At 38.1% G+C, this 72,089-nt stretch overlaps 1 protein-coding gene across 1 annotated transcript; it reads left to right on the forward strand.

Annotated features, from left to right (window-relative positions):
- Positions 1 to 13,919: 13,919 nt before the first annotated feature.
- Positions 13,920 to 14,636, forward strand: LOC145999338 (protein CFDP2-like). The gene has a single exon (XM_083136279.1). It carries the CDS (start codon positions 13,920 to 13,922, stop codon positions 14,634 to 14,636), a length of 717 nt encoding a protein of 238 aa, XP_082992405.1.
- Positions 14,637 to 72,089: the final 57,453 nt, after the last annotated feature.

Raw genomic sequence — 72,089 nt, forward strand, 5'->3', positions numbered from 1 at the left:
TAAACCACTTGCTTGGCCTCCACGCTCGCCGGATCTTCCCCCCCTAGACTTTTTCTTTTGGGGGTTCATCAAGGACCAAGTCTACAATATGCCCGTCAAGAACTTGGAAGATCTGCATAACAGAATTCGTCAGGCGATTAACAATGTGACCCCTCAAATGCTGATGAATACCTGGACGGAATTGGAATATCGGTTCAACATCTGCCATGCCACAGGGAGGCTCATATCAAGGTTGTGTGAAGTGCTGGTGCTGGGACAAAAAAAAAAAAGGTATGAGTTTTTCTACCAAAATGTAAATTTTGGTAATAAAATTTGGTTTCTCTGCAAAATTATGCTCTTTTGTAATGTTAAAGGTCTAAGCCGGACACCCTGTATACAATGTTAATCCAAATCGAAGCATGTTTGAATTCCAGACCGTTAACTGCTCTATTCAGTGATCCCAACAACATGCAGGCACTTACTCCAGGCTATTTCTTAATGGCTGATGACTTGGTTGTGGTCAGAGAAGATCAACTTGCACCTCAACAGTGGAAACTTGGCAGAGTAATCGACGTTCATCCAGGTGAAGATGGATTGGTTAGAACTGCAACAGTGAGAACCAATGAAGGAACCTATAAGAGGCCAATAGTCAAAATAGTCAAACTGTACCTTTCATCAGTGAGTGAAATTTGTCACCAGTGATGTCATTTTTAGAATGAAATTTTGGAAAATTGTTCATTAAAAATGTGTTCTATATTGTGTATAATCATTTCAAGTTAGGTGGCATGTTCTGTACCTTGTACAGTTGGAGTCAAGATGGCCAGCAGAAGACTTGCAGGACTTTAATTCATACTCAAAAGTGAGTGAATAGTCTGTGTGAGCAGGGAGAAGGGTGTGACAAGATGTATTTCAGCTGTCTGCGATTAATGTAGTACCTTGCAACGAATACATCATATATATGTAATTGAGTGTCTATATTTTGTGTACTAGTCTGTCTACAGCATCATAACCATTCCTGGAAAGGTTACAGATGGCATCCAAAACAAGAAGAGTGCTTCATGTTGGTCAGTGGGCGTGAACACATGCCTTCCACACAGGGGCGCTGACGTGTCAAATTTTGGGATGGCTCTGATCACTGAAATAAATTAATTAATGACTCCCTCCCTCCCTTTTTTAAGTTTTGGCCTCAGTGTTTGAAATCTCGTAAAAGCCTATGAATTCGTCCAAAAAATTAAAATTTGCATTTACATTTCGAATGCAAAATTTCAATTGTTCACGGATGGATATGTCACAAGTTTCGTCAACCATAATAACAAAATATTTGCAACTTTTAATATCTGCTACCATGGAGCGCAAAACAGATCTCCCTAATATATCAATGATCTCGTTCTGAATGTCATGTAAGAGCCATTTGTAGCCCGAACATCCCATCCACTCTCCTAGTTCATGCACATCTTATTTTGAAACTCTTTTTTAGTAAAAATGTTAACAATACTCAAAATTATATACTTAGTATATAGTAATAACTCGTGTGTTTTGCTGTCTCTGGTCATAGCCCCCCCCCCCCAAAGTTGATGGTTTAGCGGTCTCAGCAGCCCAAAGTTGATAGTCTAGAACATTTCAAATGTGTATTTACAGTTAAGTTCATGTGGCACAATTCAGAGTAAACTTTACAAGAGAAGCAAAATAATACATTAGATTCTCTTAAGTAAAATTATTTGGGGGGGGGGGCTCTACCACACATGGATAACATTGGAGGGGCTAGAGCACCCCAAACCCCATGGAGTCGGCGCCTATGCTTCCATGTAATCACAGTGAAGCATTTTGTTTTGAAGTGAAAAGAGGGCATAACTAAACAAGGGAGTGGTCATCAATAATAATAGAGAATTGTTGAAGTTCTTGGATACCTTGAAAATATGTAACCTTGGCACGACACAATTCAGATACATGTGGCAAAAGTGAAACAATTTTTAGACGTTCATGTTCCACATGAAATTTCTTGCAACTAAGAAAATAACCGTTCCCTAATTAGAATCTTACCTGCCTGAAAACATGAAGAACCAATAAGCGCTCCTTAATTAGGATGATCAAAATTTTATTTATATTGTTCAATGTGCATTATTTAAAATTGATCTACTCAGGAGAAATTTACTGTGGTACCACATGGTTAAGAAGTAGTACTGATGAAAGTTTCAAGTGACATCCTAGTTCTTCTGTAACTTCCATGTAAAGAGGAAAACTTTGTGTAAGGCAGATTGCTTACACAATCACCAACACCTTGCTTGACATGCATTTGCATATTATACATATTAGGTGCAACTTCTTGTAGATAAGTGTCTTCCAGGTATCATGCAGGCCTCAGGTAATGACTCAACTCTGTTCATTTTTTATAATTAATTCTAAAACCTTTTGCATCAAGTTACATTTTTCCAGGCGGTAGCCGATTGCATTTTATTACTTATTTATTATTATATTTTAGGGAGTTTGAACATCCAAAGTCATAGTTCTGTATTTATATTTCAATATTTTTACATTAAAATAAATTAATGTAAATTCCTGTTGTTAGCGGACAAGAACACCAAACTTAGATTCTCCTATTACAACAGGTAGCGCTGGGAAATAGCAGACTACATGGCCACAGACAAACAGTTAACAACAGGGCACCTAGCGAAGAACTACGAACAATAGAAGCATGCCAGGCAACAGTACAACAAGTTCCAACGAGGATGGTGCCTGTTTTATATTGTATTCCAGATACAAACAAGGTTCATTGAATCACCTATTTATTAACGAAGTGCGTACAGCAACTCAGCTTACTGTGGGCGTCCATCTTGTGCACACTGCCTGCACTGCTTGCCATATGCTGGACATGATGCTTTTTTATGTGTGTGCACAGTGTGTGACAAGATGGCCATCCCCAGTATGCTGTGTTGCTGTAGGCACTTCGTTAATAAATAGGTGATTCAATGAACCTTGTTTGTATCTGGAATACAACATAAAACAGTGGCAGTGGCCACTGAAATTAATAGAACAAAAAAAAAGTTTGCGGATAAAGTGAGTACTAGTTTCTCTGTATTTATTTACTAAAGCATCTTTCATTTCCCAATTATGAGTAAATAATTTATATGACAATATTGTGAGTTTCGTTGTGGATACTGTCGCATGTCTGAATAATATTAATCAGATGATTGTGAAATGTGCAGATTCTCTGGGTACATAAAAAATCTATACAGTTTAATTTTGTAATTAACAAGACTGCTGTGTGAAGACTGAATTTAACCTTCAAACGGTAAGGTGCGGGTCGGATCCGACCCAAGCGGAAGTTGCTCGGTCACTGTTTCCCCCTCCCGTATTTCCTGGTGACATAGCTTCAGGTAACCTTCACCTTACTCATGAGGAAGGTGTCTGAGCGATTGCACGTCCTAGGTACGTCACTGTCCGGTTTTATTCTTATTTATATTAGCCCTTGTCGCTGTCTGGGTCGGATCTGACCCCACCTTACCATTCACTCTAGACATTATCCCTGTAATTTCTCTTCTTTTTTTGCCAGTTTGTCCCAATTGTTGTGCACCATGGCGTTCAGGAAGTTTATCTGCACTGCAGATGAGATTAGAGCTGAGTTGCAAAGACAAGAAGAGGACTCCGAAGGAGACTGGGATGATGAAATAAGTGAAGACATCTCCGAGTCAGAAGATGAAAAATTAGCGAACAGTGACGATTGTGAAGATATGTTTGATTGTGTTGATGGGGACGTTTCAGACTGGGAGGATCGTGATTCTCAAGTTGCAGTGGTAGAAAATAATGATAGACAATTTGAACTAGGTAAAGATGGCGAAACAGTTTGGACCGACAAGCCGCTGCGTTCAAAATTTTCAAAGACTCATTGGAATATCATGGATGGAATATCATCACTCATTTGCCTGGACTCAAAGGAAATGCACGTGGAATTACTGATGAATTCAAATTATTTTCCTTATTTATTAGTGATGAAATCATCGAAACAATTGTATGCCATACTAATGAAGAAATAGAAAAGTCCAAACTCAAGACCAATTCAAGTCAGTGATTTATATCTCTTACTGATCCGATGGAAATCAGAGCTCTGATCGGACTGTTGTACATGAGTGCTCTACTAAAATGCATATATGCATTTGTAATTTATTTTTTAGACAATCTCGTTTCACTTTACAGTTGTTTTGAATCCGTCCATTCTGTAAATGAGATAAAGAAAAGTTGCTAGTTTTGGAAATCAGTGGGAATTAGTGGACGCGGAAAGGCAAATACTTTTCTTTTTTAGAAAATTTTGTAATCAAATTGTTTTAAAGGTCTTATGACTAAAGTAATTTTAAATCTAAACAAGTTATCATGCTTTACCTTCCTTTTTTTGAACATCAAATTGACAAAATTTCAAATGGGTCGGATGCGACCCAACCTTACCGTTTATGTTCTGAGAATTCACCTTACCGACGAAGGGTTAAGACAGATTTGAAATCTTTCGATGACATGTGTGGCTCTGATTGTATAATTTATTTTTATTCTTTTGATTTGTTCAACTTTTCTTTAATATTTTTAATTGATATGGCAAGATAATAAGCTATTATAACACAACATACATTCACACACACACAAACTTCCAGTATGTAACATTTTCTCTTGGGCCAGTCTTTGCACAGTGGTCCAAGCGAATTCACCATTAACTAAAAGTTGTGAAAATAGATTCAGTACACTTGTGGTTCAAGAACAGGAAGCTACTACTGGAATATAAAAATCCTAGAATTGAAAACTACCTGTGGTTATAAGATGAGAGTCATCTTCTGATGATGTGATCTATTTTAATTTCTAATAGCATAAACCTTTTCATCCAGTTAGCCTTATGTCCTTATAAACCTTTACTGATGCCAATTCTGGTTTGAAACTTAGTTTTTGTACTTCTAAGATCTAATTTTAAAGTGATCTTATGCAGTGTTGCATTCTTAATATGCCATAACTCAAGTTTATGAATAGAGTAACAAAACAAGAACCAGAAGTTAAGAATGTTAGCTTAATATCTCAAGTTTCAGGGGACCAAGAAGAGAGATTACAAGACACACACTTTTACTTCCTGTCCCTTGTGTCACTTCAGATACACTATGAACCTAAGAAACTATGAGAAGTTGCTCTTTGTCAAAACTTTCGACCGTCATAGAAAGGATTTTTAAAGACAATCAAAATAATAAAATTTTTAAAGATTGCAACCACTACCAGATTAGGGTTGGCCACAAAATCCAGGTAATGGGTATCCATATTCAAATTATATGATATTCATTTTGAATACAACAGATAATCTGAATATCCTGATAATTCAGATAGAATAGAGATGGATGATTTGTATAGTGGAATCACCAGCAAATGAACCTGTGCAGACCCACAACTCTTGTTCACCGCACTTCCGTAAGGAGGGGAGGAGCAGAGGGGAGCCTGCTTCCTTGTGGACAAAGCTGAATGGTTCGAGGGGAGAAGCATTTTAGCAGAAGGTTCTTTTGTTTGTGGTCACTCTGTAGGAAATCTGTATAGTGAAATACGAATACGACAAATAAAAGACTGGATAGCCTGTAAACAGATAGATGGTAAAACTCCTCACATAATGAACACATTTGGATATACGGATAATGCAGACAATTCATATATCCGAATAATCGGTATATCTTCATATCAGATTATGTGATGTTTGGATATTTGAAACCCAAATAGAAAATTTTCCAACATCCGGATAAAATTTTATCGGGATTTGGCTATGCGTATTCCACATCGTACTAGTATGTTTTGTAGTAGGTGTATGCAAACAAATACATAATGTGAGTGAGTGTGACTTGCACTTTGAGCAATGAAAAATAAATGCATAATGGGTAGAATTTCTAAATTTATTAAAACGAATTATGGCATAAGTCCATAATTGTTATAATTTACAGGGTGTATTTTTCAAATGTTATACTATAGAGGATGGATCAAAAGACGATACTGCCGTAGGTTCTGCATTTTATGTCCCGTCCCAGAACATAATTAGACAATTTAAATTACCTCCCGAAGCGTCAATCTTTTCGGTGGAATGTTTTGCAATATATAGAGCATTACTTCATATCCTAGCGTTGGGCCTTCCACAGTGTCTTATACTGACCGACGCCTTGAGTGTGCTCCAAACATTGTCAAGAGCAGGCACAGCAGCCTACAAACTTACGTTTTTTCCTTATCTTATTCAAAGTGCAGCGTTACGGTTCCGAAAACGGGGAAAAGAAGTGACCTCCACCTACATCAAGGCACATTCCAATCAAAACAAATCTCACACTTTGTAGACATCTGCGCCAAGCAAGCTCGAACACTCGAACATGCAACCCCCTTACGATTGCCTTATACAAACTTGCTCCCTCGAGTAAAAATGAAAATCCAACACGAATGGGATGAATGGTGTGCACACGAAATCCAAAACACAACCACCTATAAGTGGAACATGCACATCGGCACAAAACAACCTTCGTATCAATCTTTGAAAATGCCTCGGTCAGTGATTGTGTTCACCTTGAGAATGCGCACGGGTCACGTTCTGGTTAATCAACATTTGGCAAGAATACATGCGGTATCTATAACTTCCTGTCAAGGAGGAGAAACCAGCCAAACAATAACGCATCTGTTTTTCCAATGCCCCTTACGACAAGCCCATCGGGAAAAGTTGCATCAAACTGTACTTCGACTAGCTGTTCCATTTCCAGTGTCAATCCCAACCCTGATAAGTCAGCCTCGAGCTCCCGTCATGTGGACGCTATATAGCTTCGCACAAAAACACAGCATCTCAATGTAAACTAACACAATAAGGAAGATCACAGTGTAACATACCCAACAGGATACCCTCCCATAGTGAAAATCACGTGTGAAAGTGAAAGTGTATTGTGCAAGTGCCATAAGGAATAACAACTGAAGGAGACAAGAATTTGGATCAAATAAAGCAGTCCCGATGGCTAGAAACCGCAAAAGATGGGCGGTGTGAGCCACAATAAAGCAAGCAAGCAAGCAAGTTATACTATGGAATGCACATATGTGACTAAAATCATGTACAAAAATTCCTAGAAAAAGCACAAAAATCAAAATTGCAAACCTATACCCTGTCCCAGCTAACTGTAGAGCAGATCCGTGCATATTGGCAGAGGAGAAGGAGGAAAATCGAGTGGTGAAAGTGCAGCATTGGCAACCGTATGGTCCTAACCATACATGTACGGAAATTTCATGGCATGTACAGACGTACGGTTCAGACCTTAGTCCGTATGCTAAATGCACGGCTTGTCAAAATTTGCTCTTGCAGTTTTATCCCTAATATTTCCCTAAGAAGTTCTTAACCAATCGTACGGACCTGGAGATAAAAATACGGTCAGTTTGCAATGTGCGTTTGGTATTATCGTTTTCAAAAGTTTGCAACACTTACAGAGAGAAGGAGGAAATTGGGTAACTCCCGTCGCCCATTACACAATCCCGTTTCTCTCACTGTTCATTGGTGGAGCCGTCTCGCGTCACTACTTGTGCAGAGACTTGTTCTCATTCGCCTGGTCTACAGTTACCTGGTACGGAGTTTACTAAGGAATACAATGTACAAAATAATACAGCCATGTGAGGTTGTGTTTTTTTATGTATCTCTTAATGTAGCTAGAAAAAGTTCTCGGAAACCAGAATGAAACGTCGCAGATAAATAAAATAATAACCACTAAAAATAACTGTGCTAGATTATTTTGCATCTATAAAAAGTGGTTATGCGAATCTTTAAGAAGAACATAGGAATACAATATCTAGCCTACCTGATAAAAAGTAAAAAACTATGGAAGTAGATTTCCATGTCCCATGTAGTGCTCGAATGTCAAACACTATGAGGTTAAATCCCAAGGTTGTATATCTACTTAATACAATTTCATTGCTACAGTTAACACAGCATTACAGATACATCTTCATAGTCAAGTGCATACACAAAAGAAAGTGATATTGTCATGAAATTATCAACTAACATGGAAATCAAATTGTCCCTTTCATCACATGACTTACCTTAAATGCGATGAAGCAAGTTTATCAAACATCCTTATTTATTGACTGATAGACAGCCCACAAGGGAGCTTGCATCCTTTCACAATTCCTTAGTCTAAGGGCACAGTACAAGTGAGCAGCTTTGGTTTGGAAACTATATGATAAGTGGTGGAGTAAACTAAGTGCCATCCTAGAATCTGTCAATGATGAACTTACTCCTCTCAAATTCTTTATAAAAGACCTCTCTCCTTTGACAGACCTTAATTCAGATATTTTAATTCCATTAATGAAATGAGTTTTAGTTCAGGGTGAATGAATTTAGCAGAACTGCTACTCTTGTACTGAATAACACCTATTTGACAAAATCATATAGAAAATATGACAAACCCATTGAATTACATCCTGCATAAGTACTTTGTATGCAGCACAGCATACGTACTAGGGTTGAGATAACACTAGCCTGAACCAATACGAATATTACTCATACAAATTTCTGCTGATATTGAGACATAATTGGAAATTTGGCAATTTAAAGAAGTTCAAAATACATCGTTATTAAATGTGGAAATAAAAGGATCATCCTGCAACCATACCATTTCAGTCTACCTTATTTCCATATCCAAAAGAACATGTGATATTAATGTTCTCACATTTGCTTTTTCAACCATAAAGATATTGTGTGTACCTTGTAGTATCCCATAATAATTTACTACAAACAAGATTTATGATCTGCTACAAACGACCCTGATTGGCAATCATCAATAATCCAATTCGACTAATATTTACCGCTGCTTGATTCAGTCGTCCTGGGGTGGCATCTATCGTAATTCCTATTGATGGCATGGCCCATGAGTGTAAGACATCTGAGGATGTAGTTAGGATTCGAATATCCATATTAATCGGTAATACTGTCCGGTTATCTACATCTAAAAGTTGGAATGAGTTTGCTATTATTTCATTTGTTGGAGTTATATATGAGTCAAATTCTGCTTTTATAAAATCAGAATATTCATAGCTTCAGTATCATTGATGCCCAATCGTTTTTAGAGTTAGTGAGGGTTGATTGATTTTGTCTAGTAAATATAGTAGTCGTAATAATGGAAGTGCAATAAAAACTAAAGTGATTGCTGGTATAATTGTTCATATTGTTTCTAGGACTTGTCCTTCTAGTAGCATCCGGTTGGTTAATTTGTTATTAAATAATGATATTATTAAATATCCTACTAATACTGTAATTATAATTCAAATTAGTATTGTGTGGTCGTGAAATAATATTATTTGTTCTATTAATGGTAATGATCTATCTTGTAGTCCAATTTGGTTTCAGATTGCCATTTTTAAGAAAGGGTAAACTTATATTTGAAGCTTAAATTCAATGCACTTTTCTGCCATCTTAAAAATTAGTTAGTAGTATTGGAAGTTCTGAATATGTATGCTCGGATGGAGGTGGTGCCTGATATCATTCAATTGATGATGTTTGTTGTAAATTAAATAGTGTTGGCCAGGCACTTGTTATCCCTTCCCAAGTAATGAAAATTATAATAACTACTGCTGTAAATGATAAAATTGATCCTAATCTCGATACAATATTTCATGTTGTGTAAGCGTCCGGAAAATCTGAGTATCGTCGTGGTATCCCTCTTAGTACTACAAAATGTTGTCTAAAGAATGTTAACTCCAATAAATATGAAAATAAATTGAATTTTTAGCCAATTTGGGTTTATTATTACTCCTGTAAACAGTGGAAATCAGTGTACTAGTCCTGCCATAATAGCAAATACCACTCCTATGGATAGTACCAGGTGTTTCAACAGAAACACCGTGATTTCAAATGACCCTAAAAAAATATTTAGTATATTCACAGTAATAATTTGTATATGTTATGATTGACAAAAGTCTAAAATTTAATTTAATTTATTTTTTATCTGTGTTTGTCAGGTGTTTGTAGTACAGTATTGGAGGACAGGAGACTCTCACTCCAGCAGAAGATTCATTTGGTGTCCTAGTTTATTGAGTCACGCTCTCTTGTTTCTGTCCAATGATGGTTCCGGCTGGGGAATACGTCTTCGTCGGAAACGTTGTCCAATTCGTCAGAAATGCTTCCAGCAAGACAGAGCTAGGACGCATACAACTGAACCTGTCCTGACCTTCCTTCACTCAAAATTCAACAATCGTGTGATTTCAAAATCACTCTCAAAATGGTTTAGAGTGGCCTCCAACTAGCCCTGACTTAAACCCATGTGACTATTTCTTGTGGGGTTTCCTAAAGCAGGAAGTTTTCAAATGAGGATCGCGATCACTAGATGATTTGCATGCAAACATCGAACAGTGTGCTGCACAAGTTAGTCATGCAACCCTTTGTCAGGTATTTGACAACATGTGCAACCGGGTGAGAAAAGTGATAAATCGCCAAGGTGGACATTCCAAACATGTTTTCCATTAAACTTTTGGATTTTCTATATCAGATTGTGTATTTTTTTTCTTTTGTGTAGTTCTAATAAATATTTTAAAATGCCGTTTGAAATCACGGCGTTTCTGTTGAAACACCCGGTACAATCTTGGACACTGCTGGGTTGTAACGACCCTATTGAAGCAGCACTGAAGCAAGCCCTCAATTTTTGACCATCAAGCGCCTTGTGAGTAGACAACACAAAGAGCATTGCAATTCTGTGGCTTGTATACCAGTCACAGGTATACATCTCTGTAAATTGAGCAGTGATGCCTAACAGAAACACGAGATGAAGATTGTCGGAATTAATGTATCGTGTTCTCGACATGGAATAATACTCGGTCCATGGTACGTTCCTTTACTTAATGTTGTTTGGGAATGAACCTGACGGATTGGGTTTATATTTTCACTCCGTGCATTACACTAAGTTCTATATTTTAAAATTATATTAATGCTTTGAACGAAAATCATACCTAGAACAACATCCAACACACGATCACACCACTCTTCTCACACACATTCACGTGAAAACACACAGACAAAGCTAAGTTTTAACTTCAAAGTGAATGTCCAAATATCAGTAAACGGAGAACCATGATGCCCAAAACATGCGATATTTCACAGAAATAACGCGTCTATTTTTGACATATGTGGTTTCTATCAATAGACAATGAAACAATTATTAGTGAAATTAAGATGCATTTGCTTTTTCAGGTGTTGAGGAAGAAACAGACTGACTGAAAAATGTAGTGTTATTGATAGTGTGTTGGTTAGCGTGCAGAGCTTTCCTCAGCAAAGCCTGGGTTTCATCTCCACCATGGGCAACTTTTTTTATTTTTTCTAACAGTGAACAAGTATATTTTGTTGTTTTCTAGGCATTTTGACGAAAGGATAAACATCAATTTTTTTGGCTGGTATACAAGCCGCAGAATTGCAATGCTGTTTGGGTTGTCTACTCACAAGGCGCTTGATGGTCACACACCGAGGGCTTGCTTCACTGCTTCTTCAATAGGGTCGTTACAACCCAGCAGTGTCCAAGACTGTACATAATGGAAGTGGGCTACAACATAGTATGTATCATGTAATACAATATCTAATTATGAATTTGCTAGTACTACTCCTGTTGTAAATAGAAAAATAAATCCTAAGGCTCATAATATTGATAGGGAGTAGTTGATTTGTGTCCCGTGTAGTGTGGCAATTCATCTAAATACTTTAATTCATGTTGGTACGGCAATAATTATTGTAGCTGCTCGTGTATCTATGTCTATTCCTACAGTAAATATGTGATGTGCTCATACAATAAATCTTAGGAATCCAATTGCTATTATTGCATAGATTATTCCTATTACTCCAAAGGTTTCTTTTTTACCTCTTTCTTGGGTTAAGATGTGTGAAAATATACCAAATCCTGGTAAAATTAGGATGTAGACTTCTGGGTGTCCAAAAAATCAGAATGTTGATATAAAATCGGATCTCCTCCCCTAGATGGGTCAAAAAATGAGGTATTTAGATTTCGATCTGTTAATAATAAAGTGATTGCTCCTGCTAGAACTGGCAGTGACAGTAATAGTAGAACCGCAGTAATAATTACTGATCATACGAATAGTGGTACTCGTTCCATAGACATTCCTATTTCTATTAGATAGAATATTCATTACATTGAATAATTAGTCGTGCAATTCGATATATTTTGATAGGGGTTCTATTACTATTTGATTTCGTTTATAAATAGGTTGTATATGAAAAGGAATTTTATATTTTTTTTGGTAATATGTTTATCATATATAAATTAGTTTGTAATAGATTAGTAGTATAGTATAGGGATTTATTAAATATATGAAATATTAATTTTTATTATAGATGCTAATAATCGTACCTTTTTTATCAGGGCTAACTAACTAACTAACTCTCTAGCCTTCTTAAACCTGAAGGTTCATGGCTGCAGCAACACAGGCCTTCTATCTTTCCCTATCTTGAGCAAGTTCTATATACTCTTTTCCATCCCTACCGATTTCTCTTAGGTCCATCTCAATGTTGTCCCTCCATCTTCATCTTGGTCTTCCTATAGGTCTCTTACCATCAGGTTTCCCAACAAGAATCCTGTAAACTCCTCTTTCCTCTCCCATTCGTGCCACATGGCCTGCCCACCTAAGTCTTCTTGATTTAATTATTCTAATAATATCTGGACATGAATACAAATTACGTAGTTCTAAATTATGTAACCTTCTCCACTCACCTGTCTCCTCATCCCTTTTAGGTCCAAAGATTTTCCTAAGGATCTTTTGTATCAGGGAGGATTAAATTTTAATTGAATATTCTTTTCTCTCGAAAGGTGAGGAGCTAGTAAGGTTAATTTTAAGGTGAAAGTGTTATATTTTTTTGTTAAAATTATTATTTGTAATAAAATGTTATTCGACTTATATCTAGTTATTAGGGAATTATATTTAATATAGTTTTACATTTTAATATTTTTATATTAATTTATATTATAGTATTAATATTTAGTTATGACTTGGGGATGTGCTTGTGGTTAATATATTGGTTATAACTTTATAATAAAGTATTATATTTATTGGTTTGGAAATTGCTAGTTTTTGTAATTTTGTTATAATTTATTGGGATTTAGATAAAAATTTAGTTTAGTTTGACTTATTTACCTAATTATATATTTTAATTAGTTTGATTTAATTAATTAATTAGAGAAATTAGGGAAAACTTTATTCTTGCCTGTTTATCAAAAACATCTTTTCATGGTTTTATATGAAGTATAACCTGCCCAATGACATTTGTTTAATAACCACAGCGGTATTTTGACCGTGTGAAGGTAGCATAATCATTAGTCTTTTAATTCGGGCTAGAATGAATGGTTGGACGAGGAGTAAGCTGTCGTTGATTAATTAATATATAATTTTACTTTAAAGTGAAAAGACTTTATTTTTTAAAAAGGCTCTTTTTATTTAATATTCAATGATTTTTGTTATTTGGATCCATTATTACCCGGCCTCCTATGGGAGGGGCGAGCCTCAGCAACCGGGCAGGTCGCAGGTGGCGGATAGCGAACGGCCATCAGATATGGTGGTTAGCTGCGAATAAGGCAATGCCAAATAAGCAGTCCTGGACCAAGGCGGCAGTGCTAACAGGGTCTGGGGGCTTGGTTTGTGGCAGGACCATCCTCATCAAAACTCAGAAAAGCCCACAGACAGCACTGTGACATGGCGAGGAAGTGCCGCCATTAAATAAGCACTGCCCCTGCTGCCTTGCAGGGAGGGGAGGGATCCCCAAAGGCTAAGAGAAGGATACCCTGACAGAAAACCAAGGGTGGGGCAGACTCAAAAGGCATGGTAAAGCCAACTGCCCTAGGGGAGTAAACCCTAAATAAATCCACCCTGCGTTGGGCCAATCCCCCACACAAGGGTATTAACGGATTCAGAGAAAAAACAGGAGCCTCGGAATGGACAGATCAACACAACAACGACCGGACTGGAAAAGGAAAACGAGAATGGGAACGTGGAACATTAAAACTATATTAGGAAAAGAAGTTGAATTAGTACAGGAAATGAAGATACGTAAGATAGACGTAATGGGAATTAGTGAAGTAAGAAAGAAAGGAAATGGCATACAAAGGCTTGAGGAGGGATATACCTTGAGATATTCAGGTGTTGGACAGGGAAGAAGTGCAAAAGAAGGGGTAGGAATTGTAACAAGTCAGGAATATGAAACAAAGGCCAGTGGCTGGGAACCAGTTAACTCAAGAATAATTGTAGTTAAATTTGATATAGAATATAAAATATCATATATCCAAGTATATGCACCAACAGAAGATGCCTCTGTGCTTGATAAGGAAGAATTTTATGTACAACTCCAGAGGACAGTAGATAAAGAAGTATTGGAGGAACGGTATGTAATGATAGTGGGAGACTTAAATGCAAAAACAGGCAAAGATAAGAAGGTAGCACATGGTAGTATGGGAAGCTACGGGGGAGAAAAGACATTGAATGAGAATGGCAAGAGATTACTGGAGTTTTGTGTAGAAAATCAGTTGCTTCTTGGAAACTCCTTCTTGCCACACAAGGAGGCACATAAAATAACCTTCCAGGCTGAAGGAAGAAATGCTAAAAGCATAATAGACTACATAATATATACACCAGTAGTATTAGGAGAAACATAATGGATGTTAAAGTTATAAGAGGTGCTGAACTGGGTACAGACCATAGATTACTAATAGTGGACACACGCTTTACGAGACCACCAAAGCCCAGAATGAAAAAATACAAACAATTAAGATAAATGAGTTACAGAAAAAAGAGAAGAAGGAAAAGTATAAAGAACAGGTAACAGCCAGCCTGACAGAAGGACCAGATGTAGAACAACTAGAGATAAAAGAAATATGGAAGAGAATTAAAAAGGCACTCCTAAAAGCTGCAGAAGAAGTATGCGGAAAGAAAATAGTAGATACAAGAAAAAAGAAAACATCTTGGTGGAATGAAGAAGTGAAACAAAAAGTAAAAAACAAAAAGGAAGCATGGAAAAAATATATCATATCTCAGACAGAAGAACATAGAAGGAAATACATTGAAAAAATAAATGAAGTCAAGGAAATAGTGAAGGAAGCTGAAATAACATCCTGGGAAAAATTTGGAAATATGGTTGAAGAGAAAGCTAGAGAAAAGAATACAAGGCAATTTTGGAAAGTTGTAAAGAACTTGAGAGGAAAATATGGAAAAACAATAAGAACCATTAAAGATGGAGACAAATTGATCACAGAAAAAAATGATGTGTTGGATGTATGGCGGAAACACTATGGTGAAAAATTCCAGAAAGAAAATAATAACCCAGAGGAGGTAGGGGTGATATATGGACCATACATGGAGGTACAAGACTCAGATATAGAAGGGGAAATAAAGGAAGATGAATTACAAATAGCAATAGAACTGATGAAGACTGGAAAAGCAGCAGGATCAGATGGAATAAATCCAGAATTAATAAAATATGGAGGTATGGAAGTAGTTAAGAATTTAACCAAGATGTTTCAAAGAATATGGAAGGAAAACAAAATACCAAATGAATGGAGGAAAAATATCATTATCCCACTACATAAGAAGGGCAGTAGCTGTGACTGTAATAACTACAGAGCAATATGCCTGTCATCAGTCGCTTATAAATTATACACAAGGATACTAGAAAGACGTCTCAGAAAAGTGGTGGAGGAAGATATGGAGGAGGAGCAGGCAGCATTCCGCCCTAAAAGGCAAACACAAGATCATATATATACTATAAGAACGATTATGGAAAAAAGAATGGCCAAGAACAAGGACACATATCTAGCTTTTATAGACCTAAAAGCAGCTTTTGATTCAGTCCCTAGGCAATATGTATGGAGGCAAAGAAAGTACCAGTAAGATTATTGAATGCAATAAAAGTTGTATATAATAATCTTGTATGAACAATTAGAGTAGATGGCGAACACTCAGGTGAATTTGACATTGAGAAAGGCATAAAACAAGGAGATAGCCTCAGTCCAATCCTATTTAACGTCTTTTTAGACGAAATTGCCAAAATATGCAAACGACGAACACACAGAACGAAGATAGGTATGTGGAGATTAAGGCCAGTATATATCCAAGCACTATTATATGCCGATGATATCATACTGATATCAGATACACCTGAGAGACTTCAGCAAGCAGTGGAAGAATGGTATGAAGAACTTAAAAGGAAAGGCATGAAGATTAATATAGAAAAGAGTAAGATCATGCGGATGACTAAAGAGGATAAGGAAAATGAAGCCCTGAATATAATATGCGAAGGGAAACAACTAGAGAAAGTAGAAACATATGAATACTTAGGAACCATCATAAGTAGCAGTGGGAAAATTGATCAAGAGATAATGAATAGGACAAAGAAGACAGCAGCAGCATATTATCAAATGAGTAATACTTTAGTGGGAAAAAGAGAGATCAGTATAAAAACAAAAATGCAACTCTACAACTCAATTGTAGTTCCCATCATGGGCTATGGCACAGAAAGCTTAGCACTCCAAGATAAACATCAAAGTAAATTTCAAGCAATAAAGATGAAATATCTTAGAAGAACAGTGGGGGAAACTCGAAGAGACAGAATAAGAAATGAAAGAATAAGAGAAGAGGTAAAACAAAAGAAGACAATGACTGAAGTAGTAGAGGAACGCCAGCTGAAGTGGTATGGACATGTAAATAGAATGAATGAAGATAGGAAAGCCAAGCAAGTGATGGAGATGAGGGTTGAGGGTAGAGTAGGAAGAGGCAGGCCAAGAAATACATGGGAAGATAGAATAGAAAATATAGTAGTGGAAATTAGTTGTTTCTAAGTAGTACTTAGTAGGTATCGTTTTTTAGCCTCTTTTTTTATCAATTGAATATCAGTTTTTGACATATTTTGACAATTTTTTGTCGATGTTTTAGCGTTTAGCGATGTTTTAGTAAAATTTTCAATTTTCCTTTTTTTTCCCACCTCGTACTTGTAGGTATATCACGATCTTACGTGATATAACTTAACCTATTCATTTTTTTTCGTGCTAAACTACACGAGAGCCTCTACGTGATTTGACCTACTTTAGAGTAGTGGTAATGGACCGGTTCTACGCCCGAAAGTGGGGCTCGACTTAATGGTTTGCTCTTGTAAGGCATAAGCCCCATTTTCTCGCAGTGTTGCCAACACCTTACTCTAAAAAAATCACCAAGGTTTCTTTCTTGGTCTAACCTAACCTAAAGCAAAGGAGCTGGCGAGCTTTTTTTTTATGGATTTAACCTCAGTCGTAGCATATTTTGACGATTTTTTTGTTGATTTTATAGCGTTTGACGACTTTTTTTCACCGCATCTAATTTTTTTCCCCACTCATACTTGGTAGGAATGCCACGATCTTACGTGATATAACTTAACCTATCCTTTATTTTTCTTACGAATTTTTTTTAAAACTGCTCCGTGACCCTCTCGTTCTTCACGTCGTACGCGAAAGACTTCTCTGCAATCAGGATGACGCTGCATAGAGTATCGGCAGGCAAGGCATCGTGGAACTCGCAGACGACCTTGATGTTGGTTCGATCGTTGACCACGACCTGCTTCCTCTTCGTGGTATTGATGACGAACATGGGTCTGTGGGTTTTGAATTCGCTGGGCGTGTAGTACATGTCCACGTTTCCCTCGGTCACGCGCTTGTAAGCAGAGAACGCTTCGTAAAGTTTGAGGTAATCATCTTTGGTCATGTCGAGGTTGTAATTCTCGCGCGGGAACACCTCGTTCCTGCCATTCTTGAGATAAATGTTCTTGATCTTGCAGTCGTCGAACTTGCTGGAATCTTTTTCCTGATTCTTATCGCGTCCGGTCTGAAAGAGCACTACGACGAAATCTGGCTTGTCAAACTGTATGTTGTTGAACTGCGTCGTCACGTCGAATTCCAGATGACTTCCGGACGCTATCTTCTGCACGCACTGGTAACCGTGAAAGTGAATCGGCACCTGCGGACTTTTCAAGATCTCCGCTTTGTACTTGAGGGCGTAGTTCGTTTCGTATTCCACCACCGGCATTCTCAACTCCATGCTCCGGATTACGCACTTGGCTGCTTCGGGTAAAGTGTTGGGCAGTGGCGTGCCGTCCGGACCCAAAGTAGTGTATCGCATCAGTGCGTCGTTATCGTTGGCTGCTCTTCGAAAGGTGATTCTCAGTCCTCCCTTCTACATGATCTCCTTGTAGTCCGAGAAGAATCACGGAAGCAGACGCATGGGAAAGAGCACCGTGTGACTTCTCGTCGATATTTTCGTCCCCGCTTCGAATCCTCCCGCTTGATAGTATGCTGCGTCCGTTTTGGATAATTTCAATGTTCCCACTGCCGTCGACGTGATGCCTGGATAATCGATTCTGTCGATGACGGTGTTGTGTTTCCTCACCTCCACCTGCGAGAACAGGTGAGGCACGAAGTTGTCCACGAGTTTCAAATTTGCTGCTGCGGGGAACGCGTCTCCGCTTTCCTTCTTCACCACGTCGAATTGAAGGTAGAGGTCCGCTCTGTGAGGATGAACGAACCCGTCGCCTACGTCCACGTCGTATTCGATCTCCCGGTTCGCTTCGTTCAAATTTGCGAACGTGCGACGGTTGGGAGGGAAAGATTGCAACTCGTAACTTTCGATTTGCTCCATTTTTTTTCACTATGTGTGTTATTTATTATACGTTGATCTCCACGACGGCAGTCGTCGTGGCACCTGCGAAATCCACCACGTCGCCTTTCTCGTTCGTCACCACCAACTCTATGTTGTCTATGCGGTTGCGACATACTGGAAAATAGATCGGCGAAGAGGGTGTGTAGATGATCGGTTCCATGAATTCGGAACTGGGCTTGAACGTGGCTATGATTCCCGTCTGCTTGTGACTTCCTAACAATCCGTCGGATTTCGTGATCATGCCTTCCGCTACGTTACAGTGAACGTTCAAAATTTCGATGGCTAGAAATTTAGGAATGTTTGTTCCCGTGTGTTTGATGCCAGCTTCGAGTTTGGTGTTGTTCTCGAAACCTAAAAGTTCTCCCATGGTGCCCAGGTCCACGGTCTCCGTCGCGGACACGATTTCGACTCTGTCAGTGACGGAATTTTGAGAAAGGTACGTGCCTTTGGGTAATTGAGCTTGCAAAGTAGAAAGATTGTATTGACCTGGCGTGACGACGATATGTTCGCTTCCGACGCTAATTTTGTTGTTGTGCTGCGTGACGTTAGGTATGAGGTACATGCTGTAGAATGCACGCAGGGCTATGGATTTAGGATAGACGATGTCGTCGTGCAGCGTGAGTTTCAAGATCGAAGATTCGCTCGTGAGATGGAACATGCCCATCGTGATGCTGTTTCAGGTTCCACAATGCTTTCTGGAAATCTTCCACCTGCGGCTTATTTATTTTAGAGAGAAACGCGAGCATGGAGAGACAGAGATGACCGCAGTTCACGTCTCCGAAATTTTGAATGCGTTCGTCGTTGTAGTATATAGGATTGTTCGTTTTCAGATAATGAACTAAATTTGTAGGTGGAACACCTCCGAAAGAATCGAAAACGAATGCTTTATCATTTTTGTGGTAACATATCCAATGCGTGCCTGGATTTTCTTGACTGTCCAAGTTGACTACTCCGCATTCTCTATTTTTAACGGTTGAAGGTAACGAGTCGGACATGAAAACGCCTCTGAAGTGCTTGATTTGTAATGGTTTGATCAGAGATTCAATGTCTCGGTTGGTGAGTGCTGTTTCTTTTTTTTAAACTTCCTCATGACCCCCTTCCCCTTCTCCATGGCCAGATTGTGACGTTTCTGTTCTTCCAACTCGGCCTTGTTCTTCTTCGAGTCGATCACGGTTTTCGCGATGGCGGCGCTACCCCCAGCCAAACTTCCAACGGCCCCCAATGCTGCCAGGATGGCCGGGATGCTGAATATGAAACCTCCGATCTTTTGCTGTTTCCGCGAACGCTGCAACCGTCTCAATTGTGGAGTGCTGAGCAGCAATTTCATTCCGTGTCCTTTCGTCAAGCAAGAACGTTTCTTCTCGCGTTGTTTCTTGGTGAGTAACCCATCGAGGGCACCTAGATTTTTAAGATTGGAGTATGGTATCTGGTACACGACACCCTTGGGCTTCATGTTTTTTTGTTTTTTTCACGGTATGTTATTTATATATATGTTCTGAGATTTTTTTTGCTTCATGTTTTTTTTCACGGTATGTTATTTATATATGTTCTGAGATTATTTTTTTTGTTTGTTTCGTGTAATTTTTTTTCAAGGTATACTCCGCGCAGCCCGTTACACAAATTCTATTACGTGCTTCGTTTTCTTACCAAGAAGTTCCTTTGTCCCCTTGTACACGATTCGAGTTTTGTCCTCGATTAAAATAGATAGCTTCTCGTCGGATAACATGTTAGCGTATCGATCTGGTAAAAATAGACTGTATTGTCCGTTGAGCAACAGACGCACCTTGGGATCATACTGGGTAGAAACAATTGAACCGGATGTTATCGTGTAAGGTTTGTCCACTTCCAATTCCTGAATTTTTACATACTCGACTGACAAATTTAGCATTTGTTTTAATGCTTGGAGGTCAGTCATATCGAAGAAAAAATTTCAGGGTGTTATAGAAATTTAATTTTTTTTCACAATGTGTGTTATTTATATATACCGAAGATATTTTTTTCACGATGTGTGTTATTTATATATCAAGTTTTTTTGACATGTATATTTTTTTTCACAGAGAAAGAAAGTTCGTGCTTCGGAAAACGCGATGATGTGCGCGAATATATCATCGGTCTCCTGTTTAGACTTGCGCCAATCATCCGTGTATCGTCTTCTCCCCTGCCTCGCCTCGTGCAGGTCGTCCATCCTCTCGTTTAATTTTTCCCCTGCGGCCGAAAGAAGAGTGTCGAGATCACCGCACCTCATGCCACTGATCTCCCGAAGATAATCCTTGACAACCATTTCACAAGGGATACGAAATTCCGGCGTTGTTTTTGTAATGATTAAAAGTTTCCCTACATCTCCGTTTACTGCGTGTTTGAATATGATGCATAGCAGTTCGGGCGGTAAGTCGGTTATACAAGACATGTTGTTATTTTTTTTTTTTACTGTATGTTATTTATTTATATACCCCATCCAAATTTTTGTTTCGTGTTCATGGCGATGGTGGTGCCCAAAACTGCAACTCTTTCTCCCAACGAAGCGTCTCTGCTGACGAATCTTTCGAAAGCAGCATGCTCCAATTTCTTGTCTGCTTCGTAACGTGCATCCAGATCGGTGCGAGTGTTGTTGTAAGCGATGTCGTGATCTTTGCATGCAGCGTCCAACGGATTCACACCCTTGTCTCCTCTCTCCAATCTTTTCTCGAGTTTGGTACCCGGTCCGCAGTACTGGTAGCCAGGTAAATGCATCTCGAAAGGTAACTTGTTGATGATGTCGTTCACGAGTCCCTTTCCTTCGGCCACGTTCCAGAATCTCGGAGGCAGCGTGTTGATAATTTTGATCAGGTAGCCGATGCCATTGTCGTCGTTCACGATAAAGTTGGAAAGTTTCGTGCTGATCATGTCCACGATGCCAACCTTCTCGTTGTAGAAATTACAATTGCCTGCATTCTCTTCACCGGCTATCACTAACAATCGGTCGATGAGTTTCCTCACGTCGTCCACCCAAACGAATTCTTTGGGTAACGTGTTGTAGCGTTTGACGCCGCTTCCATTCTTCACCTCGTTCCAAATCGGTTTGATGAGATTCCTGTACTTCTCACCGCTACTCGATTTCACCCTATTCTGCGAAGCATCGTTGTTCTGGTACATGGCATCCGTCATGATTAGAATTTCCCTGTAACTCTGGTAATCTTCGTCCGTGTAATCTTTCGGCTGCTTTTTGGCAACGAGTTCCCACAGTCCCACCGTACCCGGATACCTGGTCCAACTGTTCTTATCGCCTAAATTAACTTTAATGTCGTTGCCTTCGAAGGTGACTTTCGATTTCCCAATCTTCCAAATCACACCCTCGTTGGTTTCCATGCTCGGATACAATCCGAACACTTCATCCTTGTCGAACTTCCCCGTGCTCAGGTAGTCTCGTGCCAAAGGTCCCAACTCGATTTTATCCGAAGACGACGACGTGCTACCTATGGCTTGACGTCGTGCCGGTACTTCCTTCAGTTCAAACGGCGTCGAAGGAATGCTCGAAATGTGCGTGGGTACAGTGTAACTTTTAGCTGCAAGTGGTACGAGTTCGTTGATCAAATTTTTATTTTGTTCCGTGACAATTTTAATTTCTTTACCTAGACCGCTGATGGCGTCGATCACAGGTTGATCCTGACGCTTCTTCTCTTCGTAGAATCCGCGATTCTCGGATTTTCAACCTTTGAAGCGTTTCACTAGATATTCCCGCACCTTGAGATTTTCGTCTTCTTGAAATTGACGTTTTGACATTTTTCTATATACGTCGGAACGTTTCTGAAACGTCGAATTCTCAGTCTATACGTTCGGTTCTCCTAGTTTTCTTGCCGTCACCTGCTTGAGACTATCAACTTTTCTAACACTCACTTTTTTGTTATAATGGTTATTTTATATATACGCTTGTCAGACGTTTGAAAAAAAAGAATGTTTTTTTCAATTTTTATTTTTTTAGATTCTCACGACCTTTGATTTTTTTTTCTTCTCGTTGCAAATCTGAAATTTTCCTCTTGTTAGCCTCAGGGTGATTAATATACTCTGAGACGTCTAGATAAACGTTTATTTTATTCCTATACTTTCCATGGTTTGCTTTTCGAGTCATGTCAATGGTCACGAATCCAAAATCACCTTGGTTCCAACAGTGGGAGCAGAATTTAGAAAATAGACTGTAATTCATGTCAGCCCCTACGTAATCATCATGTGCGTGTTTCAAATTGGTGTGGTCTTGTCGAAACAAGCAAATAAAATTAGCATTATCGCGTAGCAGTTGTTTCGGAACCTTGGAAAAAGTTTGTGCCAGGTAGAAACAATCTAATCCTTTGTGACGACCTCGAGTGAAAAAATTACGAATCTCGTTTTGATTTTCCAGGATCATGTCGTCGAACACCACAACGGAATTCTCGAGACAATCGTCCAGTGGAATGATTTCAGATGCGAAAGTTGCAATGCCCAGTCCCTCGTACAGTTTCATAAGTTGCTGGAAATTCGGTTGTTCGAGACTTTTCGAAAATACGTAGAGGTGTCTGTTTTCCCAGTCTAACCAATTGGGTGCGAGGATAAAATTATCAATGAGCAGTGTCGTTTTTCCGCACCCTGAAGGTCCTACGATCAGACACCGTATGCTATCGGGGAGCAACTCGCCGTTCCTTTTTTTCGTTTGACTTTCCGAATCAGGTAGACGCTTCACAACATTCCACGTACTCATAGAATCACTTCGTTCGAATCGATCCAACTCGTTTCCGGCAGTCCCAGCCATTTCACCAAACGTTTGTCACCTCTCTTACGCAAAACTTTTTCGATAAGGTACGTGCCGGGGTATTTAGTTTTAGAGAGTTCCTCCTCGTAGAAGCGCCCCAATAAAATTTCACCGCCACCGTCCTTTACTATATACGTGTGACGGTTCCCGGGTAAAACTCGAACCACGGTAAAAAGTTCCGTGCTCCAGTTTCGTGTGAAACCCTTGTCGAACGTTCGCTTCAATTTACTGATCCTCACCTGGTCTCCAATTTTGTATTTAGGTCTTTTTGTCATGGGTGTGTACTTTGGACAGTAAACGGTAGAAATTAAACGTTGCTCGTCGGACTTCGTAACGTCAGCTGGCTCCATGCCTATCGTTCTGTGCACCGTGTGATTATAGTCGTTAACGAGTTCCGGAAGAATGGTGACCCACTTGTAGCTTCCCTGAAGCGTAAAGCGTGACCACATGCGCGATTTCAGAGTGCGATTGAATCTTTCCACGATGCTGGCTTTGACGTCACTGAAGGTCGAGTAATGTTGAACGTCGTGTTTTTGAATAAACTTTTGGAATACGGCATTGTAAAATTCCTTCCCCTTGTCCGTGTGCAGAAACCGTGGTCGTCTGCCGCTTTCGCGAAAAATTAATTTGAATGCTTCCGTGACGCATGTTCCCGTTTTGGCTTTCAAAGGTACTGCCCATGCGAATTTCGAAAATGTGTCTATGACGGTGAGGAGGTACTTGTTGCCCTTGTTCAATTTATGTACATTTTTTAGATTGCCGCTGCTCATCTCCACGAGGTCACTTTCCCAGAGGTCATCGATGCCCTTGGTTACCACCGCTAAACGTTCGTAGTTGCGGCGTGCAGGTTTATGCAATTCTTGGACGATGGCTTGCCTAGACACTTTTTTTTAGAGATTACGTTTGAAGAGAAGCACCAGCGTGATGGGATTCAAAGAGGGTGGCACCTCGCTCGTGTTTTGAATGATCAGCTTATCGCCGGCACTCACGTCGAAAACGGTAAGATCTTCGTCTTCGTGTATTTCATATATGTTGTGCGTTTCGTTCCAACGTGCCAGAGGAATGTTTCCTGCTTTCTGGACACCACGATTCGATATTAAGGTCATGGTGGGAACGCTAGCTTTTCTGCCGTGAGACCAGTACGAAAATTCGTTTATCTGAATCGTGCCATCGAGGAGAAACTTGTAATACGGATGATAAGGATGTAACATGTACAGTTTGTTACCTTCGACGAACGTGGAGATTCTCTGTTGATTGGGTACGCTGTTGATTTCGATGGCTTGCAAGGTGAACAATTTGGCGATTTTAGTATCGACGCTGAGCAGATTACTGTGAACGTGTCCAACTTTATTTTCAATGGGTAACAAATGCTCGACTATGGTATCCGCTACGGCAGAAAATGACGGTTTGATTTTCACTTCCACGTTCAACTGCTTGTAGTTTTCGTTCAGTTCTTGCAACTTGGCACCGAAAGAGGGCAGCGTCGATTCCTGCGTGGATTCCAGCACTCCAACTTGATCTCTGATGTTGACGACAATGTTCTGAAGGTTCTCAACTTGATTCAATTTCGAACTTTTCTCGGTAAGATCGTTCACGATGCTTCGCATCTCGGTAAACTGCGTGTGAAGATCCGTGACGCTCTGCGAAGTGGGCAACGTCGACACTAGCGAAGTAATTTCATCTCGAGTCTGTTCCACGTTTGCCGTTTCCGTTTCTAGTCGTTTCAGCATTCGAGATATGTTCCTTTTCAAAGCGTGTAATTCTTTGGAGGTGGGGAGATTGGCCACCGTACTTTCGAGATCGCTCAATGAACTTTTGATGTCACTCGATTCGGATAATGCCGTCGCCGCCGTTTTCAATTTTTCCAAATCTTCCTTCGAAGGCACACTCGTCCGTAACGATTCCAAGTTACCCTGTATGTTGTCGAGTACGTGATGAAAATGAGCAAGGTTCGATTCGACGTTCAAATTTTCTAAATATTCGATCTTCTGCTGAACCGTGCTTAACGTGTCTTGAATACTCGTCAACGCGCTTGCTTGAACGTGAATATTTTTAATTTCTTCGTTGATCAATTCCAAAGACGCCTGATGCGTAGCGATGGTGGTTTGAATGTGTTCGAAATCTTGATAAGCCTCTAATTGAATTTTTATGTTCGCAACGCTTTTACTGATGACCTGCTGTTCGTCTGACGATGGTAGGTTCGTCATGGTATCTTCCAAAGTCTGTAACTTGGATTTAATTGCTTCCAACGTGCTGGTGAATTCTTCTTGTAATTTGGAAACGACGACATGCAAGCGTTCTACATCGATATCATTCACGACGGTTTGAAGTTCGGAGAAATTCTTTTCAATTGCGGAAGTTCGTTCTTCGATTTCGAGTTTCAATTTTTCCAAATCTTTCGATTGAATTTGCTGTAATTTGGTCAAATCATTTTGAAGCGAATCCACGCTCAACTGTATATTTTGAACGTTGTCGTAAGAAGGTACGTCAACATAATTTTTTATTAGCGTTTTCAGTTCGGAATCGATTTTCAGAATAGGATCGAGACATTGCGTTTGGAGCGTAGCGATCTCCGACTCTAAACTTTTGTTTAAGGTCTCCTGCAAAGCGATCAAATCGCTCCTCAACTTTTTAACTCGAACATCGAGCATGAGAATCTCTTCTGCGTGGTCTACACGCTTGGTGTGGCCGAAAATGTCGTTAGGCATTTTGTTGACGGTTATTTATTATAGGATAGGTGTTTCGTAATTCTACGAAGAGAGGAATGAGTTTGTCGTAATCTCCGAGGAGTTCCACGTATAAACAATCGCCTGCAGACACATCGTACGCCATGTTAGAAAGTACCTTGTCGTGCTTCATTCGAAAAATGTTCTTGCCGCTAGAAATTTTGATTTTTCGCCCTTCGTTCTCCGGATTCACGGTGATCCGAAGTTTCCCGTCGATCGGAATTTCGTAGAAATGTAAATTGTTATTGAAGACATAAAAAATATTGCCCACATCGTCATCCAATTTCGTCCAAATGCTGTTGAGGTGAACGATCAGTAGACCGTTGAGTTTAGATAACATGGAAGGTAGAAATTCATGATCTGTCGTGCGGTGTACAGTTTCGATTGTTTGCTTTCGGAAACCAAAAATATTCATTGTCCTTGCTAGTTATTTATTGTGTATGTGATAGTTAAAGTTTTTTTTAATTTTAAGTTTATTTTTTTTTTCATTTGCATTGCCTACAATTTTTACTAATTTCTAAACGATAGTGCCCCCAAGGCAACGTGTGGATTCCACAAGACAAAATACATCTTTTATCGTCATGCGGATCTAATGCTACTTTCCTAACTTTGTTTGTTGTAATCACATGGTCTACACTTTGGATTCTTTGTTCTATACTTAGTATCGTCGATTGTGAGTAAAGGCAATCGATGTAATCGTGGAAGGTGAGTTTGTTCTCCACCGTATTCTTGCACACACCTTTTGCTTTCTTCGTGACGCTACTTTCTGTTCTCATGGCATACATTTTCGAACGCAAACCTGCGAACTCGACAATAATATCACCGTTACATTCATCTTTCAGTTTACCTAGGACTTTTTTGTTGAGGGAAGGAATCCCAAATCCGTTGGGTTGAGGATATGCAGAAGTATCGAAATACTCAAGCATGGAAGGACTTTTTATGTCTTCATAGAGGTTAGGTGTTTGTATGCTGTAAATGAAGCTGTCGGTGTCCGTGTACAAATGTGATATCTTATCATTTGAGAAGGGTTTCATCACGTCATAATGAAATTCGAACATGTAAAGTTTCGGCAAGTCGAGAACCGTTGCGCCAACGTAAATTGGTTTTCTGAATTTCATCAATTTTATATCTAGATTGAAAAGTGCCAAATTCTCATTGTAAATTTTTCTCGACTTGAATCTAGGATCGGCCAGCCACTTCATGCATTTATTTTTATCTGAAACCAATTTCACGTCTACATGATTCCGCACGTTTTCCATCGTCTTGCCATACACCGCGTTATTCATCAATTTAAAAAAAATCTTTGTCTAAATCGGAAGTGGCAACTGTCCTATGTTGCGTGTTTGTTTCAATGTACGGTTTGAGCCACTCGGAATGTTTAAACCTGAGGACTCTTCTAATACTCGCTACCTTAGCACCCTTCCCGATCAAGAATCGGAGATTCGAGTAATGAACAACGTATCTCTTTTTCCCCTCTAGAGTCAATAAAAGCTTGCATTGATTAGAATGAGGCGAAGATTTGAACTCGGATGCCGGTGGTAAATCGCTGAACAGATCGTGTAAATGGTCGGGGAATTCCATATCCACCTCTGCGAAGAAGCCATACTCACTATCGTCGAAATTTTCTATATCTATTGATGCCCATTCGAATCCCCCGTAAGGAAGTTTCTGTACCATGGCATGTCCGTAGAGATTATTAACGTCGGCGTAGAAGATGTAATTCGATGCTCGATTTGAATCATAATCTTCTTTCATGTGCACGTTGTTGGCTTTTGCATATCTCTGCACACATTGTACCATCCCGCCCCGAATCCCCCTCTCGATGAAAAGTAACATGTCCACGTCCGATATCAGTTCCAGCTTGACCTTTGTCTGGAATAATATTGCCGACCACGCTAATCCCGGTAGGCTGTAGAAATACGCTGGATCTAATTTATAAATATTCGTTGCCGTTTTCCTGAACGCTTGAAAAACATCCGCGAGTATCGTCACGTCTAATTTTAAGTAGGCATCGTGGTAGTCTCCGAGTGTCCTACATTCTAATTTCTCCCACATGAGTTGCGCGTGTTGGTATTCTTCGTCCGTAATTCCTTTCTCTCTGAGTCTGCTGTAAAATTCTCTTGGAAGTGGGAGAGCGTCGTCATTAAATTTAGAATTATCACTAACATATTCGTAAGGATAAATCCCTTTACGTCTAACGAGTTCTATGTCTACGTTGGGAAAACTAGCTTTTGTAATTTTGAATTATTCGTCTAAAAGTTTGCTGGCAAGAGCGTCCAGGCTGGCAGAGAGTAATCTGTATGAATCCAGAAACCTCATCTCGATGGTATTTTTAGTCTCAGGAATCATAACTTTCTTACTTATAGAGATGTATCGTTCTTCGTTTTGAGCAAGAATATCTATTTTTTGAGTGTCGTATCCGAGTTTCCTAATTAAGGGATGAAAGTCGTAATTAGAACCATTGTGAAAGAATATGGGGACGAATTTTGGTTTTTGGATTTTGAGGTTGCATGCATTACATATTCTGCTTATGAAGCGACCGTCCGTATGCGAATGGTGAAACACTTTACGATTGTCGTCTGTGAAGTGGTTATCACACACAGGACACTTGACAGTGTCATAGTAATTTTGAAGTTCGATAGCAGATAACGGAAGCATCGGTTTCGATGTTTGCAGCATGCATCCAATTTTCCCAACCTCCTCGACTATCTTTTCGAAGAAGCGTTCGATTGCATCGGGTCCTCGGTATACGTACGGTTCATCTATTTTATCCTGTCGCACGACAACGTAACCGAAACTAGTAGTGTAATTGATGATATTATAAGGGCGATAAAGTATGAACCCCCTCAGGCAGATTTGGCTACACTTAAAACTAGCTCAACATGCCCATATGAGCTTTTTGCTCAAGTGTGGAACCCTGTCTAATCCAAGATTTTTTGTAAAAATGCCCTCGGGAATTTCCTGAGAAAGTATGACCCCCATCAGATTGATTTGCCTACACTTATAAAAGGCACTTCTGTGAGATTGTTGTCCATAAACCTGTCAAAAATATGCCCCTCTTGATATTTTTTTTTGGCCACACGTAAAACTACGCCAAACGTATTAACACACACACACCCATATACACACACACACCCACCCACACGCACACTGACCTTGACCTTGAGATGACCTTGATCTTGACCTTGACTATTTTTTCGATTATTTTTTCGATTATTTTTCGATTATTTTTTCGATTATTTTTTCGATTATTTTGACTTTGACCTTGATCTTGACTTTGAGATGACCTTGACCTTGACCTTGACCACACCCACCCACATACACACCTACACCCACCTACACCCACCCACATACACACCCACACCCACCCACACCCACCCACATACACACCTACACCTACCCACACCCACCCACATACACACCTACACCTACCCACACCCACCCACAAACACACCCACACACACCCACACCCACCCACATACACACCTACACCCACCCACACCCACGCACACATATTTACTTCCGGTCCACTTGTGGCCTATTTCTGGTTTATTTATATTGCATCATGTTTTGCAACAAATTATTACCCAATATTATGCATTAGACATGTGTTATTTTCTGATTGGTTGGTTATGACATAATGTGATGATGTGTTATATTCTGATTGGCTTATTGCTTCAGATGTTTTCAATGCGGTCTGTGCTTAGGGTATATAAAGAGATTTTGCATTGCATATCAGCCAGTATTGTGAGAGTTGTTAAAGAGTGAGGGTGTGTTGCTGCAGTGCTGCTCATATTTTTTAAACACAAAAATATTGCAGATTTGTATAAATTGAATTACAAATCTATTTGATTTAATATACAGAATTTTTGACAACCTGTCATAGGTTTATTAAGTATAGAGTTTTGATTTGAACCCCAAGAAATTTTATATAAATACCAAAGCCAAAAATATTAACACACATAAACACATACACACACACACAAAATATTCAAAACACACTGCTGAACCCAACTGATATTTTTTATTAAGCATAGAATTTTGATTTGAATCCCAAGAAATTGTATATAATAAACAACAACAAAAATGCCAAATCAAAAATATTGTAATCAATGCAAAAAGAATATATCTAGCCCCAATTGGGCTAAGCATCAAAGGAATTGTAATCCAGACAAATGCAGAACTCCCACAAAAATTTGCCCTAAATGCCATAGAAAATATAGCATGGAATATTTCACATATAAACATAAAGGTACTTGTTCTGCACAGTCATCAACATTGCCCCCACAACCATCTACATCTGGTCTGAAAAGGAAGCATGACACACCTGTTAATGCTGGACCGGCAAAGCAGCCACGCTATGCACCACCTATCCATAGCAGTTTTAATGGCCAATTAAGGGATCACCGGTTTGTATCAGAGCCAAGATGTGACATTAAGAATTTTTTGAAGAGTATAAATCCAGATGTGCAGGCAATTCTAAATACACAAAATGGCTCTTATAAGCTGTCCCTCAAATTGTTTACACAATATAAGAAGCCAAATGGCACAAAATTTACACAGCCCCACATAACAGAAACTGTACCTGTATATTCAAATGCAAATTCAGACAAAATAATAAGCAGTTTAATAGATCAATTGAATATTAAACACTCTGAATTTGCAGCAAAAGAGTCTGGATGGAGCCTATGCGGATCTCCACACAAGTTATATGTTAATATTTCTGAATTCAGCCCATTACAAGGATCTACATATCTGCCATTACCTGCCAATATTAAAAACAAAAGAGCCGTGGTTAATATTGAAAATAATGATGAGAAATGCTTTTTGTGGTGTATTTTAGCTGCTTTGTATCCAGTTTCAAGGAATCCTGAAAGAATAACTTATTATAAGCAACATGAACATGATTTTGACGAGGCAATGGAGGGTTTAGAATATCCAATGTCTGTTCAGAATATTGATAAATTTGAAAAAAAGGCCAGGAATATCAATGGAAAACAATTATCTATTAATGTATTTATTTGTTCTACTGGCCGTGGCAATTGCTTGATAGCACCTCTCAGAATCAGTACATTTGATGATGATTCTGCTGTTCCGATTGATCTGCTCTTAATTGAAGGGGATGGCACATATCATTACACTCTGATACATAATCTTGAAGCTTTAGTCAGAAAACAATTAGACAAATCTAAGACAATATTCAAGTTGTGCAGAAGATGTTTAATTGTTTTTGATGGTAGAAAAATAATAAATGGGGTTCGTGAAAAAAATGCAGAAATTGCTAAAAACAAGTTAATTGAGCATCTGAAATACTGTGGCAACCATAAACCTGTTCATATGGTGATGCCAATGCCAAGTGAAAATGCAAAATTCAAAAAGTTTGAAGCCTTGTTGGAACACCCAGCATATATAGTCTGTGATTTTGAATCAAACCTCAAACCCCTTGCATTCTGCAGCCCAGACCCTGAGGAATCTTCAATTACACCATACCAGTTACATGAACCTTCCAGCTTTTATTATGTAGTTGTACAGGATGGGGTTGTTAGTAAAGAAGATTTATACATGGGAGCAGATGCCATCAAAGAATTTGCACATAGAATAGAAAATGAGTGCCATGACATAGCATCTAATATTTTATTATAATCAAAACCCATGTTGCCTTTAACAGAGAAACAGATTGAAGATTTCAACAATGCAGAAAAATGCCCGGTATGTGATTCTGAATTTTCAGATATAAATATCAAGGTTCATCACCATTCTCATACAGATGGTAAATTCTTAATGGCCCTGTGTAATAGCTGCAATATTAAGATCCAGAGACCAAAATTTGTCCCCATATTTTGCCATGGAGCATCCAATTATGATTTTCATCATTTGATCAGGTACGAGGGGTTTGACAAGCAGAATTTAAATATTTTAGCAGAAAATGATGAGAAATGTATTGCCATTAGCAAAATAATTAAAGTTAATGCTGTACCTATTCACTTAAGATTTCTTGATTCTTACAAAATTTTATCGGCTAGCCTGGCTACACTGGCCACTCAATTATCTGATGATCAATTCAAAATCACATGTGCTTTGTTTCCAAATCAGGACCTGAAATTAATTAGGCGGAAGGGTGTATATCCATATGACTATGTTACAGATTTTTCTAAATTTGATGAGTGTTCTCTGCCACCACAACAAAAGTTTTACAGCAAAATCAGAGGATCTGGAATCACTGATGAAGATTATCACCATGCCCAATTGATGTGGAACAATTTAAAATGCCAGACATTTGGTGATTATCACAAGGCTTATTTAAAACTTGATGTGACCCTCTTAGCTGATATACTGCAGGCATTCAGAAAATCTTCCATGGAAAATTATAAGCTGGATCCAATGTATTTTTACAGTGCGCCAGGCCTAGCATGGTCTGCAATGTTTTTAAACACTAAAATGAAATTGGATCTGATCCAGGATCAAGATATGTATCTGTTTATGGAACAATGTATAAGAGGAGGCATGGCGCAATGTTCTCAGAGATATGCCAGAGCAAATAACAAATATATTCCTGATTATGATCCAGCACTGCCATCAAATTATATACTGTATGTAGATGCAAACAGCCTCTATGGTTATGCTATGATGGATAAATTGCCATATGCAGGGCTTGAGTGGGTTGAAAATTTCAATATTGAAGATCTTAAGGACTTTGATGACAGTAACTATGGCCTCTTCTTAGAGGTTGATCTGACAATTCCAGATAATTTACACAGCACATTTTCTGATCTGCCCCCAATTCCTGAGGTTAAGTGTTCACCTGGCTCTAAACACAAGAAATTGATGATGACTCTAGAGCCGAAACAGGGTTATGTCATATATTACAAAAACCTCCAGTTTCTGATGAATCATGGTGTTCAAGTGATCAAAGTTGGAAACGTTTTGAGGTTCAGGCACTCAACATGGTTGAAGCCATATATTGATACAAACACAGAGCTTCGAACATCAGCAATAAGCCAATTTGATAAGATCTTGTTTAAATTTATGGTCAATTCAGTGTATGGCAAAACAATTGAAAATGTCAGAAAACATATTGATGTTAAAATAATTACTGACCCCAGCCGGAGCAAAAAATTGATTGCAAAGCCCAACTTCAATTACAGAAGAATTTATGATGAAAATATGGCACTTTTCAACATGAAAAAAACAAAGATTAAGTTTGATAAACCTATTTATGTAGGGGCTGTGATATTGGAATTGGCCAAATTACACATGTTAAAATTGTATTATGATGTGTTGAAACCTTTTTATGGTGATTGTGTAAAATTGATGAACATGGACACTGATAGTTTTGTTCTTGATATTCAAACAGAAGATGTTTATAAAGATATGTTACAGCCTGAATTGTTTGAATATTTTGATACCACTGAACATACAAGGATTCAACCCCACAACAAAAAATTGCCTGGCAAGTTAAAAGATGAGACACTTGGTGATGTTATTGTGGCATTTGCTGGGTTAAGGGCCAAGATGTACAGTTTTGAAACATGTAGTGGTGTTGTTGCCAAAAAGGCCAAGGGCATTGGCAGAGTAACTGTGGACAAAGAGCTTGAATTTGAGGATTACAAAAATTGCCTCAAATCATGTAGCACAATCAGAACATCAGAATCCAGAATTCAGAGTGTGGATCACTTGTTGACTATCAATATTGTAAGAAAAGTGGCTCTGGACCCACATGATGATAAGAGATGTATTTTATCATGTGGCATACATACTCTACCATGGGGGCATTGTGATTTGAAAAGTGGCAATCAATGCCCAATTACAGAGCATGATTTGAAATAAATAAACATGCCTATGAACTTATTTGGGTTCAAAAAACAGGCTATTATGGAGCTGCCAACACCACAACCCTCTTCTGATATGATATCTAAACTGAGTGCTTTGTTAATTATTCATCTGAACAGCATACTTACAGATGTTGATGATGAAACAGGTAAAACATTGTACATATTTAACAATAATTTAAATCATTACCAATTACCTGTAGGTGGTCAATTGCAATTTATTACAACCCCCGAGGGTAATGTCAAGATTTCAATAGGGAGAAATATTTATAGAATTAAGCACTCAAACATGATTTCTGGCACTGTATATACTGTTTCTGCTGGTGACTGCTTATATATTGAGGTCCCTGGGTCATATGACAAGCTTATACCTTTTTTTATAGAATTAAGAATCAGATATTCAATAATAAATAACCACTAAAACAAAAATGCCTAATGATATATTTGGCCATACAAGACATGAAGATCACAGTGATGAGATTCTGATGCTTGATGTCAGAGTCAAGAAATTAAGAAGTGATTTACAAGCTTTACAAACCACACTCAATGCCAGTCTTCAATTAGAAATTACAAATTTGCAATCACAATGCATGGACCCTCTTCTTAAAATTGATTCTGAACTCAAATTGCTGCTTCAGAAATATACTGACCTGGCCACATTAGATAATTTTCAAAATTTAGAAGAAGCTGTAGCAGCTCTTCAAGCCAAATTTAAGAGCCAGGCCACCAACTCTGAGCAATTGAAACAGCAATTGGAGGAACAGATTAATAATGTCCAGACACAGCTCCAAACAATTGTCAAAAGCATAAAATCACAAGAACATTTTGATCTACTGATTTCCACTCTAAAAGAGCAGATTCAATCACTCCAAATACCTAATCTGGACCCTCTGAACAATGCCATAGCCGAGGTTAAAGACAAAATTGAGACACTTGAAAATTTTATGAACAATTTGCCATCTTCTGATGCTTTGAGTGCAATAACTCGGAGTGTTGCCAACATCAAGCTGCAACTTGAAACATATGAAGATTTTGGAAAAATTCAAAGTACCATAACCCATCTTGAGGGTACAATAGCAGCAGTGCAAAGTGATTTGACAAATATACAAGAATCTCTAGAATCCCGCCTGCCCGGTATTGTAGATACACTTATCAGTGTCCAGCAACAGATTACAAAACTTGAAAACCTCAACACTGAATCTGAGCTATCTCATTTTCATCACTTGATCGATGATATCCAAACAAAGCTTCAAATTTTACAACAATCAACACCCACTCAGGCAGATATAGCCCTGCTCCAAAATGCTATGCAAAATGTGGCTGATGCTTCTGAATTAAACAATGTGAAATTGGCACTTGAATCTTTGCAAAATACTGTGTCAAATCTGCCTACATCACAGGAACTTAAAAATATTAAGAGAGCTGTGAATAGGATATTGAAATCAGAAGATATCAAGAATATCCAGACAGAGATCAAACAACTCACTCAGACAGTGGCCACTCTACCAACCAATCAACATATTAATGAACTGCATGCCCTGTTTGAGGATATCAGAAGACAAGTCCATGATCTTACAGCTCAAAATTCAAAATTGGCAGTTATTGAAAATTTGCAACAAATTGTAGCTAATATCAAGCAACAGCTAGGGACCATGGAATCCAATCAAGCAAATGCTCTGTCTGTTTTTGCCACCCAGCTTCAAGAGATTGTGCAACAATACAAGAAACTTGTTGTGGACATAAAAATCAAGCCAGGCCATGATGATGTTGTTAGGACCATCAATGAGCACCTTGAATCTGTAACAAGCAGATTGCTTACAGCAGAAAAAGAAATAACAGGCATAATCGAGAATCCAAAACATACAGTAATTCTTGAATTGTACAGCATCCCCAACAAAGAATATGATTCACCATTTACACCAGGTGGCAAAATATATATGCTGTCCCCTGCACAATTTTATTACCAGTTTTTTGTTGGGGGCACACTGAGACCAATCAAGATCAAATATTGGCTTCAACCACAGGCACACCACTACCCCACCTTATCAATAACAAATGCTGATAACAAAGTAAAAATCACCAGTGTAGAGTTAGAGGATTTTACAGACCCCAATACATTAGAAACAGCCTATGCTGAAGATGATGGCTCTCTGGAATTTAAAATACAAATAGGGGACAAATTATATTTAGAAAATCCTGTAGTATCAGCTGCTGAACACCCCATAGTTGCAATATTCTTGTTTTCATATTATGTCTAGACAAATTATTGTTGATGAATTACACAGACAAGCCAGACATAATTATAAGAGACTGCCAGTAGTCACAAAAGGCATAGATGATTTATGGCAAGGGGACTTGATTGAGATGGCAAGTGGACAGTTGAAAAACTTAGACAAAATCAACAAGGGCTACAAGTATCTACTTAATGTAATAGACACATTTTCAAAATTTGCCTGGGCTGTGCCACTCAAATCCAAGACTGGAAAATGTGTTACAGAAGCCATCAGGACAATCATCAATCAGAGTGGAAGATCACCGCGCTATTTGCAAACAGATAATGGCAAGGAATTTTATAATTCAGTGTTTCAACAATTTATTAAAAGCCAGTCAATACAACATTATTCGAGTTACAGTGATCTCAAGGCCTCAATTGTAGAGAGATTCAACAAAACCATAAAAAATCTTATGTATAAACAATTTACACTTCAAGGTAATTATAAATGGATTAATATTCTTCCAGAACTTCTACATAAATATAACAACTCGGTCCATTCCACAATCAACATGAAACCCTCTGAAGTAACTTCATCTGATGAGCAAAAATTGATCAGTACTGTTTATTATCCTAGATACCAACCAACAACAAGAAAGGCCAAATACAAGGTGGGTGATCAAGTAAGAATCAGCAAATATAAGCACTTATTCAAAAGAGGCTTTACAAGAAACTGGAGCACTGAATTATTTACAGTGGTTCGAGTTAAACCTGGGACCCTTAACACATATATAATAAAAGACCACCGAGGAGAAATTCTCAAAGGCCGGTTCTATGAAGAAGAACTCAACAAAACTAAGCAGCCTGACACATATCTCATAGAAAAAATCATCCGCAGAAAAGGCAACAAGTTATTTGTCAAATGGCTAGGACTTCCAGAACACAGCTGGATCGATGCAGACAAAGTGATAATATGAGCACCTGGGATGTTATAAAAAGGCTGCCAGAACCTGAACAGCAGATTAAGAGAAATGGCAAGTTGCAGCCTGAAAATATTAGATGTCTTATTGTTGGGCCATCGGCTTGTGGTAAAACTACACTAATGACTGATATTTTTTTATTGGCACCCAACTGGTTAGACTGGAAAAACAGACACTTGTATGTCTTCTCTAAGAGCTTGGAACAATTAAAATATCAGCAGCTGATGAAGCTATATGATGGATTGGATATAGCCACTTTTGAATCAGATGTTAAGCCACTCCATGAATGTCTCGATAATTCTGTTGTTGTGTTTGATGACATTATACTGGATAATCAAAACAAGGTTAGAAATTTTTTTACACAGGGGCGACACAAAAACATTGATTGCTTCTACCTGGCACAGACTTTTTCAAAAATACCGAAGCAGCTGATCCGAGACAACAGCAATTTTATATGTGTGTTTCATCAAGATCATACCAACCTCAAACACATACATGATGAATATGTAGGTGGGGACTTGAGCTACAATGATTTTTCCAAGTTTTGCAGTAGGTGCTGGAACCAGGACAGTTATGGGTTTGTCACAATTGATATGACAAGAAAACCCAATAGTGGTAAATACAGAAATAAAATTAACAATTTTCTAGACATTGAAACATATATAAATAACCATGAAAAGGCCAATCATTGATGATCTTAAATTAAGAGATTATCTTGTAAAAAGATTTAAGGGATGGAAATCACAGAACCGAGGAATTTATGAACAACACAAACAAACAGAACAGCCTATTATTGATGCTATTAGTGAATTAGGTAAAAATATCAAAACTGTTACAGAGCAAAATCAAAATTTGATCACAGAGCTTGTACCTGTAGCTGCAAGGAACATATTAGATTATCCAATCACCCCACTTTCCAGTATTCATACACCTAGTCCTATTGCTCCTCGAAGAATTGAAGCTACTCTGGATCCTATTGAATTGGGTCTTCTTGCTCAAAAATATTTAAGCACACCTAAAGACAACAAAGATGAGGTCTTTGGCTTATATGCTGACACAGAGCGTGATGGTAGCATCATACATAGAATTGGCAATTTCAGAGTAACATTTATGGGAGATGATCTAATTGTATATTCAGAATCTCATCTTGGAGAAAAAGGTGGTTTTGTTAAATATCCCGGCACACCTGGGTTGTGGGAACTGATGACTAGGAAAAGGCCTGGCAGCTATACAGATCAAGATTATGAGCACTACAAAGAAATATTAATAAAATCAGATGCTCTATACCAGAACAATGATCCCACACAAAAAAGAGTCAAGTCTAGCAGTGGAGCAAAATACAACAATTTAATCAAGCCCATATGGTCACAAATCAAGACAGGTAGTGGAATCAAACAATACAACACCCTGCCTAAAGAATTTGTGTGGGTTGATGATGTCAGGATACTTGTAGATAGGTTATTGGTGATAGCTGGGGAGGAAAATGCTGGCAACCACAATTTTTACAATGAAAAAGTTGGAATTATGGACATGATAAGAACAAAATTGTCTAATTTTATAGTGAATGACACTAAGGGGATTGGATATCTTATAAAAATTATTAATACTCTACCACCTAAATTTTGGAATATTTCTGAGGGTCGGGGGTTGGTTAATGACATTATAAACAAGCTGCCATTTGAACTACACATTCCAGGCTATCAGTATTGTGGTCCAGGCACAAAATTGGACCATAGATTAAACAGAGGTGATCCTGGTGTTAATCCCCTAGATGCTGCTTGTAGAGACCATGACATAGCATACAACACACATTCTGATCTTGACAAGAGACATGTTGCAGACAAGAAATTAGAAGAGGCTGCATTTGGTAGATTTGTAAGCAAAGACGCTTCTTTGAGTGAAAAAATAGTAGCATTGGGAACCACCATAGCTATGAACACCAAGCAAAAACTGGGGTGGGGGCTGTGAATATGTATATAATAAACCTAGAATGAAGGCCAAGGGTGTTATGTATCAAATACCTTATGCAGGTCTTAAATCTCTTAAAACTATTGATAGCCTTTTAACCAAAAAGCAGCGCAAGAAAAAAAGTTCTTGTCTTGCCAAGGGCCATGGTATGAAATTGTTGCTTAGTACCCCCCAATTAAAAAAATTACAGCAATCTAGAAAAAAATCACATGTGGGGGGTTTCATATTTACTATCCCGGCCATCTTAGCAGCACTTGGGAACTGTTGGGAACTTGAAAAACAGTAATAGATGCCAAGAAGAATAGGGCAGAATTAGATGAATTGAAGCGCCATAACCTGGCCATGGAGACACAAGGCAAAGGTGTTAAGAGAGCCATGAATAAGTTTAAAAAAAACAAGAGCCGCTTACAAACCAAGATATTGAAGCTTTAATAAAGCCACTGGGCATCAAAAATTTTATGGTGTGTACATGTCTGATTCTTTACCAGAACAACCACTCAACAAAGAGTGTGGCATTGTTAATTTGGATAAGTACAAAAATCAGGGCACTCACTGGATCTGTTATCTTAAATATTTAAACAATGAGGCATTTGTGTTTGATTCATTTGGAGGTGTTCCACCTGAAAATTTAATAAAATATCTAAAATCAGCTAATCTTTATTACAATAATGCCCATGTTCAAAACTTCAAAGATGTTAATTGTGGACATTTGTGTTTATCTGTTCTTAGATATCTGTCTCAAATAAATAAACCATCAATTGAAAATTTTCAAAAAGCCTTGTGGTATTTAAAACATCATGGGGGTATTCCATCTCACCAGCCAAAATTCAATATTGAAACTCAAATTACATGATGATATAGTGTATCCCAAAACAATAGCTCTCAGAGCATTTTATGGCATGTACTTGATCCCTAATATTACACACCACAACAACAAAATTGCAGTAGGGGATCAAAAAATTGTCATCACTCCAGGGCAGTATAATCTGTCCACTCTAAATGTTCAATTACCCAGAGGTATAGTATTAACTCAAAATTCTGTCACTCACAGAGTAGAGATTGTATCTGCTACAGAAACAGTGGATCTGGGTACTATAGGAGATCTGCTAGGCTTTGAGAACAACACAAAACTTGAACCGGCCATCAAACACACTGCTATTAATATACCTAAATTCTTAGCCATAGAGACTCTGAATATTCACTGTAATGTGGCTGAGGGTATGATCACCAAATCAAATGGCATAGGCACTCACAAACAAACTGGCATCATTGCAACATTTAAACCTAATTCTGAATTTATGGAGCCAATCATCTACACTCCATCCCCAACATTATATTTTCCTGTGTGCCATAATAGAATAGATAACATTGAATTGATTGTCACTAATGAAAAAGAAGAATTAGTTGATTTTGCTGGAACCACAACAACTGCAATCATAGAGATTAATATTTAAATAAAAATACATACAAAAAAAATGGAAAATATTGAGAGTTATGAGCTACAATCATTCCCTCCAAACAGGAGGACATTTGCAAATTTAAATCAACCCAATACAGAGATTGAGGTTGATCTTGATGTAGGGGATGGCTTTATACACCCCCACAGAGCAGATCTATACATCAAATTTGATGTTGTAAAGCTCGATGGAACAGATTATCCGGCAAATTCAAATATAAGATTGGTAGATAATTTTGTGCCCCATCTGTTCTCTGAAATTGAGATCAGAAAGCATGGTGGTGTTATAAACAGAGTGGATTATCCCGGCATTACCTCCACAGTTTTGGTTACACTAAAATTATCCAAAACCGAGGCTTCTTACTACAAAATAGGTGGATTTGAGGCTGGTGATAAAATATTGTCCAAGAGCCACACTGTGTTGTTCCCTATGCGCCTGTTGCCAGGATTCTTCTCAGATTACAAAGATATTATGTGGAAGGGTGGTTTAAGAATCACATTTAGAAGAGCTGCCAATGATAATAATGCTTTGATGAGGTACAGCACATTAAACTCTACAGGGGAAGCTCTGCCCAATACCCTACCTGATGAGGGCAAGTGCATTATTCAGACTATGGAGCTAAGAATCCCAGTTGTTGAATATGAAGCCAGTTATGCTCTTAAATACAAAGCAGATATAATAAAAAATCCACAGGTTCCTTTACAATTTTATACATATCAATGTGTACAGAAGCCTGCCGCTGGTACTTATTATGAGTTTGATGCTACAAATTCATTCTCCAGTATACAATATGACATGCCGGATTTTGTGGTGGTATTGTTTCAGACTGGAAGACACAATAATCAGGAAAAAAAATTCAAGTAGATTTGATAACTGCAACATCAAGAACACATATCTTAAAAATGGCAGAAATGAGGTATTTCCTAGAGAAAATTATAATTTAGACATGTCCAAGGATGATTTCCTTAAATTATATGAAGCATTTACAGCATACAAAAGGGTCACTACTGGCAATACTGACATGTATTACACACCAGATGAATTCAAAGCACAGAGACCCATGTTTGTCATCAACACTTCAAAAAGGAAACAAGTTGTGGTTAATGACAGGACAAACATTAAAATTATCTGTGAATTCCACGATACACTCCCTGATGACACCATATGTAGTGTTATTCTCATAGGTGAAAAATCATATGTTTATGATGTAAGAAATGAGAGAGTCACAGAGCAATTCTAGAAGATTTACATTATCTTAATACTAGATATACAAGTTGAGGCTGGTGTCCAATTGAACTTAAACCAGAAGTAAATATGTGTGTGTGTGTGTGTGTGTGTGTGTATGTGTGTGTGTGTGTGTGGGTGGGTGTGTGTGTGTGTTAATACGTTTGGCATAGTTTTAGGTGTGGGCAAAAAAAATATCAAGAGGGGCATATTTTTGACAGGTTTATGGACAACAATCTCACAGAAGTGCCTTTTGTAAGTGTAGACAAATCAATCTGAGGGGGGTCATACTTTCTCAGGAAATTCCCGAGGGCATTTTTACAAAAATCTTGGATTAGACAGGGTTCCACACTTGAGCAAAAAGCTCATATGGGCATGTTGAGCTAGTTTTAAGTGTAGCCAAATCTGCCTGAGGGGGGTTCATACTTTAAGGCCCTTATAATATCAGTAGTGGTATTTACGGTGGGGACAGTGCCACTTACAAGTGTAGAAAAGGCGAGGCTATTTGATTGAACAATCAGATTTGCTTACACTTAAAACAATGCCAAGATGGGGCCTGTACCCCAATTCTTCAGGTGTGATATGCTCTGATTTTTAAGAAATTCTGAATTTCTAGTGTAGAAAAGGCGAGGGCTCAACAGATAGATTTACCCATACTTAAGACAATGGCAAGAGGGGCTTATACCCTAATTTTTCAGGTGTGGAGGTTTGGGTTTAAGTCCTCATAAAATATGAAGCCTCCCCTGATGGCAAAATGATAATATTGTTGTCTTGTAAACAAAAGGCTCGGGGTTCGAGTCCTGATAAAATATTTAAGATTGAAATACATGTGGCAAAATAATATGTCCACAAGTGAGATTTTGAGAATAATTACTGCTAGTTGATAGCCCCCAAATCTGAAACCCCCCTCCCTCCTCTGCTCAGACAGATTCGGCCATGTGTGTAAAAGCTATATCTGTGTGATTGTTGTTTATAAACTTGTCAAAAATATGGCTTTTTTGTATGAAAACATACAATCCTGAATACAATTCTGGTTTTGTATTGTTCTGTTAATATAAACACAAGTGAGACTTACAGAATATTTATTGCACAGTTCAAAATCCAATTTTGAATTGTATTTAGTTGATATAGAGATGAGGTTTTAAACCTGGTGAAGTGTGTTGTACATCAGCAAAACTATCACCAAAACCTAGTTACTGCTGTTGTTTGGGTATAAAAGCACCAGCTCAGCCACTAACTGCTGAACCCAACTGATATTTTTTATTAAGTATAAAGTTTTGAATTGAAGCCCAGAAAATCTTATATAATAAACAACAAGAAAAAATGCCAAAACAAAAATATTGCAATCAGTGTAATAAAAATATATCTAGTTCTCATTGGGCTAGGCATTGCCGTATTTGTAACTCTAAGAAATGCAGAAAAGCCACAAAAATGTGTCCAAGATGCCATAAAATATTAAGCAAGGCATATTACAAATGGCATAAGTGTAATTCTTATGTACAGTCATCAGCATTGCCCTCACAACCATCCACATCTGGTCTGAAAAGGAAGCATGAAGCACCTGTTAATGCTGGACCTGCAAAGCAGCCACGCTATGAACCTATCCATAGCAGTTTTAATGCCCAACTTAGGGATTATCGGTTTGTATCAGAGCCAAGATGTGGCATTAAGAATTTTTTGAACAGTAAAAAACCTGATATACAGGCAATTCTAAATGCACAAAATGGCTCTTATAAGCTGTCCCTCAAATTGTATACTCAATATAAGAAACCAAATGGCACAAAATTTACACAGCCCCACATAACAGAAACTGTACCGGTTTATTCAAATACAAATTCGGACAAGATAATAAGCAGGTTGATAGATCAATTGAATATGAAACACTCTGAATTTGCGGCAAAAGAGTCAGGATGGAGCCTATGTGGCTCTCCGCACAAGTTATATGTTAATATTTCTGAATTCAGCCCATTAAAAGGTTCTACATATCTGCCATTACCTGCTAATATCAAAAACAAAAGAGCCGTGGTCAATATAAAAAATAATGACGCGAAATGCTTTTTGTGGTGTATATTAGCTGCTTTGTTTCCAGTTTCAAGGAATCCTGAGAGAATAACTTATTATAAACAACATGAACATCTTTTTGACGATGCAATGGAGGGTTTGGAATATCCAATGTCTGTACAGAATATTGATAAATTTGAAAAAAGAGCTAGGCACATCAATGGCAAACAATTATCTATTAATGTATTTATTTGTTCCACTGGCAATTGCCCGATAGCACCTCTCAGAATCAGTACACTTGATGATGAATCTGCTATTCCAATTGATTTGCTCTTAATTGAAGGGGATGGCACACATCATTATACTCTGATACATAATCTTGAAGCTTTAGTGAGAACACAACTAGACAAATCCAATACAATATTCAAGTTGTGCAGAAGATGTTTAACTGTATTTGATGGTAGAAAAATGGTGAATGGTGTTTGTGAAGAGAGTGCAGAAATTGCAAAAAACAAGTTAATTGAGCATCTGAAATACTGTGGGAACCATAAACCTGTTCATATGGTGATGCCTAATCCAAGTGAAAATTGCAAATTCAAAAAGTTTGAAGCCTTGTTGGAACACCCAGTATATATTGTCTGTGATTTTGAATCGAACCTCAAACCTCTTGCATTCTGTAGCCCAGATCCCGAAGAATCTGCAATTACACCATACCAGCTACATGAACCTTCCAGCTTTTGTTGTGTAGTTGTACAGGATGGTGTTGTTATTAAAGAATATTCATACGTGGGACCAAATGCCATCAAAATATTTGCACATATAATAGAAAATGTGTGCCGTGACATAGCATCTAACATCTTATTAATATCAAAGCCCATGTTGCCTTTAACAGAGAAACAGATTGAAGATTTCAACAATGCAGAAAAATGCCCGGTATGTGATTCTGAATTTTCAGATACAAATATCAAGGTTCATCACCATTCTCATACAGATGGTAAATTCTTAATGGCCCTGTGTAAAAGCTGCAATATTAAGATCAAGAGACCAAGATTTATCCCCATATTTTGCCATGGAGCATCCAATTATGATTTTCATCATTTGATCAGGTACGAGGGGTTTGACAAGGAGAATTTAAATATTTTAGCTGAAAATGATGAAAAATATATATCTATTAGCAAAATAATTAAAGTTGATGGTGTTCCTATTCACATAAGATTTCTTGATTCTTACAGATTTTTATCTGCTAGCCTGCCTACACTGGCAAATCAATTATCTGATGATAAATTCAAAATCACACGTGCCATGTTTCCAAATCAGGACCTGAAATTAATTAGGCGGAAGGGTGTATATCCATATGACTATGTTACAGATTTTTCTAAATTTGATGAGTGTGCTCTGCCACCACAAGAAGAGTTTTACAGCAAAATCAGAGGATCTGGAATCACTGATGAAGATTATCACCATGCCCAATTGATGTGGAACAATTTAAAATGCAAGACATTTGGTGATTATCACATGGCATATTTAAAACTTGATGTCACCCTCTTAGCTGATATATTGCAGGCATTCAGAAAATCTTCCATGCAAAATTATGGACTGGACCCAATATATTTTTACAGTGCCCCGGGCCTAGCATGGGCCGCAACGTTTTTGAACACTAACATGCAATTGGATCTGATCCACGATCAAGATACGTATCTGTTTATGGAGAAATGTATAAGAGGGGGGATGGTGCAATGTTCCCAGAGATATGCCAGAGCAAATAACAAATATATGCCTGATTATGATCCAGCACGGCCATCAAATTTTATACTGTATGTAGATGCCAACAGCCTCTATGGTCATGCCATGATGCAAAAACTGCCATATGCAGGGCTTGAATGGGTTGAAGATTTCAATATTGAAGATCTTCAGGATTTTGATGACAGTGACTATGGCCTATTCTTAGAGGCTGATCTGATAATTCCTGATGATTTGCACAATAAATTTTCTGATCTGCCCCCAATTTCCGAGGTTCAGTGCTCACCTGGCTCTAAACAGAAGAAGCTCATGATGACTCTGGAGCCGAAACAGGGTTATGTCATATATTACAAAAACCTCCAGTTCCTGATGAAACATGGTGTTCAAGTGACCAAAGTTGGCAAAGTTTTGAGGTTCAGGCACTCAAGATGGTTGAAACCATACATTGATACAAATACAGAACTTCGAACATCTGCAAAGAGCCAATTTGATAAGGGCTTGTTTAAATTGATGGTGAATTCTGTGTATGGCAAAACAATTGAAAATGTCAGAAAACATACCGATGTTAAAATAATTACTGACCCCAGCCTGAGCAAAAAATTGGTTGCAAAGCCTAATTTCAATTATAGAAGAATTTATGATGAGCACATGGCACTTTTCAACATGAAGAAAACAAAGATTAAGTTTGATAAACCTATTTATGTAGGGGCTGTGATATTGGAATTGGCCAAATTACATATGTTAAAGCTCTATTATGATGTGCTGAAACCTTTTTATGGTGATAATATAAAATTGATGTACATGGACACGGATAGTTTTATTCTTGATATTAAAACAGAAGATGTTTATCAAGATATGTCACAGCCTGAATTGTTTCAATACTTTGATACCAGTGAACATACAATAATTCAACCCCACAACAAAAAGGTGCCTGGCAAGTTAAAAGATGAGACACTTGGTGATGCTATTGTAGAATTTGCTGGGTTAAGTGCCAAGGTGTATAGTTTTAAAACATGTAGTGCTGTTGTCAAAAAGGCCAAGGGCATTGGCAAAGTAGCTGTTGAAAAAGATCTTGAATTTGAAGATTATAAAAATTGCATCAAATCCCAGAGTTTAATCAAAACATCAGAATCCAGAATCCAGAGTGTGGATCACTTGCTGACTTCAAATGTTGTAAGAAAAGTAGCCCTGGACCCACATGATGATAAGAGATGCATTTTATCATGTGGCATACATACTCTACCATGGGAGCATTGTGATTTGAAAAATGGCAAACAATGCCCAATTACAGAGCATGATTTGAAATAAATAAACATGCCTATGAACTTATTTGGGTTCAAAAAACAGGCTATTATGGAGCTGCCAACACCACAACCCTCTTCTGATATGCTGTCTAAACTGAGTGGCTTGTTAATTATTCATCTGAACAGCATACTTACAGATGTTGATGATGAAACAGGCAAAATATTGTACATATTTAACAATAATTTAAATTATTACCAATTACCTGTAGGTGGTCAATTGCAATTTATTACAACCCCCGAGGGTGATGTCAAGATTTCAGTAGGGAGAAATATTTATAGAATCAAGCACTCAAACATGGTTTCTGGCACTGTATATACTGTTTCTGCTGGTGACTGCTTATATATTTAGGTCCCTGGGTCATATGACAAGCTTATACCCTTTTTTATAGAATTAAGAATCAGATACTCTATAATAAATAACCATTAAAATAAAAATGCCTAATGATATATTTGGCCATACAAGACATGAAGATCACAGTGATGAGATTTTGATGCTTGATGTCAGAGTCAAGAAATTAAGAAGTGATTTACAAGCTTTACAAACCACACTCAATGCCAGTCTTCAACTAGAAATTACAAATTTGCAATCACAATGCATGGACCCTCTTCTTAAAATTGATTCTGAACTCAAATTGCTGCTTCAAAAATATACTGACTTGGCAACATTGGATAATTTTCAAAGTTTAGAAGAAGCTGTAGCAGCTCTTCAAGCCAAATTTAAGACCCAGGCTAACAACTCTGAGCAATTGAAACAGCAATTGGAAGAGCAAATAAATAATGTCCAGACACAGCTCCAAACAATTGTCAAAAGCATAAAATCACAAGAAGATTTTGATCTAGTGATTTCCACTCTAAAGGAACAGATTCAGTCACTCCAGATACCTAATCTGGACCCTCTGAACAATGCCATAGCCGAGGTTAAAGAAAAAATTGAGACACTTGAAAATTTTATGAACAATTTGCCATCTTCTGATGCTTTGAATGCAATAACTCGGAGTGTAGCAAATATTAAGCTGCAACTTGAAACATATGAAGATTTTGGAAAAATTCAAAGTTCCATAACCCATCTTGAAGGTACAATAGCAGCAGTGCAAAGTGATTTGGCAAATGTACTAGAATCCCGATTGCCTGGAATTGTAGATACCCTTGTCAGTGTCCAGCAACAAATCACAAAGCTTGAAAACCTCAACACTGAATCTGAGCTATCTCATTTTCATCACTTGATCGATGATATCCAAACAAAGCTTGAAATTTTACAACAATCCACACCCTCTCAGGCAGATATAGCCCTGCTCCAAAATGCTATGCAAAATGTGGCTGATGCTTCTGAATTAAACAAAGTAAAATTGGCACTTGAATTTTTGCAAAATACTGTATCAAATCTTCCCACATCACAGGAACTTAAAAATATTAAGAGGGCAGTGAATCGCATATTGAAATCAGAAGATATCAAGAATATCCAGGCAGAGATCAAGCAACTCACTCAGACAGTGGCCACTCTACCAACTAATCAACATATTAATGAACTGCATGCCCTGTTTGAGGATATCAGAAGACAGGTCCATGATCTTACTGCTCAAAATTCAAAATTGGCAGTTGTTGAAAATTTGCAACAAATTGTAGCTAATATCAAGCAACAGCTAGGGACCATGGAATCCAATCAAGCAAATGCTCTGTCTGTTTTTGCCACCCAGCTTCAAGAGATTGTGCAACAATACAAGAAACTTGTTGTGGACATAAAGATCAAGCCAGGCCATGATGATGTTGTTAGGACCATTAATGAGCACCTTGAATCTGTAACAAGCAGATTGCTTACAGCAGAAAAGGAAATAACGGGCATAATCGAGAATCCAAAACATACAGTAATTCTTGAATTGTACAGCATCCCCAACAAAGAATATGATTCACCATTTACACCAGGTGGCAAAATATATATGCTGTCCCCTGCACAATTTTATTACCAGTTTTTTGTTGGGGGCACACTGAGACCAATCAAGATCAAATATTGGCTTCAACCACAGGCACACCACTACCCTACCTTATCAATAACAAATGCTGACAACAAACCAAAAATCACCAGTGTAGAGTTAGAGGATTTTACAGATCCCAATACATTAGAAACAGCCTATACTGAAGATGATGGCACTCTGGAATTTAAAATACATATTGGAGACAAATTATATTTAGAAAATCCTGCAGTATCAGCTGCTGAACACCCCATAGTTGCAATATTCTTGTTTACATATTATGTCTAGACAAATTATTGTTGATGAATTACACAGACAGGCCAGACATAATTATAAGAGACTCCCAGTAGTCACAAAGGGCATAGATGATTTATGGCAGAGCGACTTGATTGAAATGGCAAGTGGGCAGTTGAAAAACTTAGACAAAATCAACAAGGGCTACAAGTATCTACTCACTGTAATAGACACATTTTCAAAATTTGCCTGGGCTCTGCCACTCAAATCCAAGACTGGAAAATGTGTTACAGAAGCCTTCAGGACAATCATCAATCAGAGTGGAAGATCACCCCGCTATTTGCAAACAGATAATGGCAAAGAATTTTATAATTCTGTGTTCCAACAATTTATTAAAAGCCAGGCAATAAAACATTATTCGAGTTACAGTGACCTCAAGGCCTCAATTGTAGAGAGATTCAACAGAACCCTAAAAAATCTTATGTATAAACAATTCACACTGCAAGGTAATTATAAATGGATTAATATTCTTCCAGAACTTCTACATAAATATAACAACTCGGTCCATTCCACAATCAACATGAAACCCTCTGAAGTAACTTCATCTGATGAGCAAAAATTGATCAGTACTGTTTATTATCGTAGATACCAGCCAACAACAAGAAAGGCCAAATACAGGGTGGGCGATCAAGTAAGAATCAGCAAATATAAGCACTTATTCAAAAGAGGCTTTACAAGAAACTGGAGCACTGAATTATTTACAGTGGTTCAAGTTAAACCCGGGACCCTTAACACATATATAATAAAAGATCACCGAGGAGAAATTCTCAAAGGCAGGTTCTATGAACAAGAGCTCAGCAAAACTAAACAGCCTGACACATATCTCATAGAAAAAATCATCCGCAGAAAAGGCAGCAAGTTATTTGTCAAATGGCTAGGTCATCCGGAAAACAGCTGGATCGATGCAAACAAAATAATAATATGAGCACCTGGGATGTTATAAAAAGGCTGCCAGAACCTGAACAGCAGAATAAGAGAAATGGCAACTTGCTGCCTGATAATATTAGGTGTCTTATTGTTGGGCCATCTGCTTGTGGTAAAACTACACTAATGGTTGATAATTTTTTATTGGCACCCAACTGGTTAGACTGGAAAAACAGGCACTTGTTTGTTTTCTCTAAGAGCTTGGAACAATTAAAATATCAGCAGTTGATGAAGCTATATGATGGATTGGATATAGCCACTTTTGAACCAGATGTTAAGCCATTAGATGAATGTCTCGATAATTCTGTTGTTGTGTTTGATGACATTATACTGGATAATCAAAACAAGGTTAGAAATTTCTTTACACAGGGGCGGCACAAAAACATTGATTGCTTCTACCTGGCACAGACTTTTTCTAAAATACCGAAGCAGCTGATCCGAGACAACAGCAATTTTATATGTGTGTTTCATCAGGATCATACCAACCTCAAACACATACATGATGAATATGTAGGTGGGGACTTGAGCTACAATGATTTTTCCAAGTTTTGCAGCAGGTGCTGGAACCAGGACAGTTATGGGTTTGTCACAATTGATATGACAAGAACACCCAATAGTGGCAAATACAGAAATAAAATCAACGATATTCTAGACGTTGAGACATATATAAATAACCATGAAAAGGCCAATCATTGATGATCTTAAATTAAGAGATTATCTTGTAAAAAGATTTAAGGGATGGAAATCAGAGAACCGTGGAATTTATGAAAAACACAAACAAACAGAACAGCCTGTCATTGATGCTATTAATAATTTAGGTAAGAATATCAAAACTGTTACAGAGCAGAATCAAAATTTGCTCACAGAGCTTGTACCTGTAGCTGCAAGGAACATATTAGATTATCCATTCACCCCACTTTCCAGTATTCATACACCTAGTCCTGTTGCTCCTCGAAGAATTGAGGCTACTCAGGATCCTATTGAATTGGGTCTTCTTGCTCAAAAATATTTAACCACACCTAAAGACAACAAAGATGAGGTCTTTGGCTTATATGCTGACACAGAGCTTGATGGCAGTATCATACATAGAATTGGCAATTTCAGAGTAACTTTTATGGGGGATGATCTGATTGTTTATTCAGAATCTCATCTCGGAGAAAAAGGTGGTTTTGTTAAGTACCCCGGCACACCTGGGTTGTGGGAACTGATGACTAGGAAAAGGCCTGGCAGCTATACAGATCAAGATTATGAGCACTACAAAGAAATATTAATAAAATCAGATGCTCTATACCAGAACAATGATCCCACACAAAAAAGGGTCAAGTCTAGCAGTGGAGCAAAATATAACAATTTAATCAAGCCCATATGGTCACAGATCAAGACAGGCAGTGGAATCAAACATTACAACACCCTGCCTAAAGAATTTGTGTGGGTTGATGATGTCAGGAAACTTGTAGATAGGTTATTGGTGATAGCTGGGGAGGAAAATGCTGGGAACCACAATTTTTACAATGAAAAGGTTGGAATTATGGACATGATAAGCACAAAATTGTCTAATTTTATAGTGAATGACCCTAAGGGCATTGGATATCTTATAAAAATTATTAATACTCTACCACCTAAATTTTGGAATATTTCTGAGGGTCGGGGCCTGGTTAATGACATTATAAACAAGCTGCCATTTGAACTACATATTCCAGGCTATCAGTATTGTGGTCCAGGCACAAAATTGGATCATAGATTAAACAGAGGTGATCCTGGTGTTAATCCCCTAGATGCTGCTTGTAGAGACCATGACATAGCATACAACACACATTCTGATCTTGACAAGAGACATGTTGCAGACAAGAAATTAGAAGAGGCTGCATTTGGTAGATTTGTAAGCAAAGATGCTTCTTTGAGTGAAAAAATAGCAGCATTGGGAACCACCATAGCTATGAGCACCAAACAAAAACTGGGGTGGGGGTTGTGAATATGTATATAATAAACCTACAATGAAGGCCAAGGGTGTTATGTATCAAATACCTTATGCAGGTCTTAAATCTCTTAAAACTATTGACAGCCTTTTAACCAAAAAGCAGCGCAAGAAAAAAAGCTCTTGTCTTGCAAAGGGGCATGGTATGAAATTATTGCTTAGTACCCCCCAATTAAAAAAATTACAACAATCCAGGAAAAAATCACATGTGGGGGGATTCATATTTACCATCCCGGCCATCTTAGCTGCTCTCGGGGCTGTTGGGAGCTTGGCTGGGGGATCAGCTGCCATAGCAAAAACAGTAATAGATGCCAAGAAGAATAAGGCAGAATTAGATGAGCAGAAGCGCCATAACCTGGCCATGGAGAAAAAAGGCAAAGGTGTTAAGAGAGCCATGAATAAGTTTAAAAAAAACAAGAGCCGCTTACAAACCAAGATATTGAAGCTTTAATCAAGCCACTGGGGATCAAAAATTTTAGAGGTGTGTACATGTCTGATTCTTTGCCAGAGCAACCACTCAACAAAGAGTGTGGCATTGTTAATTTGGATAAGTACAAAAATCAGGGCACTCACTGGATCTGTTATCTTAAATATTTAAACAATGAGGCATTTGTGTTTGATTCATTTGGAGGTGTTCCACCTGAAAATTTAGTAAAATATCTAAAATCAGCTAATTTTTATTACAATAATGCCCGTGTTCAAAATTTCAAAGATGTTAATTGTGGACATTTGTGTTTATCTGTTCTCAGATATATGTCTCAAATAAATAAACCATCAATTGAAAATTTTCAAAAAGCCTTGTGGTATCTGAAACATCATGGGGGTATTCCATCTCACCAGCCAAAATTCAATATTGAAACTCAAATTGCATGATGACATAGTGTATCCCAAAACAATAGCTCTCAGAGCATTTTATGGCATGTACCTAATCCCCAATATTACACACCACAACAACACAATTGCAGTTGGGGATCAAAAAATTGTCATCACTCCAGGGCAGTATAATCTGTCCACTCTAAATGCTCAATTACCCAGAGGTGTAGTGTTAAGTCAAAATTCTGTCACTCACAGAGTAGAGATTGTATCTGCTACAGAGACAATACATCTGGGTACTATAGGAGAGCTGTTAGGCTTTGAGAACAACACAAAACTTGAACCAGCCATCAAACACACTGCTATGAATATACCTAAATTCCTAGCCATAGAGACTCTGAATATTCACTGTAATGTGGCGGAGGGTATGATCACCAAATCAAATGGCATAGGCACTCACAAACAAACTGGCATCATTGCAACATTCAAACCTAATTCCGAATTCATGGAGCCAATCATCTACAATCCATCCCCAAAACTATATTTTCCTGTGTGCCATAATAGAATAGATAACATTGAATTGATGGTCACTAATGAAAAAGAAGAATTAGTTGATTTTGCTGGAGCCACAACAACTGCAATCATAGAGATTAACATTTAAATAAAAATACATACAATGGAAAATATTGAGAGTTATGAGCTACAATCATTCCCCCCAAACAGGAGGACATTTGCAAATTTAAATCAACCCAACACAGAAATCGAGGTTGATCTTGATGTAGGGGACGGCTTTATACACCCCCACAGAGCAGATCTATACATCAAATTTGATGTTGTAAAGCTCGATGGAACAGATTATCCGGCAAATTCAAATATAAGATTGGTAGACAATTTTGTGCCGCATCTGTTCTCTGAAATTGAGATCAGAAAGCATGGTGTTGTTATAAACAGAGTGGATTATCCCGGTATTACCTCCACAGCTTTGGCCACATTAAAATTATCCAAAACCGAGGCTTCATATTACAGAATCGGTGGATTTGAAGCTGGTGAGAAAATATTATCTAAAAACCACACAGTGCAGTTCCCCATGCGCCTGTTGCCAGGATTCTTCTCGGATTACAAAGAAATTATGTGGAAGGGTGGGTTAAGAATTACATTTAGAAGAGCTGCAAATGATAATAATGCTTTGATGAGGTACAGTGCAATAAACCCTACAGGGGAAGCTCTGCCTAATACCCTACCTGATGAAGGCAAGTGCATTATTCAGACTATGGAGTTAAGAATCCCGGTTGTTGAATATGAGGCCGGCTATGCTCTTAAATACAAAGCTGATATCCTAAAAAATCCACACATTCCTCTGCAATTTTATACATATCAATCTGTACAGAAGCCCGCAACTGGTTCTTATTATGAGTTTGATGCTACAAATTCATTCTCCAGCATACAATATGACATGCCGGATTTTGTGGTGGTACTGTTTCAGACTGGAAGACACAATAATCAGGAAAAAAATTCAAGTAAATTTGATAGCTGCAACATCAAAAACATATATCTTAAAAATGGCAGAAATGAGGTATTTCCTAGAGAAAATTACAATTTAGACATTTCCAAGGATGATTTTCTCAAATTATATGAGGCTTTTTCGGCTTTCAAAAGGGTCACTACAGGCAATACTGACATGTATTACACACCAGATGAATTCAAAGCACAGAGACCCATGTTTGTAATCAACACTTCGAAAAGGAAACAAGTTGTGGTGAATGACAGGACAAACATTAAAATTATCTGTGAATTCCACGAGGCTTTACCCGATGACACCATTTGTAGTGTTATTCTCATAGGTGAAAAATCATATGTTTATGATGTAAGAAATGAGAGGGTCACGGAGCAATTCTAGAGGTCCGACTCAAACACAGAAGCCCTTTGATTACAAAGCAATAATACCAACACTCTGCTGTCAGAGAGGCCCCAGACACTCTACCAGCTTTGAAACCTCAACTGTATTATCAGCTAGCAGTGAATATCTTATGTGTGGGCAGTTGTATATATTTCAATCTTATATCAGGACTCGAACCCAAAGCCCCTGATTACAATGCAGCAATATTAACACTTCTCAATATGGAATATGCCCACATTTTACTAGGTTCCGAGACCTTAATACAGACAAAATTGGATTTTGAACTGCCATAATATTTTCTAAGTCTTTGCCTAGGCTCATATTATCAGAATAGAATTGCTTTTAGCATGAAGGGGGTCAGTTCATTGCCACTGTGTGAAAATATGTATTTTTATCTCAATAATCTTTGTTACACTTTTACATGTTGCAGACATGTTACACTTTTTCCCCCTGTCGCACAGAAAGATTAATGGCCCCTTCAGTGAATCGTACAGAAAAATCATTAATGCTCCCTTCTAGCGTGTAGATTTTATCTCTTGCGTGCCGGCAGGACATGGAGGCAATTAATTATGCCTACCCACTATTCTTCTATTGTATTGAGCAAGTGGTTATAAAACATGAGAAAATAAGAAAATTGAGAAATTCAGTTTTTGTACAATATATTGTTGTAAAACATTTTTTTACCAGGGTTTCAGATTTGGGGGCTATCAACTAGCAGTAATTATTCTCAAAATCTCACTTGTGGACATATTATTTTGCCACATGTATTTCAATCTTAAATATTTTATCAGGACTCGAACCCCGAGCCTTTTGTTTACAAGACAACAATATTATCATTTTGCCATCAGGGGAGGCTTCATATTTTATGAGGACTTAAACCCAAACCTCCACACCTGAAAAATTAGGGTATAAGCCCCTCTTGCCATTGTCTTAAGTATGGGTAAATCTATCTGTTGAGCCCTCGCCTTTTCTACACTAGAAATTCAGAATTTCTTAAAAATCAGAGCATATCACACCTGAAGAATTGGGGTACAGGCCCCATCTTGGCATTGTTTTAAGTGTAAGCAAATCTGATTGTTCAATCAAATAGCCTCGCCTTTTCTACACTTGTAAGTGGCACTGTCCCTACCGTAAATACCACTACTAATATCATCAATTACACTACTGAAACTGTTTGGTTCGTGAAGCTGGTAAGGTGTGGTGGAAGAAACTTCGGGATCCGGATCGCAGTATGAGAGTGGTTTGAGGAACGCCTCGAAATCAGCAACGATGATGGCCGAATGTTCCAACAACGCCTTGTGCATTTTGAATTCTTCCACTTCGTTCTTTTCGGGCATCAACATTCGAACCGGTCTGTTGTTGCCGCAATAAATTTTATGTTGAACAAGTTTATCGATAGCAATTTGACGTCCGGTGTATTTTCGATAATTGGGTTGTTTTTGATCGTCGAACGTGGTCAAACACCTTGGGCAAACTTCGATGTGGTTTGCATGCTTGGTTGATTGACTTCTGACTAAGCGTGATAGTGAACGAATGAGACAGTAATGGTGAACACTGTCGTTTGAAATTAGAAGAAGATTAATCACACGAGCATCATTATCGTCGACATCGCTTATCCTGACGGGATGCACGACATGTTTATCCAACGTATAGGAATACACGTTGATGATTAAGCGTTTTCCTTCTGCATCTCGTGCTCGTGTTTCGAATTTTGATATATCAGAAATGGTCACCGGGTATTCGATGCCAGCCATTGCATTTTCCAGTTCAGGTTCATGCTGCTTGTAATGATAAACCTGTTCTGGATTATTTGACCAATGAATCGGGTGTTCTGGATTATTTGACCAATGAATCGGGTGAAGTTCCGCCAACACACACCAAAGGAAACACTTGTTATCGCTGTTCTGTATATTTAACACAGCCCTCTTGTGTTGAATGTTCGGTGGAAGAGGAACGTAGCTGGATGCGCGAAGAGGCGAGAATTGGTTCACGTAAGCGGTTAACGTGTGAGGACTTCCACACAGAGACCATCCCGACCCTTTAGCCTCGAAATCGTCATGTTTCTTAACCAGTTCATTTGAAAGATCAGAATAAAATTCGTCCAAATTATCGACGTCCGCCAAATGAACAGCCTGGTTTTTTGTTCGATGATAAAAGACTCTTGTTGTACCATCGACTTTTTCGTATTCGGAAAATAGATCAAGGTATATTTTTATGGAATTATTTTCCAATTTATTTTTTAGAATATTTATCACGGATGTTTTCGTTTCACGCAAGAAACTAAGAATGTCGCAGCCTGGTTCCGAAGTAAAAGAGAAATCCTGAATATGACGGTTAAATGCAGATCTAATTGGTTTTCGTTCATCGGATAATTTAATTTGCTTGGAAGTGGAAGCTTCGGTTTCTGAATTATCGATTTTCCTTTTCAATGTTCCTTGTTCGGTCGATGGTTTGCAAATTTTGAGGTGTTTACTTAAATGTGTAATGCTGATCATCTTTCCGCATCGAGCACAAGGCTTAGAAGGTAACGAACGATTAATTCTCGAACCTGTTTCGCTACATCTTGCCCTGTGTACCGATAAATTGTTCCTTGAGATTAGCTTCCCACAAGTAACACATTCAGTTTTATCATTTTTACGATTGAAATTGGTGGTGGATGCCATTGCTTTCTCCAAAATCACAGAAATCAAAAAGTCTAGTATATAGCGATACAAATTTTCAGGTATGTTATTTTATATAGAATTTCTTGGGGTGATTACAAAACTCAAAAATTCAATCTACTGTAAATAGAATTTCAGGTATGTTATTTTATATAGAATTTCTTGGGTGCGAATACAAAAACTCAAGAATTCAATCTACTGTGAATACAATTTTCAGGTATGTTGCTTATATAGAATTTCTCAGGGGAATACAAAAAAATCAAAATTCAATCTACTGTGAATATAATTTCAGGTATGTTATTTTATATAGAATTTTCTCGGGGTTCATGCGTCATGGTCGCAGCGGGGCTCTCCCCCTTCAACGTGAACTTTGGGAGTGGCGTGAATTCCACACCGGAACGTCCGTTCCACCAGGCACGGAAGTGGACGTTTATCGCGGCAGGACGAATCCCCCACCGGCTGCACGGAAGCGGATCTCCACGCGTATTTTTCGCCCGACACGCTCAACGCCCTGTGCATCCGCAAGATCATGACCTTGCGTAAGCCAAGAACTGCAAGACCCTGCCGCCGGGCAAAAATTGCTCGAAATGGACGCGAAACAGAACACGGCGAAGTTGATGATGAACAGCATGTACGGTCAGATGTACGAGCTGAAAGACATTCCCGAAGAAATTCGCGCTCACGTGAACCAACCTTACATTCGCAGGCCTTACGGAAAAACATTGGGGGCTCGTTCGTTTCGAAGAACACCCCGCTTGCGCGTCCCCATCGTCACTTTTCTGTCGCGAACCATCCTACTGAAATCGCGCGACGTGGTCGAAAATTTTCCCTCGAACCCGCGACCGCGCATGATGTACATGGACACGGTTTCGCTTTTCATCCTCACGGATAAACGCGCTCAGGATAGCTTGATCGATCACCTGCACGAGCGGTTGGTTCCCGAACTGCGGGTGAAGGTCGAATTCGTACTGAAAAACTTTTTCGCTCTCACCAAGAAAAAGTACGTCGTGCAGCTGGCCGACAGCGACGAGGTTCAATTTAAAGGGCTGAGGACTGTTATAGATGTGCGAGAGAGGAATTTTCTGATCACGATCCTGAAGAGAGCGTGGGGTGAATACTTCGACACGGGATATCGTACGACGGACTCGGTCGATCAGATCGTCACGAGCATCGTGTGGCCCACGGCGAAGGTCTACCTGGAGTTCGTGGAAAGACACGCGACTCAATTCGATTTGGGCCGGAAGGGAGATCGAATACGACGTGGACGTAGGTGACGGGTTCGTTCATCCTCACAGAGCGGACCTCTACCTTCAATTCGACGTGGTGAAGAAGGAAAGCGGAGACGCGTTCCCCGCAGCAGCAAATTTGAAACTCGTGGACAACTTCGTGCCTCACCTGTTCTCGCAGGTGGAGGTGAGGAAACACAACACCGTCATCGACAGAATCGATTATCCAGGCATCACGTCGACGGCAGTGGGAACATTGAAATTATCCAAAACGGACGCAGCATACTATCAAGCGGGAGGATTCGAAGCGGGGACGAAAATATCGACGAGAAGTCACACGGTGCTCTTTCCCATGCGTCTGCTTCCGTGATTCTTCTAGGACTACAAGGAGATCATGTAGAAGGGAGGACTGAGAATCACCTTTCGAAGAGCAGCCAACGATAACGACGCACTGATGCGATACGCTACTTTGGGTCCGGACGGCACCACGCCACTGCCCAACACTTTACCCGAAGCAGCCAAGTGCGTAATCCGGAGCATGGAGTTGAGAATGCCGGTGGTGGAATACGAAACGAACTACGCCCTCAAGTACAAAGCGGAGATCTTGAAAAGTCCACAGGTGGCCATTCACTTTCACGGTTACCAGTGCGTGCAGAAGATAGTGTCCGGAAGTCACATGGAATTCGACGTGACGACGCAATTCAACAACATACAGTTCGACATGCCAGATTTCGTCGTAGTGCTCTTTCAGACCGGGAGGGACAAGAATCAGGAAAAAGATTCCAGTAAATTCGACGACTGCAAGATCAAAAATGTTTATCTGAAGAATGGTAGGAACGAAGTGTTCCCGCGCGAGAATTACAACCTCGACATGACCAAAGATGATTACCTCAAACTTTACGAAGCTTACACCGCTTACAAGCGCGTGACCGAGGGAAACGTGGACATGTACTACACGTCCAGCGAATTAAAAAACCCACAGACCCATGTTCGTCATCAACACGACGAAGCGGAAGCAGGTGGTGGTCAACGATCGCACCAACATCAAGGTTGTCTGCGATTTCCACGATGCCTTGCCTGCCGATACTCTATGCAGCGTCATCCTGGTCGCCGAGAAGTCCTTCGCATACGACGTGAAGAACGAGAGGGTGACGGAACAGTTTTAAAAAAATTCGTAAGAAAAATAAAGGTTAGGTTAAGTTATATCACGTAAGATCGTGGCATTCGTACCAAGTATGAGTGGGAAAAAAAATTAGATGCGGTGAAAATTGCATCGTCAAACGCTTTAAAATCAACAAAAAAATCGTCAAAATATGCTACCACTGAGGTTAAATCCATAAAAAAAAGCTCGCCAGCTCCTTTGCTTTAGGTTAGGTTAGACCAAGAAAGAAACCTTGGTAGTAGTGTAATTGATGCTATTATAAACCCGAGAAATGATGACCCCCCTCAGGCAGATTTGGCTACACTTAAAACAAGCTCAAGATGAGCATATGAGTTTTTTGCTCAAGTGTGGAACCATGTCTAATCCAAGATTTTTGTAAAAATGCCCTCGGGAATTTCCCGTGAAATGATGACCCCCCTCAGATTGATTTGCCCACACTTACAAAAGTTGCATCAGCCAGATTGTTGTCCATAAATTTGTTAAAAATACGCCCCTCTTGATATTGTTTTGGATACACTTGAAATTAAGCCAAAATCCTCATAAAACCCACACCCACCTACACCCACCCACATATACACCCATACCCACCCACATATACACCCACACACCCACACACACACACACACACACACACACACACACACACATATGTTTACTTCTGGTTTATTTCTATTGCATCATGTTGTGCAACAAATTATTATCCAATATTAAGCAACAAATTATAAGGCAAGAGCTATTGCATCATGCTGTGCAATAAATTATTATCCAATATTATGCAATAAATTATTAGGCATGTGTTGTTTTCTGATTGGTTAATTATGACATAATGTGATGATGTGTTATATTCTGATTGCTTTATTGTCTCAGATGTTTTAATCCATGCTTAGGGTATATAAAGAGATTTTGTATTACATATCAGCCAGTATTGTGAGAGTGGCTGAGGAGTACAGATGTGTTGTTACAGTGCTTCTCATACTACAGGGCTGTTTGGTTTAATATATAACATTTCTTATTATTCATATTAAATATATTTCTGGTATATTGAACAAAAAGGCTTATATTTTGTATAAAAAATCTGATATTTGCTACATCCAGCTTGTTTGTAGTAATCCACTCATATTTAGAGTCAGGCTTATATCTGTCCCAGCCTGTTAAACAAAAATCAATACATAACACAGTGTAAGGTCATTGCCTTTCTAGGACATGCATGTCTGTGCAGGTATTTGTGCTAGGTCAATGTAGATAAATATTTATTCTCTTTTTCCACTTGTAGGCTATTAGCTTTACAACCTGTCATAGTAAGCATAGAGTTTTGATTTAAAACCCAAAAAATTTTATATAATAAACCGAGGACAAAAATTAATAATAATATTAATAATAATTAATAATATTAACATTAAATATATACAAGAAATATACAAAGCACACTGCTGAACCCAACTTATATTTTTTATTCAGTATAAAGTTTTGAATTGAAGCCCAGGAAATTTTATATAATAAACAACAACAAAAATGCCGAATCAAAAATATTGTAATCAATGCAATAAGAATATATCCAGCCCCAATTGGGCCAGGCATCAAAATAATTGTAATCCAGACCAATACAGAACTCCCACTAAAATATGCCCTAAATGCCATAGAAAATATAGCATGGAATACTTCACATATAAACATATAGGTACTTGTTCTGCACAGTCATCAACATTGCCCCCACAACCATCTACATCTGGTCTGAAAAGGAAGCATGAAGCACCTGTTAATGCTAGAGCAGCAAAGCAGCCACGCTATGAACCCATCCATAGCAGTTTTAATGGCCAATTAAGGGATCACTGTTTTAAATCAGAGCCAAGATGTGGCATTAAGAATTTCTTGAACAGTATAAATCCTGATGTGGAGGCAATTCTAAATGCACAAAATGGCTCTTATAAGCTGTCCCTCAAATTGTTTACACAATATAAGAAGCCAAATGGCACAAAATTTACACAGCCCCACATAACAGAAACTGTACCTGTATATTCAAATGCAAATTTAGACAAAATAATCAGCAATTTGATAGAGCAATTGAATATTAAACACTCTGAATTTGCAGCAAAAGAGTCTGGATGGAGCCTATGCGGTTCTCCACACAAGTTATATCTTAATATTTCTGAATTCAGCCCATTACAAGGATCTACATATCTGCCATTACCTGCCAATATTAAAAACAAAAGAGCCATGGTTAATATAGAAAATAATGATGAGAAATGCTTTTTGTGGTGTATTTTAGCTGCTTTGTATCCAGTTTTAAGGCATCCTGAGAGAATAAGTTATTATAAACAACATGAAAATGATTTTGATGATGCAATGGAGGGTTTAGAATATCCAATGTCTGTTCAGAATATTGATAAATTTGAAAAAAAGGCCAGGGATATCAATGGTAAACAATTATATATTAATGTATTTATTTGTTCTACTGGCCGTGGAAATTACTTGATAGCACCTCTCAGAATCAGTACATTTGATGATGATTCTGCTGTTCCGATTGATCTGCTCTTAATTGAAGGGGATGATACATACCATTATACTCTGATACATAATCTTGAAGCTTTAGTCAGAAAACAACAAGACAAATCCAATACAATATTCAAGTTGTGTAGAAGATGTTTAATTGTATTTGATGGTAGAAAAATGGTGAATGGTGTTTGTGAAGAGAATGCAGAAATTGCTAAAAACAAATTAATTGAGCATCTGAAATACTGTGGCAACCATAAACCTGTTCATATGGTGATGCCTAATCCAAGTGAAAATGCCAAATTCAAAAAATTTGAAGCCTTGTTGGAACACCCAGCATATATAGTCTGTGATTTTGAATCAAATCTCAAACCCCTTGCATTCTGCAGTCCAGATCCCGATGAATCCTCAATTACATCATATCAATTACATGAACCTTCTAGTTTTTATTATGTAGTTGTACAGGATGGTGTTGTTAGTAAAGAAGATTTATACATAGGAGCAGATGCCATCAAAGAATTTGCACATAGAATAGAAAATGAGTGCCATAACATAGCATCTAATATCTTATTAAAATCAAAACCTATGATGCCTTTAACAGAGAAACAGATTGAAGATTTCAACAATGGAGAAAAATGCCCGGTATGTGATTCTGAATTTTCAGATATAAATATCAAGGTACATCACCATTCCCATACAGATGGTAAATTCTTAATGGCCCTATGTAATAGCTGTAATATTAAGATCCAGAGACCAAAATTTGTCCCTATATTTTGCCATGGAGCATCCATTTATGATTTCCATCATTTGATCAGGTACGAGGGGTTTGACAAGCAGAATTTAAATATTTTAGCTGAAAATAATGAGAAATATATTGCCATTAGCAAAATAATTAAAGTTAATGGTGTTCCTATTCACTTAAGATTTCTTGATTCATACAGAATTTTATCGGCTAGCCTGGCTACACTGGCCACTCAATTATCTGATGATCAATTCAAAATCACATGTGCTTTGTTTCCAAATCAGGACCTGAAATTAATTAGGCGGAAGGGTGTATATCCATATGACTATGTTACAGATTTTTCTAAATTTGATGAGTGTGCTCTGCCACCACAACAACAGTTTTACAGCAAAATCAGAGGATCTGGAATCACTGATGATGATTATCACCATGCCCAGTTGATGTGGAACAATTTAAAATGCAAGTCATTTGGTGATTATCACAAGGCATATTTAAAACTTAATGTGACCCTCTTAGCTGATATACTGCAGGCATTCAGAAAATCTTCCATGCAAAATTATAAGCTGGATCCAATGTATTTTTACAGTGCGCCAGGCCTAGCATGGTCTGCAATGTTTTTAAACACTACAATGCAATTGGATCTGATCCAAGATCAAGATTTGTACTTGTTTATGGAGCAATGTATAAGAGGGGGCATGGTGCAATGCTCTCAGAGATATGCCAGAGCAAATAACAAATATATTCCTGATTATGATCCAGCACTGCCATCAAATTATATACTGTATGTAGATGCCAACAGCCTCTATGGTTATGCTATGATGAAAAAACTGCCATATGCAGGGCTTGAGTGGGTTGAAGATTTCAATATTGAAGATCTTAAGGATTTTGATGATAGTAACTATGGCCTCTTCTTAGAGGTTGATCTGACAATTCCTGATAATTTACACAACACATTTTCTGATCTGCCCCCAATTCCTGAGGTTGAATGCTCACCTGGCTCTAAACAGAAGAAATTGATGATGACTCTAGAGCCAAAACAGGATTATGTCATATATTACAAAAACCTCCAGTTCCTGATGAAACATGGTGTTCAAGTGAGCAAAGTTGGCAAAGTTTTGAGGTTCAGGCACTTAAGATGGTTGAAGACATATATTGATACAAGCACAGAGCTTCGAACATCAGCAATGAACCAATTTGATAAATCTTTGTTTAAATTGATGGTCAATTCTGTGTATGGCAAAACAATAGAAAATGTCAGAAAACATATTGATGTTAAAATAATTACTGACCCCAGCCGGAGCAAAAAATTGATTGCAAAGCCTAATTTCAACTACAGAATTTATGATGAAAATATGGCACTTTTTAATATGAAAAAAACAAAGATTAAGTTTGATAAGCCTATTTATGTAGGGGCTGTAATATTGGAATTGGCCAAATTACACATGCAGGAGCTCTATTATAATGTGTTGAAACCTTTTTATGGTGATTGTGTAAAATTGATGTACATGGACACAGATAGTTTTGTTCTTGATATTCAAACAGAAGATGTTTATCAAGATATAGCACAGCCAGAATTGTTTAAATATTTTGATACCAGTGAACATACAGAGATTCAACACCACAACAAAAAGGTGCCTGGCAAGTTAAAAGATGAGACACTTGGTGATGTTATTGTGGCATTTGCTGGGTTAAGGGCCAAGATGTACAGCTTTGAAACATGTAGTGGTGCTGTTGCAAAAAAAGCCAAGGGCATTGGCAGAGTAACTGTTGACAAAGAGCTTGAATTTGAGGATTACAAAAATTGTCTCAAATCATGTAGCACAATCAGAACATCAGAATCCAGAATTCAGAGTGTGGATCACTTGTTGACTACAAATATTGTAACAAAAGTGGCTCTGGACCCACATGATGATAAGAGATGCATTTTGTCATGTGGCATACATACTCTACCATGGGGTCATTGTGATTTGAAAAATGGGAATCAATGCCCAATTACAGAGCATGATTTGAAATAAATAAACATGCCTATGAACTTATTTGGGTTCAAAAAACAGGCTATTATGGACCTTCCAACACCAGCACCCTCTTCTGATATGATATCTAAACTAAGTGCTTTGTTAATTATTCATCTGAATAGCATACTTACAGATGTTGATGATAAAACAGGTAAAACATTGTACATATTTAACAATAATTTAAATTATTACCAATTGCCTGTAGGTGGTCAATTACAATTTATTACAACCCCCGAGGGAAATGTCAAGATTTCAATAGGGAGAAATATTTACAGGATAAAGCACTCAAACATGGTTTCTGGCACTGTATATACTGTTTCTGCTGGTGACTGCTTATATATTGAGGTCCCGGGATCATATGACAAGCTTATACCCTTTTTTATAGAATTAAGAATTAGATATTCAATAATAAATAACCACTAAAACAAAATGCCTAATGATATATTTGGCCATACAAGACATGAAGATCACAGTGATGAGATTCTGATGCTTGATGTCAGAGTCAAGAAATTAAGAAGTGATTTACAAGCTTTACAAACCACACTCAATGCCAGTCTTCAACTAGAAATTACAAATTTGCAATCACAGTGCATGGACCCTCTTCTTAAAATTGACTCAGAACTCAAATTGCTGCTTCAGAAATATACTGATTTGGCCACATTAGACAATTTTCAAAGTTTAGAAGAAGCTGTAGCAGCTCTTCAAGCCAAATTTAAGACCCAAGCTACCAACTAGTAGCAATTGAAACAACAATTGGAAGAGCAAATAAATAATGTCCAGGCACAGCTCCAAACAATTGTGAAAAGCATAAAATCACAAGAAGATTTTGATCTAGTGATTTCCACTCTAAAAGAACAGAATCAATCACTGGAGATTCCTAATCTGGGCCCTCTAAACAATGCCATAGCCGAGGTTAAAGGAAAAATTGAGACACTTGAAAATTTTATGAACAACTTGCCATCTTCTGATGCTTTGAGTTCAATAACTCGGAGTGTTGCAAATATTAAGCTACAACTTGAAACATATGAAGATTTTGGAAAAATTCAAAGTACCATAACCCATCTTGAGGGTACAATAGCAGCAGTGCAAAGTGATTTGACAAATGTACAAGAATCCCGATTGCCTGGGATTGTAGATACCCTTGTCAGTGTCCAGCAACAGATCACAAAACTTGAAAACCTCAACACTGAATCTGAGCTATCTCATTTTCATCACTTGATTGATGATATCCAAACAAAACTTGAAATTTTACAACAATCAACACCTACTCAGGCAGATATAGCCCTGCTCCAAAATGCTATGCGTGGTGTGGTTGATGCTTCTGAATTAAATGAAGTGAAATTGGCACTTGAATCTTTGCAAAATACTGTATCAAATCTGCCTACATCACAGGAACTTAAAAATATTAAGAGGGCAGTGAATCGCATATTGAAATCAGAAGATATCAAGAATATCCAGACAGAGATCAAACAACTTACTCAGACAGTGGCCACTCTACCAACCAATCAACATATTAATGAACTGCATGCCCTGTTTGAGGACATCAGAAGACAGGTCCATGATCTTACTGCTCAAAATTCAAAATTGGCAGTTGTTGAAAATTTACAGCAAATTGTAGCCAACATCAAGCAACAGCTAGGGACCATGGAATCCAATCAAGCAAATGCTCTGTCTGTTTTTGCCACCCAGCTACAAGAGATTGTGCAACAATACAAGAAACTTGTTGTGGACATAAAGATCAAGCCAGGCCATGATGATGTTGTTAGGACTATCAATGAGCAACTTGAATCTGTAACAAGTAGATTGCTTACAGCAGAAAAAGAAATAACAGGCATAATCGAGAATCCTAAACATACAGTAATTCTTGAATTGTACAGCATCCCCAACAAAGAATATGATTCACCATTTACACCAGGAGGCAAAATATATATGCTGTCCCCTGCACAATTTTATTACCAATTTTTTGTTGGGGGCACACTTAGACCAATCAAGATCAAATATTGGCTTCAACCACAGGCACACCACTACCCTACCTTATCAATAACAAATGCTGACAACAAACCAAAAATCACCAGTGTAGAGTTAGAGGATTTTACAGATCCCAATACATTAGAAACATCTTATGTTGAAGATGATGGCTCTCTGGAATTTTATATACAAATAGGAGACAAACTGTATTTAGAAAATCCTATAGTATCAGCTGCTGAACACCCTATAGTTGCAATATTCTTGTTTACATATTATGTCTAGACAAATTATTGTTGATGAATTACACAGACAAGCCAGACATAATTATAAGAGACTGCCAGTAGTCACAAAGGGCATAGATGATTTATGGCAGTGCGACTTGATTGAGATGGCAAGTGGACAGTTGAAAAACTTAGACAAAATCAACAAGGGCTACAAGTATCTACTCACTGTCATAGATACATTTTCAAAATTTGCCTGGGCTGTGCCACTCAAATCCAAGACTGGAGCATGTGTTACAGAAGCCTTCAGGACAATCATCAATCAGAGTGGAAGATCACCGCGCTATTTGCAAACAGATAATGGCAAAGAATTCTATAATTCTGTGTTTCAACAATTTATTAAAAGCCAGTCAATACAACATTACTCGAGTTACATTGATCTCAAGGCCTCAATTGTAGAGAGATTCAACAAAACCCTAAAAAATCTTATGTATAAACAATTTACCCTGCAAGGTAATTATAAATGGATTAATATTCTTCCAGAACTTCTACATAAATATAACAACTCGGTCCATTCCACAATCAACATGAAACCCTCTGAAGTAACTTCATCTGATGAGCAAAAATTGATCAGTACTGTTTATTATCCTAGATACCAGCAAACAACAAGAAAAGACAAATACAAGGTGGGCGATGAAGTAAGAATCAGCAAATATAAGCACTTATTCAAGAGAGGCTTTACAAGAAACTGGAGCACTGAATTATTTACAGTGGTTCAAGTTAAACCTGGGACCCTTAACACATATATAATAAAAGACCACCGAGGAGAAATTCTCAAAGGCAGGTTCTATGAAGAAGAACTCACCAAAACTAAACAGCCTGACACATATCTCATAGAAAAAATCATCCGCAGAAAAGGCAACAAGTTATTTGTCAAATGGCTAGGACTCCCAGAACACAGCTGGATCGATGCAAACAAAATAATAATATGAATACCTGGGATGTTATAAAAAGGCTGCCAGAACCTGAACAGCAGATTAAGAGAAATGGCAAGTTGCTACCTGATAATATTAGATGTCTTATTGTTGGGCCATCGGCTTGTGGTAAAACTACACTAATGATTGATAATTATTTATTGGCACCCAACTGGTTAGACTGGAAAAACAGGCACTTGTATGTCTTCTCTAAGAGCTTGGAACAATTAAAATATCAGCAGCTGATGAAGCTATATGATGGACTGGATATTGCCACTTTTGAATCAGATGTTAAGCCACTTCATGAATGTCTTGATAACTCTGTTGTTGTGTTTGATGACATTATACTGGATAATCAAAACAAGGTTAGAAATTTCTTTACACAGGGCCAACACAAAAACATTGATTGCTTCTACCTGGCACAGACTTTTTCTAAAATACCGAAGCAGCTGATCCGAGACAACAGCAATTTTATATGTGTGTTTCATCAAGATCATACCAACCTCAAACACATACATGATGAATATGTAGGTGGGGACTTGAGCTACAATAATTTTTCCAAGTTTTGCACTAGGTGCTGGAACCAGGACAGTTATGGGTTTGTCACAATTGATATGACAAGAACACCTAATACTGGTAAATATAGAAATAAAATCAACAATTTTCTAGACATTGAAACATATATAAATAACCATGAAAAGGCCAATCATTGATGATCTTAAATTAAGAGATTATCTTGTAAAAAGATTTAAGGGATGGAAATCAGAGAACCGAGGAATCTATGAAAAACACAAGCAAACAGAACAGCCTATTATTGATGCTATTAGTGAATTAGGTAAAAATATCAAAACTGTTACAGAGCAAAATCAAAATTTGATCACAGAGCTTGTACCTGTAGCTGCAAGGAACATATTAGATTATTCAATCACCCCACTTTCTAGTATTCATACACCTAGTCCTGTTGCTCTTCGAAGAATTGAAGCTACTCTGGATCCTATTGAATTGGGTCTTCTTGCTCAAAAATATTTAAGCACACCTAAAGACAACAAAGATGAGGTCTTTGGCTTATATGCTGACACAGAGCGTGATGGTAGCATCATACATAGAATTGGCAATTTCAGAGTAACATTTATGGGAGATGATCTAATTGTATATTCAGAATCTCATCTTGGAGAAAAAGGTGGTTTTGTTAAATATCCTGGAACACCTGGGTTGTGGGAACTGATGACTAGGAAAAGGCCTGGCAGCTATACAGATCAAGATTGTGAGCATTACAAAGAAATATTAATAAAATCAGATGCTCTATACCAGAACAATGATCCCACACAAAAAAGAGTCAAGTCTAGCAGTGGAGCAAAATGCAATAATTTAATCAAGCCCATATGGTCACAGATCAAGACTGGCAGTGGAATCAAACAATACAACACCCTGCCTAAAGAATTTGTGTGGATTGATGATGTCAGGAAACTTGTAGATAGGTTATTGGTGATAGCTGGGGAGGAAAATGCTGGCAACCACAATTTTTACAATGAAAAAGTTGGAATTATGGACATGATAAGCACAAAATTGTCTAATTTTATAGTGAATGACACTAAGGGGATTGGATATCTTATAAAAATAATTAATACTCTACCACCTAAATTTTGGAATATCTCTGAGGGTCGGGGGTTGGTTAATGACATTATAAACAAGCTGCCATTTGAACTACATATTCCAGGCTATCAGTATTGTGGTCCCGGTACAAAACTAGAACATAGATTAAACAGAGGTGACCCTGGTGTTAATCCCCTAGATGCTGCTTGTAGAGACCATGACATAGCATACAACACACATTCTGATCTTGACAAGAGACATGTTGCAGACAAGAAATTAGAAGAGGCTGCATTTGGTAGATTTGTAAGCAAAAATGCTTCTTTAAGTGAAAAAATAGCAGCATTGGGGACCACCATAGCTATGAACACCAAACAAAAACTGGGGTGGGGGCTGTGAATATGTATATAATAAACCTAGGATTAAGGCCAAGGGTGTTATGTATCAGATACCTTATGCAGGTCTTAAATCTCTTAAAACTATTGACAGCCTTTTAACTAAAAAGCAGTGCAAGAAAAAAAAGGGACATGGTATGAAATTGTTGCTTAGTACCCCCCAATTAAAAAAATTACAACAATCTAGAAAACAATCCCATGTGGGTGGATTTATATTTACTATCCCGGCCATCTTAGCAGCACTTGGGGCTGTTGGGAGCTTGGCTGGGGGATCAGCTGCCATAGCAAAAACAGTAATAGATGCCAAGAAGAATAAGGCAGAATTAGATGAATTGAAGCGCCATAATCTGGCCATAGAGAAACAAGGCAAAGGTGTTAAGAGAGCCATGAATAAGTTTAAAAAAAACAAGAGCCGCTTACAAACCAAGATATTGAAGCTTTAATCAAGCCACTGGGCATCAAAAATTTTAGAGGTGTGTACATGTCTGATTCTTTACCAGAACAACCACTCAACAAAGAGTGTGGCATAGTTAATTTGGATAAGTACAAAAATCAGGGCACTCACTGGATCTGTTATCTTAAATATTTAAAAGATGAGGCATTTGTGTTTGATTCATTTGGAGGTGTTCCACCTGAAAATTTAGTAAAATATCTAAAATCAGCTAATTATTATTACAATAATGCCCGTGTTCAAAACTTCAAAGATGTTAATTGTGGACATTTGTGTTTATCTGTTCTTAGATATATGTCTCAAATAAATAAACCATCAATTGAAAATTTTCAAAAGGCCTTGTGGTATCTGAAACATCATGGGGGTATTCCATCTTACCAGCCAAAATTCAATATTGAAACTCTGATTACATGATGATATAGTGTATCCCAAAACAATAGCTCTCAGAGCATTTTATGGCATGTACTTGATCCCTAATATTACACACCACAACAACAAAATTGCAGTAGGGGATCAAAAAATTGTCATCACTCTAGGGCAGTATAATCTGTCCACTCTAAATGCTCAGTTACCCAGAGGTATAGTATTAACTCAAAATTCTGTCACTCACAGAGTAGAGATTGTATCTGCTACAGAAACAGTGGATCTGGGTACTATAGGAGAGCTGTTAGGTTTTGAGAACAACACAAAACTTGAAGCAGCCATCAAACACACTGCTATTAATATACCCAAATTCTTAGCCATAGAGACTCTGAATATTCACTGTAATGTTGCCGAGGGTATGATCACCAAATCAAATGGCATAGGCACTCACAAACAAACTGGCATCATTGCAACATTCAAACCTAACTCTGAATTCATGGAGCCCATCATCTATATTCCATCCCCAACATTATATTTTCCTGTGTGCCATAATAGAATAGATTACATTGAGTTGATGGTCACTAATGAAAAAGAAGAATTAGTTGATTTTGCTGGAGCCACAACAACTGCAATCATAGAGATTAATATTTAAATAAAAATACATACAAAAAAAAATGGAAAATATTGAGAGTTATGAGCTACAATCATTCCCCCCAAACAGGAGGACATTTGCAAATTTAAATCAACCCAACACAGAGATTGAGGTTGATCTTGATGTAGGGGATGGCTTTATACACCCCCACAGAGCAGATCTATACATCAAATTTGATGTTGTAAAGCTCGATGGTACAGATTATCCGGCAAATTCAAATATAAGATTGGTAGACAATTTTGTGCCACATCTGTTCTCTGAAATTGAGATCAGAAAACATGGTGTTGTTATAAACAGAGTGGATTACCCCGGCATTACCTCCACAGCTTTGGCCACACTAAAATTATCCAAAACCGAGGCTTCTTACTACAAAATAGGTGGATTTGAGGCTGGTGATAAAATTATATCTAAGAGCCACACAGTGCTGTTCCCTATGCGCCTGTTGCCAGG

Source organism: Lepisma saccharinum, chromosome 15, assembly GCF_977018435.1.
Source record: "Lepisma saccharinum chromosome 15, izLepSacc3.1, whole genome shotgun sequence".
Classification (NCBI taxonomy): Eukaryota; Metazoa; Arthropoda; class Insecta; order Zygentoma; family Lepismatidae; genus Lepisma; species Lepisma saccharinum.

What these genes read in the sequence shown, in the direction of transcription:
- LOC145999338 (XM_083136279.1), top strand. Translation starts at nt 13,920, where the DNA reads ATGGACAGATCAACACAACAACGACCGGACTGGAAAAGGAAAACGAGA.